Raw genomic sequence first — 72,089 nt, forward strand, 5'->3', positions numbered from 1 at the left:
AAAATGTACGCATCAGAATCAAATAGTTTTCGGGTTTCCAAACGCACGCACACACACAAAAACACAAACACGCGCACGCAAACTCTCTCTCACACACACAGACACACACAGACACACACACACACACACACACACACACACACACACACACACACACACACACACACACACACACACACACACACACACACACACACACACACACACACACACACACACACACACACACACACAACAAGCGCGCGCACACACATGCATGAATGCGCGCACGCCAGCACGCACGCACGCAGACACACACACACGCACGTACGCGCGCCCGCGAGCATGAAAGCGCGCACGCCAGCACGCACCCACGAAAGCGCGCTCGCGAGCACGCACCCCCGAAGTCGCGCAAGCACGCACTCCCCACCCCCACTAGACCACCCGCCCCTCTCCACGCATGATCGATTACGGCTACCTTATCGGTAGAACGGTTGGTTCAGCTTTCTTGTAGCGACATGATAGAGTGAACGGCCTCTTTCCCCACGCTGTGTGTGTGTGTGTGTGTGTGTGACGAGACCCAAAAACTCGAGACAGGCACATTTCGGCACATTAAAAACAAAAATTTATAGCCACTATACATTGTGCTACATGATGCTTAGAAGGTCGTTGAAGCATCAAACATGTTCAAATTAAAAAATATTAGATTAGTGTTAGACGTTCTCCTACGCTTGTTTTAAATAGGCTTCTTTACCCTCAACTGGCAGGGGCATCGAATGGTCTCATCAGCAGCGGCACGAAATAAAATAAACCATCAATACACCGATAACACTTTGAATCCCAATCCAGCTTCTCCCACAGCGTCTCAAGGTCACACACAAATTAATAAATGCTAACACCCACCAATAACAATACACAACCGCAATGCACATATGAGTATCAACGCATACACCGCAACAGCCAATCAGCTGGCGGCGGAAGGCACGGGCAGAAGCGCAAGTAAGGCAGGGGCAGGGTGAGGGAGGGAGAAGAAGCGGACGAGAAAATGGGCGCCAATATTTTTAAATTTTTTGACCGTTTTTTTTTTGCTCCGCCGCCATAAATAGTTCGTCCATTTCGCCTGCAGATGTCGCTAAACTTGCTCGACCCAGCGCAGGAATCGCTGAAGTCCAGCGCGGGGATCGGGCCAAAATCTGCGCTGGCCAGCGCAGATTTTGGTGCATTTTCTGCGCTGGAAACTGCTCGAATTTGCGCAGCGGGAAATTTGCCGTAGGAGAGCAAAGAAGGCATGATAAAATTCTCAGAACGCCATGATTTCTTCCGTCGCTTTGCGCAGCGGGATGTTTGCAATTTGAGTTTGAGCAGTTTTCGATCGCTTTGCGCAGCGGGACATCAATCCAAAAATTCCAGCGTTTAAAATTTTGAAATATTTCATTTATAAATTTGCAACAATTTTGAATGCGAAATTTTTCAAAGCCATGGGCTGCGAAATATGTTTGCAGTTTGAGTTTGAGAACTTTTCGATCGCTTTGCGCAGCGGGAATTTTTGAGCTCGCTTTCCAGCTCGCTTTCCGCCGAAACCGATCGAGAAAGCGAGCAGAAATGTCCGAAGAACCGATCGAAGCTCTTGATCTATTGAAGCGTTTACGGTTGTTCGAGAGAGCGCGCTGTATGTGTTGGACTCTTTCTGACAAAAAAGCTCCGGTACGCGATCATGTTGCTTCAAAATTGATTATGGCCGAAAAATATTTCACACCGACGTTCTCTTTCTCCCCTCCTTCCCTTCTTCCCCATCCATTCACCACGCTTTATCATTGTTAGTTCTTGCTCTCTAGCTACATTGAGCGAGAGGCTGAGAAGTTTTCGATCGGTTTGCGCAGCGGGTTTAAACTGCAGCTTGATGAGGTTCTACTAAAAGCAAATAGAACTTTTGGGTTTATTTTACGTTTTACCTCCATTTTTAGAGATTTAAGCTGCCTTAGAAATTTGGAATCCTCTCACTATTGATGGCTGTTCAAGAATTGAAAATATTCAGCGCCTCTTTACCAGGATTGCTTTTTGTCGTTTGTTCGGTGCTGCCTCACTACCTCCCTATGAAAAGTGATTGCAGTAATTCAATCTTCACTCGTTAACCTTTCGCAGCAGAGTGTTTCAGGCATTTTTTATTGATGGCTTATTACTTTCTGCTACTGATGCTTCTGATTTGCTCTCGTCCATCTCGCTGTATTCGTTCACGTTCGTTCTATTCGTGATCCTCTGTCAATTGAAACACGTCATACGCTTTATACTTTCTATGATCCTCTTCTATCCTGTTTCAGGTTGTTTAACCACTTTTACTATCTCTTTGATTTCGACTTCTCTCTTAACTCTTTCCATAACCGTATTTTTTCTTCTAATTCTCTTTAATTCTTCTTCTTAGTTTTCATGAATGATTTTGTTTATTTGTTGCTTATTAATTAGTTTTAAATCTGCGTTATTTAGCCTTGATGGCGGAAATTGGACTCAATAAACGAAATGAGACTATTTGTTTTCTCAACAGCCCTGGCAGAAGAATCAGCAAATTAGGAACAACGTTCGTGAAGGAATGATAGTTGTTGAGCATGACCGAAATCTACCATGGCTCGAATGGCAACTGGACCGGATTGCAGTTGTATACCCGGGGAAAGAAGGCTTAGTTAGAGCTATTGAAGTTAAGACTTTAAGATCGACGCTGTATCAATCGTGTATTGAGGATAATGAAGTTTCGAGCTCCATTTGATAGTCATCTTTGGGGGGAAGATGTTCCGTCTAATCAACAGGAAGACGTTAGGATTTAGCGCCTGGGTCAAACGTCTTACGGTTGACAGCGCGATAGGAGCAATGAACGACGAAGAGAAAAAATGAATTGGCGGTTACCGACTTGGAGAACGTGGACGCTGACAGTTGAAAATATAAAGCTTTTACGATTAACATCTCGTTTTTAACTATTTTACCTGAACGATTTCAAAAGTCTGACACATAGTATTTAAAATCTTTTTTATTATTTTTTCCTTTATTTCATCTACAAATTCTCAATTTGTAAACGTTTTTTATGACTTTGAAAGCAATAAATAATTTAGTAAATAAAACATATAACCTACGTTGAATCAAACAGGAAAGTTTACGTCTAAATAATAATTCTCTACCGAAGATACTACCAAGAAAGCACAGGAAGGCTATTTTTTTAAAGTGGAATGCCATGCTCATCTATCTCAACCGATGGCACTAATGGTGGCTTAAATCCTCCGTATTCGATGCGATGACCCTTTCCGTAGCTAGGATTACGTCGGAATTTTACGTCGCTTTTAGCCCAATGATCCGCCAATAATGGAGTTGGTCCTATGTAATAATCCTTAATGACTGGTTCATGTTGAATGGAAGCAAAATTCCCTGCTTGAAATAATTAAATTGATTAGGTGCACATATAGAAAAGAAATACTTTAAATATTACATACATATTGGAAACATACCTGCATAAGCATCGTCGTTAAGAATCTCCAATGGTTGTTTTTCGTGTAAGTTGTTTGCTTGAGTATTAAAATGGTGATTATCCACAATTACCGGAATTGATGACGACGCTGCATTGTGTAAATCATTTACAGGATATCGATTATTTGGATAGAAACTATGCATTTCGCCTGGTTTCACGCAATCAATTTTTGGGTAGTGGTGAGATTTTGGGAAGAAATGATCAACTAAATATTTCTTTTTCTGAGCCAAAAACATTCCTAAATCTAAATGCTCGTAATGAATAGTTTTAATTATTGAGTGTGTAGGTTTTGGTTCATGCAATGGTAGAGTTATGTATTTCTCAACTGGATATGGTACTGGTATAGCCACAGGAACCTGTACAGGATAGTGTACTGGTATTTCTACGGGTACTTGCACTGGGTAGGGTCGATCAACAATTTTTTCAACAATTTTTTCCACTGGATACGGGCGATCGATAATTTGCTCGACCGTGTAAGGCACAGGACGATCTATTATCTTTTCAACAACTTTCTCCAATGTTACTGGTACCGGGACCTGTACATGCTTTTCAATTACATGTTGTATTGGTATTGGTCGATTAATAATCTTTTCAATATTTGTTTCTACTGTGGTCTCCACTGCAACTGGACGCTCTGGACTGGACTCCACAGGACGATCAATGTAATGTGGAACTTCTACAGGCTTTTCCACAATTTTCTCCACAGTTACAGGTCGATCAAGGATGTGTGCTACGTGATAAGGAATTTTCAATTCTTTCGTGATTATTTTCTCTACCACTACTGGAGTTTTGACAATTTTATCTACAGGTACATTATTTTCTACCTTTATCGGTCGATCAACAATATGATGAATAGGTTTTTCTACAATTCGATCAATGACTAATGGCACCGAATTTTCTACAACTGGTTGTTTGCGCTCTTCTTGATTTTCCTCGATAGTAGGCTGTTTTATAAACCTTAAAACTGGGTTTTCAATAAATACTGGTTGCTTTACAATTCGATCGATAGGTTTTTCTGCAAACACTGGTTGTTTAATATTTTTTGTGTCGACATCAAAATACCGTGTAGACGGGGTTGTATTATTAATGAATAATTCCTTAATATTGAAGTTCTTTTGTACGTCTACAACACTACGCTCTTCAATAAGAGTATTGTCATCAGAACAATCTTGATTCGAGTATTTTTTACCGGAATCAGATAGACGTAAGCCTGCCTGAAATGGTGCTAAATATTTTGAAAATACAGATTTTTTACCAACAGTGGTTGTGGTTGTGGTTAATAAGATTTGTGTAGGTTTATCAGTCGTATAAGTACCCTTGTGTCTCGTGCTCAACCGTGCAGTTGTTGATGCTCGGAGTTTTGATACTTTTCCAGGTTTAATTGATGTGACTTCTTGTTTAGTGATTAGAATTTCTTTTTCGTTGTTGTTTTTGTCGCATGGCTCTGCTGGTTTGCTGGATAAAATTGTAGTTTCCTTTAAATACTGCCCATTGTTGTGATCCATGGACTCGCCCAAAATTTCGACATTTATTTGTTTTACATATGATCTACTACTATTGAGTCGACGGCTGTCAATATCACTAGATTCCGCAGCATCATTATCGGTGACAACAATCGGCGCGTTAAAGCTTGCCAGTACTGCCTTGTTTACAGTGTGTTCGCTTCCATTTAGAACACTGTCTTCTGATTTGGAATATTGTCTGATAGTCCCTTGGGAACGGTGTGTGGCATTTTCTTGGGCGTAATTGATATCAACTGAATCTTCGGATCTCACTAAATTCTGAGTATCCGAAAGCAGTCTTTGTGTCTTGGTTACATCTATAACTTCATTTCCAAACTCATTGAGTGAGTAATCGTTACTCACAGTTGGTTGAACTAGTGACAGTAACTGAACAGAAATTGGTTGCGAGCTGTGCGTAATCATTCTCGATAACCGCTCACTATGGGGCATACTGCATCGAAAAAATATTATTTTAAACTGATAATTTCATTTAAAAAAGGTATTACACAGATTTCGAGCCCAAATAAACAATTTTAGGCTGCTTTTGAACTTTGTTTAACTGTAAGTAAACATTTGACAATTAACTGATGCCCATCTGAATTTCGTTCAATCGTTACTAAACAAGTAAAACGCCTGAGTTGATCTGTTTACTGTTTGTTAGAGTTTAGCCTTTTTTGTGCCTTCTTTTACGAAAATATATTATCCTGATATTTTCTAAATTAATAACTGACTATTGAATTAGTACAATGATGTATATAGCCAAAACAGCCCGTAAAAAAATTCCACTGGTTTGGTTATATCGACCCATTAACTTATCTACTCGAATTTGTATCGCGTACGCATTTCGCTAACCAGTCTACAAAATTACTTCGACCAATATAAAAATCGATCGAGTAGTTTTGTCACCTGTCACATTGACTTCCCGTTAAATAAATTAAGGTATCAAATTAAGTAAAATTAAGGTATTATCGAAAAGACTACTATTTCTATTTTTGAGGATTTTTTTTTTTTTTGCAAACCTGCCAAGCAATTGACAGCGAGGACTCGCACGCCATATAAGTTCATATCTCTCACATTACGGCCAAGCTACACGTACCGGACGACATCGGACGATGCCATAAAACGTAGGACCGCAGATAAGAGATTCGCGTCGGGCCGGGCCGTGTCGGATCACAGCGGGCCGATTTTGTATGGGATTTGACAGTTGGCGTTAACAGATTTATGGCATCGTCCGATGTCGTCCGGTACATCCCAACTGACATTTTATAGCACGAATAATCGGGAATTCGAGCAAATTCCCTTAAACTGGAACCTTAAACAACCCTTAAACTGCACCAGTTTAAGGGAATTCAGAAAAAGTCCTTTAAAATCAACTGTGATGCGGCTTTTTCGTTACTTTCTTCTATATTCGCTCGGAAATGATGTTTCATATCGTTTTAGTTGGCCATGTTCCCATTTTATACTTAAATAATATCTTTTTTATATAAAAAAAAAGTCACACAAAATTAGCTTTTGTTTTTCATCAAAAAACCATAGTTTTGAATGAAAAATGACCTCGACGGCATCGTCCATCGATAGAGGAACGTCTAATTTACGAACGCACCAAATTTTGGAACTTTCAACACACTTGATCACATACTAATCTAAAATTTCAAGCGTATCGAGTACTAATCGAGCAGATATGGGAAAACAATTTCGAGCAAATGTCACTTGGGAAATGACAAGGTGAAGTTGTTCAGAGCAAAATGACATTTCTCGACTTGACATTCCTCTTCCGTGGGCTCCGGTATAAAAATCGGGGAGGGCTGGTGCGGGGTCATGAAATTTGTATGCAGAGAGTGACAGATGTCCCCCACAATGTCGCCCAGCAAAAGCGATAAAAATCAACCTTCTAAATACATTATCCCTGGTTCCTACCGATTTTTGATATGCCTACCGACTCACAGATGTGCCTTTTAAAACTACCGATTTTTTCATTTATCCTACCGAAAATCACAGACTTTTTCATAATACTGATCAAAAAGTCATAAAACCATTTCTCAAATCATTCAAAGTATTAAACTCTATATGGAAATTACTAACAACCTGAACCAGAAGTTCAACAGAGACAACTAAGGCCCGTGTCTGTACTTCATGAGATGGTATTAAATCGGACGCGTTGGTAAAATTTTACATGGGATTTGACAGATAATGTAACCCCGCGCTCTAACAGCATTCGAACACGACATCGATTTGTTGGTTATCAAATGGAACATGTCAAATCCCATACATTTTCTATGTTCAATGTCATGTTCGATTGCTGCTAGAGCGCTGCCTATGACGTGCGATTTTGTCATACGATGGAATCAATTCAGAAGTCATGTATACAGAATTTGTAGAATCAATCTCTAATTTATGTTTTGTTATCATTAAAATTACCAATTCAGAAAATTAATCGAAATAGCTGTTGACGGTACATTCGATTTGCACTGTCCTAAGCGGCCGCGTGGAGTCCCGAAAAGGGAGTTCTCAACGCTCTGAAGCAAATGTGCATCTCAATCATTCGTTAGGTTAGCTTCCCTAGTAGTAGTAATTTTCAAATCGACACTTCAGGAAGGCCTCATGTGACCGCTATGAACCAAATCTAAACTATCTCCTTTAAATAAATAGAGGATGTATTTTCTCGTGCAGATGAACATTCGTTGGGCAGATTAGCTTTCATCTCCATCTCAGCTTTCATCTTCAAAGCCTACCTAAAACTAACGAAAAAATCTTTAACTCGTACCGAAAACAATCTATAAAATTTTGATGCACCTACCGAAAACCACCAAAATAATCTGGAAACTGATTTATACACAAAAATACATCAAGTGATGTCTTTAAAAAATGGTGAATAAAATAAATGTCATGAATGTTTATCCCAAATTACCAATAATGGGGCCCTTTACAATTCTAATCAGTTTTTTGTATGGAGTTAGACAGTTGGAGGCTGATTCATGTTTGAAACACTCCATACATAACCGAACACATAAAACTAGACTGCAATTTTCAGTCTAGATTATTTTAGCCTCAAAGCTAGAATTAGGTTCGAGTACTTGTTTGAAAAATGGCTGTTTTGCTATGGTGATAGTTTTGCCAGGTGGTGTTAACATTTATCCCAAGGTGCATTCAAGAGATTTGGTGATGGAATCCAGAATCTAAGTGTATGTAGTCCAGGTGGTCTCATTAGCATGTTTTTTTATAACCAAATTTGAATATCACTTTTAGACAAATGAAAACTTTTGATCAAACAGGCTTTCTGGAGGCTTGACGAATACTCAAAACACTCTTAAAATCTTTATTCAGAAACAGAAGCGATAAAAATCAGCCATCTGAATGCATACACCTTGGGATAAGTCCATCTGTATATAACACCCACTTAGGCGGCGCTCTGGGACCAATCGAACGAGACAAACAAACACGACTCTGTTCGATAGGTGCTCTGTCAGCTGTTCGATGTCTTATAGACCTGTCATGATGCACTGCAATACGCCTATCTTATCAACTCGAAAATGAAGCATTTTCATAGTTTAAATGAACATCCATCTGCAGGGGGAAGATTCAACAAGTAATATACTAGTTATTCATATCAAAAATAACATAAAAATCATTCAAATTTATTATTGAAAAATGTAAACAAACGTCCATGCCAAAACACATACAGTGCATATACATGCATTGTGTACACGTAATAGTTTTATACGTTCCAAACCTGTATATTTGATGTTATAATTGATTGTGAAGCATTGCAAATATTATTGATAGCTATTCTAAATATTTTGTACGCAATTTTAAGAAGAAAAAGAGACAAACTACGTAAAAAAACTTGAAAATGTCCCGCATTGAATTCTATCTACTGTAGCTGTGAAGCGTTTGACAGCCAAGGTACTCACAGCACAGGTGGGTATCGAACATCACAGACAGAATCAACTGACATGTTCGACTCGACGTTTGTCTTGTTTGTTTGTTTGTGTCTGACAGTGCACCTCCATATGATTATATGGGTTTGTTCGTGTCTTATGTCGTGTTCGATTGCTGCTAGAGCGCCGCCTTACCCGGCGCTCTAGAACCAATCGAACACGACATCGAACATGAAAAATGTATGGGATTTGACATGTTTGTCTTCCCGCTGCGCAAAGCGATCGAAAACTTTTCAAACTCACACTGCAAACATATTTCACAGCACATGGCTGTGAAATATTTCGCATTCAAAATTGTTGCAAATTTATAAATGAAATATTTCGACATTTTCAGCGCTGAAATTTTTGGATTGATATATTTCTTCGATCGGAATCCAAGCGTTTTCCCTAACATTTCTGCTCGCTTTTTCGATCGCTTTTGGCGGAAAGCGATCGAAAATCCGAGCTACAAAACTGCTCGATTTTGTCGTGCGGTTTGTTTGTTTGTTTGTGTCTGACAGTGCACCTCCATATCCCAACCCGCTGCGCAAATTCGAGCAGTTTCCAGCGCAGAAAATGCACCAAAATCTGCGCTGGCCAGCGCAGATTTGGCCTGGTCTCCCGCGCTGTTCTTCAGCGATTTCTGCGCTGGGTCGAGCAAGTTTAGCGCCATCTTCTGGCGAAATGGACGAACTATTTATGGCGGCGGAGCAAAAAAAACGGTCAAAAAAATTTAAAAAAATTGGCGCCCATTTTTTCGTCCGCTTCTTCTCCCTCCCTCGCCCTGCCTTGCCTTACTTGCACTTGCGGCGCTTCTGCCCGTGCCTTCCGCCGCCAGCTGATTGGTTGTTGTGGTGTATGCGTTGATACTCATATGTGCATTGCGGTTGTGTGTTGTTATTGGTAGGTGTTAGCATTTATTAATTTGTGTGTGACCTTGAGACGCTGTGGGAGAAGCTGGATTGGGATTCAAAGTGTTATCGGTGTATTGATGGTTTATTTTATTTCGTGCCGCTGCTGATGAGACCATTCGATGCCCCTGCCAGTTGAGCGTGAAGAAGCCTATTTAAAACAAGCGTAGGAGAACGTCTAACACTAATCTAATATTTTTTAATTTGAACATGTTTGATGCTTCAACGACCTTCTAAGCATCATGCAGCACAATGTATAGTGGCTATAATTTTTTTTTAATGTGCCGAAATATGTTTCGAGTTTTCGGGTCACGACACACACACACACAGCGCGGGGAAAGTGACCGTTCATTCTATCATGTCGCGATCCCCCCTCCCCCGTCCGGCGTTAGGGATGAGGATGCTACAAGAAAGCTGAACCAATCGTTCTACCGATAAGGTAGCCGTAATCGATCATGCGTGGAGGGGGGGGGGGGGTGGTCTAGTGGGGGGAGGGGGAGTGCGTGCTTGCGCGACTTCGGGAGTGCGTGCTTGCGCGACTTCGGGGGTGCGTGCTCGCGAGCGCGCTTTCGTGGGTGCGTGCTGGCGTGCGCGCTTTCATGCTCGCGGGCGCGCGTACGTGCGTGTGTGTGTGCGTGCGTGCTGGCGTGCGCGCGTTCATGCATGTGTGTGCACGCGCGCGCGCGTGTGTTTGTGTGTGTGTGTGTGTGTGTGTGTGTGTGTGTGTGTGCGAGCTTGCGCGCGCGTGTTTGTGTGTGAGTGTGCGCGCGCGTGTTTGTGTGTTTGTGTGTGTGCGTGCGTTTGGAAACCCCAAAACTATTTGATTCTGATGCGTACATTTTCATCCGCTGCGGCTACAAAGTCTATGCATTTTCGATCTCGCTACCTGAGAGACAACACAACTATTGGCATTGGCATCTTTGCGATCGGCTCTGCTGTTCGGGGTATTAAAAAGACACACGATCTAAGCAAACGTGCGTGTGATTTGTTGCACATTTATTTCTAATTCAGCTAGCGGACGCAAGTGGAAACAACATTTTGAATTGAATCCATACAAAAGAGGATTCTGGATTTGTTTATTATCGTGCGCGTATGGTGCTACACCTGTCCGTCCAGAATCTGGTGGCTTGTTGGTTTGGAGTAGTTATCATGACGCCGATTGACCGGCAATGCCTTGGAATGGGTTCGGACGGTAGGTTCATGTTTTGGTCGAGTGCATTCCGTGTATTTGTCGCGTCACAGCGGTAGCCCGGCAGCAACAAAGTCAAGACAAACTCTTACCCGGGTGTGGACTGCTACGCTAAGTTCTTTTTATTATTATTATTATTATTATTATTGGCGTAATAGCCAACGCGATCATGCCGGCCTGTTCAGGACTTGAGTACCACGTAGCCGGATAGTCAGTTCTTGCTACGGCGAACGGTTCATACGCGATTAGAACCCACGACAGGCATGCAGATGTGCGGAATGATGGCGGTACCGCGGGCCCGCTCCTATCCATCGGGCAACTTGCATACTGCCACACTGTCTCTTGCCCGATGCATACGCTGCAGGTAGCGGCGGACCTAACAGTAGGTGGACTAGGAGGTCACCGAAGATCTCTAGTCTGCAGTATGCCGTATGCCTACAAGTGGACAGATTATTAGCGACAAGGGCCCCCGGAAAGATGGTCTTTAAGGCTCCGTGGCTGGAGAACCATTTGCACCTCCCCTCCCCCCATGGCGACAACAATGTTAGGGCCTGTGACCGATGATCGTAGGGGTCCTATGGCCACCCCCCCCCCCCTCCGCTGGCAAATTAAGTATACTGTTCAATCTTCCAACAGCTGTGTGTCAGTACCCCCTCCTCAGGGGCCTCAATTCGTCTTTCCGCCTTTCATGAACAAAAGAAAGGAAGGCTTGACCGATGGATCATAACATTCCGGAAGAAATTACATTTGGCGACAGTTTTGCATACACACGCACACTCACAATCATGCGCAGGATGCTTTGCATATCTATGTAATCCACAACAGACGAAAGCAAAAGCTTAGTGTTAGAAACGTGTTGGAGCGAATTAGGGTTCTGCGCGTTGCACAGCAAACCCTCCATAGTGCACTAGCGATTCCGTAATCATTTTTACATTGCGCTTTTTTGGTTTGATTTGTGAAAATGCAACTTCATCGCCGCAATGTTTGTTAACGGCATTTTTAGGCGCCACAGCAACTCATGAGCATTGTCCACACGCGAGAAAGAGATAGCGCTATGGAGGGAAAAAGCACGGACGGAGGCTGACAGCGATTGGCCGTCTGACGCACCAACACATCCAAACCTTCGACAGCGCGTTCAGGCGAGGGGTATGAGGCGGAGCCAGGGACGGGTAGCTCGACGAGCTGCTCGACAAATTTGCCGTTGGAGAGAAAAGGAAGGCATGATAAAATTCTCAGAACTCCATGATTTCTTCCGTCGCTTTGCGCAGCGGGAAGTGACATTTGCTCGAAATTGTTTTCCCATATCTGCTCGATTAGTACTCGATACGCTTGAAATTGTGGATTTGTGTCTGATCAAGTGTGTTGAAAGCGCTAAAATTTGGTGAATTCGTAAATTAGACTTGCTTCTATCGATTGACGATGCCGTCGAGCTCATTTTACACACATAGCTTAGATTTTTGATGAAAAACAAAAGCTAATTTTGTGTGACGTTATTTTATATAAAAAAGATATTATTTAAGTATAAAATGGCTACCTGATCAATTATAACGATAGGAAACATCATTTTCGAGCGAATCTAGAAGAAAACAACGAAAAAGCCGCATCACAGTTGATTTTAAAGGCCTTTTTCTAAATTCCCTTAAACTGGTGCAGTTTAAGGGAAGTTTAAGGCTCCAGTTTAAGGGAATTTGCTCGAATTCCCGATTATTCGTGCTCGAAAATGTCAATTGGGATCCCGCTGCGCAAATTCGAGCAGTTTCCAGCGCAGAAAATGCACCAAAATCTGCGCTGGCCAGCGCAGATTTTGGCCCGATCCCCGCGCTGGACTTCAGCGATTCCTGCGCTGGGTCGAGCAAGTTTAGCGACATCTGCAGGCGAAATGGACGAACTATTTATGGCGGCGGAGCAAAAAAAAAACGGTCAAAAAATTTAAAAATATTGGCGCCCATTTTCTCGTCCGCTTCTTCTCCCTCCCTCACCCTGCCCCTGCCTTACTTGCGCTTCTGCCCGTGCCTTCCGCCGCCAGCTGATTGGCTGTTGCGGTGTATGCGTTGATACTCATATGTGCATTGCGGTTGTGTATTGTTATTGGTGGGTGTTAGCATTTATTAATTTGTGTGTGACCTTGAGACGCTGTGGGAGAAGCTGGATTGGGATTCAAAGTGTTATCGGTGTATTGATGGTTTATTTTATTTCGTGCCGCTGCTGATGAGACCATTCGATGCCCCTGCCAGTTGAGGGTAAAGAAGCCTATTTAAAACAAGCGTAGGAGAACGTCTAACACTAATCTAATATTTTTTAATTTGAACATGTTTGATGCTTCAACGACCTTCTAAGCATCATGTAGCACAATGTATAGTGGCTATAAATTTTTGTTTTTAATGTGCCGAAATGTGCCTGTCTCGAGTTTTTGGGTCTCGTCACACACACACACACACACACACAGCGTGGGGAAAGAGGCCGTTCACTCTATCATGTCGCTACAAGAAAGCTGAACCAACCGTTCTACCGATAAGGTAGCCGTAATCGATCATGCGTGGAGAGGGGCGGGTGGTCTAGTGGGGGTGGGGAGTGCGTGCTTGCGCGACTTCGGGGGTGCGTGCTCGCGAGCGCGCTTTCGTGGGTGCGTGCTGGCGTGCGCGCTTTCATGCTCGCGGGCGCGCGTACGTGCGTGTGTGTGTGTCTGCGTGCGTGCGTGCTGGCGTGCGCGCATTCATGCATGTGTGTGCGCGCGCTTGTTTGTGTGTGTGTGTGTGTGTGTGTGTGTGTGTGTGTGTGTGTGTGTGTGTGTGTGTGTGTGTGTGTGTGTGTGTGTGTGTGTGTGTGTGTGTGTGTGTGTGTGTGTGTGTGTGTGTGTGTGTGTGTGTGTGTCTGTGTGTGTCTGTGTGTGTGAGAGAGAGTTTGCGTGCGCGTGTTTGTGTTTTTGTGTGTGTGCGTGCGTTTGGAAACCCGAAAACTATTTGATTCTGATGCGTACATTTTCATCCGCTGAGGGTATTAAAAAAACACATGATTTAAGCAAACGTGCGTGTGATTTGTTGCACATTTGTTTCTAATTCAGCTAGCGGGTGCAAGTGGAAACAACATTTTGATTTGGATCCATACAAAAGAGGATTCTGGATTTGTTTATTACGGTGCGCGTATGGTGCTGCACCTGTCCGTCCAGAATCTGGTGGCTTGTTGGATTGGAGTAGTTATCATGACGCCGATTGACCGGCAATGCCTTGGAATGGGTTTGGATCGGTAGGTTCATGTTTTGATCGAGTGCATTCCGTGCATTTGTCGCGTCACAGCGGTAGCCCGGCAGCAACAAAGTCAAGACAAACTCTTACCCGGGTGTGGACTGCTTTGCTAAGTTCTTTTTATTATTATTTTTATTATTATTATTGGCGTAATAGCCAACGCGATCATGCCGGTCTTTTCAGGACTTGAGTACCACGTAGCCGGAGCCGGCGACTAACCCCTTGCTACGGCAGACGGTTCATACGCGATTAGAACCCAGGACGGGCATACAGATGTGCGGAATGATGGCGGTGTCGCGGGCCTGTTCCTATCCAGCGTGCAATTTGCATACTGCCACACTGTCTCCTGCTTGATGCATACGCTGCAGGCAGGGGGAATTATGCACCTCCACGATAAAAAACACCGTCATGAACCAGCGGTGGATCTAACGGTAGGCGGACTAGGCGGTCACCGAAGATCTCTAGTCTGTAGTATGCCGTATGCCTACAATTGGACAGAGTATTAGCGATAAGGGCCCCCCGGAAAGATGGTCGTTGGGGCCCGTTCGCTGGAGAACCATTTGCACCTCCCCTCCCCCCATGGCGACAACAATTTTAGGGCCTGTGACCGATGATCGTAGGGGTCCCATGGCCACCCCCCCCCCCCCCCATCCGCCGGCAATTTAAGTATACCGTTCAATCTTCCAACAGCTGTGTGTCAGTACCCCCTCCTCAGGGGCCTCAATTCGTCTTTCCGCCTTTCATGAACACTTTCCTTTCTTTGACCGATGGATCATAACATTCCGGAAGAAATTACATTTCGCGACAGTTTTGCATACACACGCACACTCACAATCATGCGCAGGATGCTTAGCATATCTATGTAATCCACAACAGACGAAAGCAAAAGCTTAGTGTTAGAAACGTGTTAGAGCGAATTAGGGTTCTGCGCGTTGCACAGCAAACCCTCCATCGTGTGCTAGCGATTCCGTAATCATTTTTACATTGCATCGATTAAACTCATTGCGCTTTTTTGGTTTGATTTGTGAAAATGCAACTTCATCGCCGCAATGTTTGTTAACGGCATTTTTATTCGCCACAACAGCTCGCGAGCATTGACCACACGCGAGAATGAGATAGCGCTAGGGAGGGAAAGAGCACGGACGATGGCTGACAGCGATTGGCCGTCTGACGCACCAACACATTCAAACCTTCGGCAGCGCGCTCAGGCGAGGGGAATGAGGCGGAGCCAGGGACGGGCAGCTCGACGAGCTGCTCGACAAATTTGCCGTTGGAGAGAAAAAGAGGGCATGATAAAATTCTCAGAACGCCTTGATTTCTTCCGTCGCTTTGCGCAGCGGGATGATTATATGGGTTTGTTCGAGTCGGTTGTCGTGTTCGATTGGTGCCAGAGCGCAGCCTTAGGCGGTGCAAACAAACATGACTCTGTTCGATAGGTGCTCAATCAGCTGTTCGATGTCTTATACAAAGAGGGTTTATTATGCAGGTGGGCTTATCCCGAACAAAATGACAGCCGTACTGTAGAAAAATGGAAACGAAAGGACAGGAGGGGATTCGCTCATTTATTGATGAATGCGTGTGAATTCCAATGGCTATTTTGGTTGATGTGTCGTAGTGTGGGTGAAACACTACGTATCACAATCGAATCCCCTCCTGTCATTCGTTCGTTCAATATGGCTTTCCCGCCAAACCTATAAGCCCACCTAGTCCCTATACCCACTTTGGTCTTATGTATCAACTGCACAGTGCACCACCAGATGATTATATGGGTTTGTTCGTGTCGAATGTCGTGTTCGATTGGTGCCAGGGCGCCGCTTTAGATAGCTGCTGCTATACAATGCAAATAGCAGACAGGCTGAAATTTCAGCCTACGAACTTAAAACGGAAAGGACCCAAAACCAAAAATTTGTAAAACTAGTCCAGCAAAATAAAGTATCTTGCAATGCTTAGCGGGCATGTAAAAAAGTGTGAGATATCTCCAGATTTAGCAGAATATGCCTTGTGAAAACGCGACTATTGAACAAAGTTCAGAAAGGCATCAGAATTTCAGTTTGTCGTCAAATGTTTACTTATAGATGAACAATGTTCAAAAGCACCATAACACTGTTTATTTAAGATCGATTACGGTGTATGTCAGCATAGCCAAATGTAAACAAAAAGCATAAAATATTTAAAACTTACCTTCGATATTGTTGTGAACTTTGTCCGTAAGCATTGCTATCAGTGTAGTATACAACATAGTTGCTGTTAGGAGAGTTGTTGATCATATGTTGATACCGTACAACGCCGTGAGTCTTAATGTGAAAAATGTAAAATTATGCTTGGCTTAATTACATCAGTTTGAAACAATATTGTTATAAACAATGTATATCACCTGGTGCAAAGGTTCAATTGTTGACGGAACTGAAGGTTCTGGTGAGTAATGAAGATGTATATCCGTTTGATTGTGTTCGTTTACGGCCAAGTTCTCCGCTATGACATCGAACCGCAATATTGATAAACACAGTAGTGTAAGTAACACCAGCATCCTGTTTTAAGTGGTTTTAGGCTGAGGAGATAGACGTTACGAACATCATTGTAATTGCTAAATTGAATAGCTTTATTTTACATTAATAATCAATAACATTCTAAAATGAAAAATAAATAAATTTAGACCAATTTGCAAAATTATTATCTCTGTAATAAATTTCTAGTCGCGAAAATAAAATTCTAGTAAAGACTGATTAGCTTTAATTCTTAGCGGAAGCTGGGATGCTTTTTATTTACAGTAGAACGTCAATTATCCAGGAGCGGATTAACCGGCGGGCAACTTAACCGTGCGCATCAATGTGACAACTGTTCAAACGTACGGCGAAAATTTGCAGCGATAGTCAAGTGGACAACCATTTTTTATTGTGAAGCTTTGTAGCGTCCAGTGATATTTTCGAAATTCAGTTTTGATCATGAACAGTTTATAAACCTATAGGGGAAGTCGGGGTTGGTTCGACACTGCGGGTAAGTTCGACACCTTGCCGTTTTTGTATTTATAGAACTTTTTGAAGACAAAAAACTTATACATATTATTTATGTCAACTTTTTCGAATATTTGAGTCACATTTCACTGATCAGAAACCTGTCAATTGTCAAAAAACAACAAAATAAACACATGGTGGTACTGATTGACAGCCGATGTAAGTTTTTACTTCTGGGACTTCAGGAATTGTGGCGTTATTTCAACAAAATTATAGTTTCCATGTTAATAGTATTATTTTATAAATACTATTGATTAGTTCTGTATCACAAGGCGTAATTTTTACATTAATCTATATAATATAAAATGTCACTAAAACTTGTGCGGCCAATGGGTGTAAATTTGACACCCCACTTGGTAGTAGTGTAATGCTTATTTGTAGCATGTAAACTTTGTTTATATCGTAATTTGAAAGTGCCTGTATTTTATAAAGATGTCCCTTAACGATGTACGACAAACGTAATAATCAAGCTGAACAAACACGCAATTAAAAATACCGTAGGAGCTTTAAAATTCAAGATGTCAACAAACCTAGGAAGTTATAATTATGGAATTTAGCTATTATTCTCTCACAGAACGTTTGCCAAACTCGGACTCAAAACATGTACTTTGTATATGGTTTAGGCTTATGAAAAATAATATTGTTATGGCTTTGACCGTATTTTAGGCTTACTTTAGGCCGGGTAGGCTTAACTGAAGAAAAAAATAGTCGCTGGTTTGGAATCACATTGACCGATGTTCACCTTTTGGCTTTCGAGTTGGCAGAGAAAAATAAAATTGAACACCCTTCGATTTTATAAAAAAAAGAAGAAGATTACTGGAAGATGGCCAGGTTATTTTTTTAATGGAATCTTAACCAATTATTCCGTAAACCAGATGCTATCGCCGCAGCTTCTACTATATGGAGTCTGGTCCGATGCTATTTGAAATGAAATTTTTGTTCTTGCTTGTATCTTCATTTCTTTCGCATATTTTAATAATGTTTTGTGTTAATTTTTCGTAAAATTGGTACGAAATACTTTGTTGAACTTCAATCAAAACTACAGGACATCAGAATTTGCTATTTTGAACGCTAAAACCAATGTGTCGAAATCACCCCCAAGGTGTCGATTTTACCCCATCATGGTGTCGAACTTACCCGCACTGCAGTCGTGACGCAACAAAAAACACACTTTTTTATTTTTATCAAAATGTTATCAAAATCAATCCAGGAACCGTAGTTTCTCGTTAGATGGTACATAATACACCAAAAATGCTTTTTCGATGTCTACTAGTAAGTTTACATTGGCAAAAGTATTGCAATCAGAGGAAAACCTTAAGGTTTCGAAACTACCCCCAGTTCCCCTAATTTTTGATTAACCATTTCACTGGCAACCAAAAATACATCATATTCCAGGCAACCGGGCTACCCGGGTAGCCAGCAACTTTGGAGGCTTATAACTTTTGAATGCGTAATCCAATATTGGTACAATATTCTGATGAAAATTAAACAAACTAATGCAGTTTCTATAACTGTTCATAGATTGGTTCAACTCGCTACCGTTTTTTAGTTATAGTTTTTCAAAGTTGACAGGATTTTTTTAAAAATAATTACAAAATGTGAAAAATATTTTTTTCAGTACTTTACAAAATTTTCACAGCAAAATGGCTCCAAAAGCTTTGAGAACTGTATGTTACACGTATTGTATAAATTTTTCAGAATTTTTCTATGAGTGATAAAAAAGATAAAAGAGTTTTTGAAAAAGGAAGGAGATTTGAATAAAAACCGTTACAATACAGTGGGCATAATAATTTTATAAAATGCACATCTGCGACAAATGCAAAAACTTGATAAAATGGTCTCTATTGGTAAGTTATGTTGATTATATATTGTGAAGACACTGAAATAAAACTATTAGTGTGAAGTTTATTTGATGTTGGTGTCTTTCTATCTTTTTTATCGCTCATAGAAAAATTCTGATAAATTTATACAATACGTGTAACATACAGTTCTCAAAGCTTTTGGAGCCATTTTGCAGTGAAAATTTTGTAAAGTACTAAAAAAAATATTTTTCACATTTTGTAATTATTTTCAAAAAAATCCTGCCAACTTTGAAAAACTATAACTAAAAAACGGTAGCGAGTTGAACCAATCTGTGCACAGTTATAGAAACTGCATTAGTTTGTTTGATTTTCATCAGAATATTGCATCAATATTGGATTACGCATTCAAAAGTTATAAGCTTCCAAAGTTGCTGGCTACCCGGGTAGCCCGGTTGCCTGGAATAGGGGTATTGAAAAATTTAATTCTAAAAAACAGGTTAATTATACTCAAAAAATTCTACGAAAAATTCCAGTGAAAGATGGCTGTGGATTACAAACATATTTCAAATTTCAAGTCAATCGGATTCCTAGAATCAGAGAAATGAGCAATCAAAATCGATTTGGCTACCCGGGTAGCCGGTTGCCTGGAATAGGGTTAAAATAATAATATACTAACGATTAATCGATTGATTCAAAGTGAATTAATCATAAAACTAGTGAATTATATATTTTTTACATGAATTTAACTTTTCTTGAACCATTATCCGTGCAAATCGATTAACCGGCAACCGTTCGGTCCCGAGCTGCCCGGATAATCGACGTTCTACAGTAGTTAACATCCATGCAATGGCAACCGATTTGGTTATGCAAAACGCAACCCCGGCTTAGTTTTTGGTGTTTTGAAAGGTATGGAGAAACCCAAATAGCCAGCTCGTACTTTATAGCTGATTTAGGGCTGTTTAACGAAAAATCGTTCGTGTAATTTATGAATATTAAGGATTTAAAAATATACACATGTACACAAACAAAACAAATCCTGTTGTTTATTTCATCGATGACGCTTGCTTGAAAATAAAACACAAAGAAAAATAATCCCCGGCACCGTAGCTTAAGGAAGCTGCTTAGGCGCTGTTTGAAAGACCCACATAGAACTTTGATGCTGTTTATCTACTGCAAAAGGCGAATTCAAGCAGCGATCTTTAGCGTGCCAAAATGAGCTGATTAAGCAATTCTGGCTATTTGGGGATGTTTGTCAAATGTGAGCTTTCGTTTGGTTTTCCGTGTTCGGGTTTTTACAGGGGTTTCTTAAATTATACCTAGCGTGTCTGTGTTTTATCAACTATCCGTGCATTGTATATGCGGCAAACTTCCTTGTTTCACACAGGCTTTCGTGACTCATAAAGTACCACGTAGTCGGATAGCCAATCCTTGCTTAGGGCAACGGTCCATACAAGGAATGAATAAGCCCTAAAGGTAGTAGTAGATATCCCTGTAGGTAGTAGTAGTATTTATCACGAATGTTAGAATATAACTCTGTGACGGTTTTTGCTTTGTTTCCTAATGGGTAAATCACTTTACACTGATGATTTGACGGCAATCGATGCTTTAAAATATTATTCATAAAAATATAGTTGTAGCCGTCTTAACAACAAATACAAATGTATAAAATGATATGTTAAAATCATAATCAAATGTTAAAATCATCAATCGGTTTAAATGAAATGTTGAAATCATCATCGACATCGAAGTATTTCAACTCAGCTAATAATCTTGAATTTACTATGTTTATATTGTAACCCATCTTTATTAGGCCATATGGCCCGCAAAGGGCTGACTATTCAGCTAAATGGAAGAAAAATAGATAAAAAATACGACAGATAATTTATTTATATGCACATCATTTAAAAGGCAAATATTTAAGCTTACTTGCCCAAATAAATCTAAGACTTTCGTCAATTATCCGGAACTTTGGCCATGGCGGACGAATCATCACATACGTAGGCATGATTTAAGTTCTACCTAAAATTTTTATCAATCGTTCATAATTTTTCGCAACTAAATAGTTGGATTACAACTATGCATCATGTTGGTCCAGAAAAATTCGAACATACCAGATGTTTCTAAACCTATTGAGTTGGTAGATACTGAAGAGCCTACTCAAATATTTAATTTCCAGACAAAATGAAAACAAAATAATACAATTATAAAACAGTTTCCACGTGATACGAGAAAAATCATTATCCATAATAAACGAATAATTAGTAACTGGCGTGTTTCCCAAGGTATTTTTATTTTTATCCAGGAGTAACGTTTCCCAAGGTATGGAAGGTATCTAAAATTATACCAATTCCAAAAGTGGCCGGGGTAGTTATTGTTGATGAATTTCGTCCAATTAACATTATTCACGTTTTCGAAAAGATATTATAGTTAGTATTTAAAAATCAATTGATCAACTTTCGTACACATGATGTATTAATTCCAGAACAATCTGGATACAGACAGGGACATTCCTGTGAAACGGCACTAAATCTACTCTTGTCAAAATGGAAAAGTTTTGTAGAGCAAAAGCACGAAGTTTTGGCAGTATTTTTGGATTTTAAAAGTACATTTGAAACTATATCAAGACTCTTAATACGGGAAACTTTAAACAAATTTGGTATTCAAGGAGTTAAAGCACACTGCTTCGCAAATTATCTTGAGGGAAGAACACACACGACATCCTTTATGAATAGTGTATCAGATCCGCTGATAAACACACTTAGAGTTCCGCAAGGAAGTGTCTTGGGGCCAATTTTATTCACTTTGTACATTAACGACAGGAAAAAAATGTTGCGTGCTTGTGAAATCAATTTATTTCAATACCGACCTTACGGTCAAGCTACATCTCTGGGTCGGAATCGATTCCGATAGACTCGCATACGACTTCGGGTTGCTTCGTGAAATGAATCATTTGACTCAGTACTAGTACACAGTACTTATAAACAGCATGCCCAAAAACCAGTTTTATTACTGTGGTAGTTAAAGTCCTCTTTGATATTTACTAACTTACTTAGCCGGCGCTACTTCCGCCATACGGTCTTGCCTCAGGAGTGTCCGAAACCGTTCACGGTCTCGCATTTTCATTAGCAAATCCGTTATCCCAGCTTTAATGGCGAACGCCTCAACGCCATCTTACACAATTTGGGTCTACCACGCCCGGTTTGTCCTTGTGGGTGGTCTAAAAAGACTTTACGGGCTAAGTCGTTCGTTTCAAAATGTCAGCAATACCTTTTCGACTTTCACCAATGGTGCAATCGAAACCGCCTGAGCTTCTGCATTGACAAATGTCGAGTCATTTAATTCACACGAGCACGAGAAATTAGGAACACCAACTACACAGTTAACGGTTTGCCAATAGAACGCACTAATACTACGAAGGATCTCGGTGTCATACTTGATTCAAAGCTGTCATTTGACCAGCAAACGGAGGAGGTGATTACTCGAGGTAGTCAATTGCTTGGCATGTTGTTTCGGATAACAAGAGATTTCAAAGACCCAGTCTGCATCAAAGCGTTATACTGCGGTATTATCCGCCCAGTACTCGAATACGCCTGTGTTGTCTGGAAGCCCTCAACCCAAAGACTTTCTAAGAGATTGGAATCGATACAGCGTCGCTCATCCCGCAACTCGCTTGTTACCTTGGCCACCTGGCAGTCAGTTACCACCTTATGAATCGCGACTTCAGCTTCTCGGACTGCATCCGTTCCACATCAGACGCCGTACCTCGCAACAACTGTTTGTGTGTGGTTTACTGCAAAGTAACATCGACTGTCCATCCCTGCTCCAGCAGTTAAACAGTTTTTTTTAAACTGCCTTAGAAACGAACCATTAAGTAGATCTTTCTACTTATCTTAAACTAATATTAGACTTTAAAAAAATTAAACAACATGGCCAGCCCACCGGAGCCTGGCGACCTTGATACGCTGCACGACAGTGAGGTCGCCGTACATCTTGTATAGCTCGTCGTTATAACGGCTCCTCCATTATCCTTCTACATATACGGGGCCAAGGATCCTTCTGAGCATCATCGTCTCGAGCGCGGCCATAAGGGTTTCATCATATTTGGGCAGTGCCCATAACCCAGAGACGTATGTGAGCGTATAGCCAGAACCTGTCGCAAGGTTCTTGTGATTTCCGAAATACTTTTTTGATTAATAACAACTTTTTATTTCGTCCAATCGAATAGTTGCGTCCATCCTTGCTAAGATCAATCACAAGACTGTCGATTTTCCTCCTCTCCCCGAAAAGCCTCGTATTTTGACACTTGCGACACCGTGCGTGCGGATGTATCGCCTATCGCCTCGCTATCTCACTCTCTCTGCGACTAGCCTGATTTTTATTTTGAATGCGCCGATACTTTTCGTTAATCGCTATTCTATCTTAACTATGTTCATGTTTTTACTTAATAAACTTATATTTGTATGTTCTTATCTGATTATCTGATAATCTGATCATCATTAAATGATTGTTACTTGCATTATTCTAATCTATGATATATATTTATTTTCCTTGCTGCTCTCGATCCCTACAGTTCTTTGAAGTGAAATGCTATTTCAGACTGTAGAACGAACGGTTGACAGCCAGCGTCCTTGCTCACAACTCATCCATTCTATTGTCGGAACTGACCCTTGCACCGACATAGGTGAATTGTGAGACGACTTCAAAAGTTCTGCCTGCTCGATCCCTTGGTAGGCTTCTGCTACATAGAAGAGCCGATAATGATGAGAGCCGAGACCAATGATGCCTATATCATCAGGGTATGCCAGGATCTGGGTTGACTTATAGAAGATTGTTTCCGTAGTTTTCACCCTCGAGTCGCGAATGGCCCTCTCTAGAGCCAAGTTGAATAGGAGGCAGGCAAGCCCGTCCACCTGGCGTAGACCTTTGGTGGTAGCAAAAGGCCTTGAGAGTTTTCCATCCACCTTCATCTGGTAAGTGACGTTGGTCATAGTCATTTTAACTAGCCTCATCAGAATGGCCGGGATTCCAAAAGAGTTCATAGCGTCGTATAGTTTTACCCTGGCTATGCTATCATATGCAACTTTGAAGTCAATTAATAGATGGTATGTTATGCGTCTTTATTTTTCCCAATATCTGCCACATGGTGAATCTTGCCTCGATGATATGGATGGTATGGTTTATCATCAGAACATAGTGCGAAACCATAATTAATGCGGGCGACTCTCAACCGCAAAGAGATCGTGACGATAAATTGTTCATGAGCCGAGGGAAGGTCAGTTTAAAGTTGGTGGAAACTAAATTTTTTATAGATTATAGGTTTTTAGAATATTAACCAAAAGGATATTGACAACAAATAGTGTTTTTTCTATTTTTTTAATTTAAGGTACAATTTTTTTCATGCGATTAGAAAAAAACCTAAATAAAAAATGTTTTTAAGTTAATGACAGCTTAATTGCTGTCGATATGGTTAACGACTGTCGCTAGGCTATAAACGATCGTCAATTGAATTTTGTTCGTATTTGACATTTCTCTGACGACAGTCGTAAAGAAGTATGTTGCTAGGAGACCCATACAAAAATTAATGATAACGATATTCGTTACGGTTTGCGATTCCACCCACTGTTTGTCCGGTTGCACCGACCTCCCGGGCAAGCTAATGTAGCAATTTAGCCACTTGTTCTTCTGTCATCATTTTCTCTGGATCCTTTTGGAACCTCAAAAATTAACCTGAGTTTTCTTTCGCTGCTTTGATTGTTGCTTAATAGTGCCAATATGTCTTCTTCTTCTTCTATTTGGCGTAACGTCCTACGCGGACATGCTGGCCTATACAGGCTTTCGAGACTTAATTCATCACCACGCAGTCGGATTGATTCTTTCGAGTTGCGCTGCGCTGGACTTACACCCCCTCCCACTCGTTTCTTTCGTAGCGCGCTGTGCGCTTCCCTTCACACGGACTTGGTGCACCCGAACACATAAACTTGGTTTATATTTTATCACTTTTACGGCAAAAAAAACACATTTTAATACAAAGCTTCACACGATCATGCTGCAAACCACACACATTCTTTATATTTAAAAAAATCGTCGTATTTCAAATAGCCGCTTAACTGCATGGATCCCGTTGCTGATGTTCAATACAGCAAAAAAAAACATTCAAATAAAGCAGCAAATCACACATTTAAGATAAATGATGAAATATAAGCGCAGCTTCCCGCTGCGCAAAGCGATCGAAAACTTCTCAACCTCTCGCTCAATGTAGCTAGAGAGCGAGAACCAATAATGATAAAGCGCTGTGAAAGGATGGTGTAGAGGGGAAGGAGGGGAGAAAGAGAACGTGGGTCCCACTGCGCAAAGCGATCGAAATATATTTCACAGCGCATGGCTGTGAAATATTTCGCATTCAAAATTGTTGCAAATTTATAAATGAAATATTTCGAATTTTTCAGCGCTGAAATTTTTGGATTGATATATTTCTTCGATCGGAATCCAAGCGTTTTCCCTGACATTTCTGCTCGCTTTTTCGATCGCTTTTGGCGGAAAGCGATCGAAAATCCGAGCTACAAAACAGCTCGATTTTGTCGGGCGGGTTGATCGGTCCCGCTGCGCAAATTCGAGCAGTTTCCAGCGCAGAAAATGCACCAAAATCTGCGCTGGCCAGCGCAGATTTGGCCTGGTCTCCCGCGCTGTTCTTCAGCGATTTCTGCGCTGGGTCGAGCAAGTTTAGCGCCATCTTCTGGCGAAATGGACGAACTATTTATGGCGGCGGAGCAAAAAAAACGGTCAAAAAAATTTAAAAAAATTGGCGCCCATTTTTTCGTCCGCTTCTTCTCCCTCCCTCGCCCTGCCTTGCCTTACTTGCACTTGCGGCGCTTCTGCCCGTGCCTTCCGCCGCCAGCTGATTGGTTGTTGTGGTGTATGCGTTGATACTCATATGTGCATTGCGGTTGTGTGTTGTTATTGGTAGGTGTTAGCATTTATTAATTTGTGTGTGACCTTGAGACGCTGTGGGAGAAGCTGGATTGGGATTCAAAGTGTTATCGGTGTATTGATGGTTTATTTTATTTCGTGTCGCTGCTGATGAGACCATTCGATGCCCCTGCCAGTTGAGCGTGAAGAAGCCTATTTAAAACAAGCGTAGGAGAACGTCTAACACTAATCTAATATTTTTTAATTTGAACATGTTTGATGCTTCAACGACCTTCTAAGCATCATGCAGCACAATGTATAGTGGCTATAATTTTTTTTTAATGTGCCGAAATATGTTTCGAGTTTTCGGGTCACGACACACACACACACAGCGCGGGGAAAGTGACCGTTCATTCTATCATGTCGCGATCCCCCCTCCCCCGTCCGGCGTTAGGGATGAGGATGCTACAAGAAAGCTGAACCAATCGTTCTACCGATAAGGTAGCCGTAATCGATCATGCGTGGAGGGGGGGGGGGGGGTGGTCTAGTGGGGGGAGGGGGAGTGCGTGCTTGCGCGACTTCGGGAGTGCGTGCTTGCGCGACTTCGGGGGTGCGTGCTCGCGAGCGCGCTTTCGTGGGTGCGTGCTGGCGTGCGCGCTTTCATGCTCGCGGGCGCGCGTACGTGCGTGTGTGTGTGCGTGCGTGCTGGCGTGCGCGCGTTCATGCATGTGTGTGCACGCGCGCGCGCGTGTGTTTGTGTGTGTGTGTGTGTGTGTGTGTGTGTGTGTGTGCGAGCTTGCGCGCGCGTGTTTGTGTGTGAGTGTGCGCGCGCGTGTTTGTGTGTTTGTGTGTGTGCGTGCGTTTGGAAACCCCAAAACTATTTGATTCTGATGCGTACATTTTCATCCGCTGCGGCTACAAAGTCTATGCATTTTCGATCTCGCTACCTGAGAGACAACACAACTATTGGCATTGGCATCTTTGCGATCGGCTCTGCTGTTCGGGGTATTAAAAAGACACACGATCTAAGCAAACGTGCGTGTGATTTGTTGCACATTTATTTCTAATTCAGCTAGCGGACGCAAGTGGAAACAACATTTTGAATTGAATCCATACAAAAGAGGATTCTGGATTTGTTTATTATCGTGCGCGTATGGTGCTACACCTGTCCGTCCAGAATCTGGTGGCTTGTTGGTTTGGAGTAGTTATCATGACGCCGATTGACCGGCAATGCCTTGGAATGGGTTCGGACGGTAGGTTCATGTTTTGGTCGAGTGCATTCCGTGTATTTGTCGCGTCACAGCGGTAGCCCGGCAGCAACAAAGTCAAGACAAACTCTTACCCGGGTGTGGACTGCTACGCTAAGTTCTTTTTATTATTATTATTATTATTATTATTGGCGTAATAGCCAACGCGATCATGCCGGCCTGTTCAGGACTTGAGTACCACGTAGCCGGATAGTCAGTTCTTGCTACGGCGAACGGTTCATACGCGATTAGAACCCACGACAGGCATGCAGATGTGCGGAATGATGGCGGTACCGCGGGCCCGCTCCTATCCATCGGGCAACTTGCATACTGCCACACTGTCTCTTGCCCGATGCATACGCTGCAGGTAGCGGCGGACCTAACAGTAGGTGGACTAGGAGGTCACCGAAGATCTCTAGTCTGCAGTATGCCGTATGCCTACAAGTGGACAGATTATTAGCGACAAGGGCCCCCGGAAAGATGGTCTTTAAGGCTCCGTGGCTGGAGAACCATTTGCACCTCCCCTCCCCCCATGGCGACAACAATGTTAGGGCCTGTGACCGATGATCGTAGGGGTCCTATGGCCACCCCCCCCCCCCTCCGCTGGCAAATTAAGTATACTGTTCAATCTTCCAACAGCTGTGTGTCAGTACCCCCTCCTCAGGGGCCTCAATTCGTCTTTCCGCCTTTCATGAACAAAAGAAAGGAAGGCTTGACCGATGGATCATAACATTCCGGAAGAAATTACATTTGGCGACAGTTTTGCATACACACGCACACTCACAATCATGCGCAGGATGCTTTGCATATCTATGTAATCCACAACAGACGAAAGCAAAAGCTTAGTGTTAGAAACGTGTTGGAGCGAATTAGGGTTCTGCGCGTTGCACAGCAAACCCTCCATAGTGCACTAGCGATTCCGTAATCATTTTTACATTGCGCTTTTTTGGTTTGATTTGTGAAAATGCAACTTCATCGCCGCAATGTTTGTTAACGGCATTTTTAGGCGCCACAGCAACTCATGAGCATTGTCCACACGCGAGAAAGAGATAGCGCTATGGAGGGAAAAAGCACGGACGGAGGCTGACAGCGATTGGCCGTCTGACGCACCAACACATCCAAACCTTCGACAGCGCGTTCAGGCGAGGGGTATGAGGCGGAGCCAGGGACGGGTAGCTCGACGAGCTGCTCGACAAATTTGCCGTTGGAGAGAAAAGGAAGGCATGATAAAATTCTCAGAACTCCATGATTTCTTCCGTCGCTTTGCGCAGCGGGTTCTAGCTCGCTTTCCGCGGAAACCGCCCGCTGCGCAAATTCGAGCAGTTTCCAGCGCAGAAAATGTACCAAAATCTGCGCTGGCCAGCGCAGATTTTGGCCCGTTCCCCGCGCTGGACTTCAGCGATTCCTGCGCTGGGTCGAGCAAGTTTAGCGCCATCTGCTGGCGAAATGGACGAACTATTTATGACGGCGGAGCAAAAAAAAACTCTCTCTACTCTACTTAGAATGCGTGCTAGCGCGACTTCGGGGGTGCGTGCTCGCGAGCGCGCTTTCGTGGGTGCGTGCTGGCGTGCGCGCTTTCATGCTCGCGGGCGCGCGTACGTGCGTGCTGGCGTGCGCGCGTTCATGCATGTGTGCGCGCGCGTTTGTGTGTGTGTGTGTGTGTGAGTGTGTGTGTGTGTGTGTGTGTGTGTGTGTGTGTGTGTGTGAGAGAGTTTGCGCGTGCGTGTTTGTGTGTGAGTTTGCGCGTGCGTGTTTGTATGTTTGTGTGTGTGCGTGCGTTTGGAAACCCCAAAACTATTTGATTCTGATGGGTACATTTTCATCCGCTGCGGCTACAAAGTCCATGCATTTTCGAACTCGCTACCTGAGAGACAACACAACCATTGGCATTGGCATTTTTGCGATCGGCTCTGCTGTTGGGGGTATTAAAAAGACACATGATTTAAGCAAACGTGCGTGTGATTTGTTGCACATTTATTTCTAATTCAGCTAGCGGACGCAAGTGGAAACAAAATTTTGAATTGAATCCATACAAAAGAGGATTCTGGATTTGTTTATTACGGTGCGCGTATGGTGCTGCACCTGTCCGTCCAGAATCTGGTGGCTTGTTGGTTTGGAGTAGTTATCATGACGCCGATTGACCGGCAATGCCTTGGAATGGGTTCGGATCGGTAGGTTCATGTTTTGGTCGAGTGCATTCCGTGCATTTGTCGCGCCACAGCAGTAGACTCGGCAGCAACAAAGTCAAAACAAAAACTTTCCCCGAGTGTGGACTGCTATGCTAAGTTCTTCTTCTTATTATTATTTTTATTATTGGCGTAATGGCCTACGCGATCATGCCGGTCTTTTCAGGACTTGAGTACCACGTAGCCGGATAGTCACCTCTTGCTACGGTGGACGGTTCATACGCGGTTAGAACCCACGACGGGCATGCAGATGTGCGGAATGATGGCGTTGCCGCGCGACCGCTCCTATCCAGCGGGTAACTTGCATTCTGCCACACTGTCTCCTGCTCGATGCATACGCAGCAGGCAGGGGGAAGGATGCACCTCCACGATAAAAAATAACACCGTCATGAACCAGCGGCGGACCTAACGGTAGGCGGACTAGGCGGTCGCCGATGATCTCTAGTCTGTAGTATGCCGCATGTCTACAATTGGACAGAGTATTAGCGATAAGGGCCCCCGGAAAGATGGTCGTTGGGGCTCCGTGGCTGGAGAACCATTTGCACCTCCCCTTCCCCCATAGCTACTACAATTTTAGGGCCTGTGACCGATGATCGTAGGGGTCCCATGGCCACCCCCCTCTCCCCCATCCGCCGGCAATTTAAGTATACCGTTCAATCTTCCAACAGCTGTGTGCCAGTACCCCCTGCTCCCGGTCATCAGTTACCATTGACAGGGGCCTCAATTCGTCTTCCCGCCTTTCATGAACACCTTCCTTTCTTTGACCGATGGATCATAACATGCCGGAAGAAAACACATTTGGCGAAAGTTTTGCACACACACGCACGCTCACACCCACGCGCAGATGGCTCAGCATATCTGTGTAAGCTACAGCATACGAAAGCAAAAGGTTAAGGTAACAAAGTTATGCTTAATGCTTAACACGTTCAGCACGATGATATGCCCCAGGGACTGCAAGTGAGCTTTCCAATATGCCAATGTTTCACAATCAGCTTGCGTTCTAAATGCCGGCGGAACAGAATGTTGATGAAAATCAGCGCCGGACTGAACGTATTAGAGTGAATTAGGGTTCAGTGCGTTGCACAGCAAACCCTCCAGCGTAAACTAGCGATTCCTTAGTCATTTTTACATTGCAGCAATTGAACTCATTGCGCTTTTTTGGTTTGATTTGTGAAAATACAACTTCATCGCCGCAATGTTTGTTAACGGCATTTTTAGCCACAACAGCTCGCGAGCATTGTCCATAGCGCTAGGGAGGGAGAGAGCACGGACGATGGCTGACAGCGATTGGCCGTCTGACACACCAACACATCGATAGCTGTCACAGCGCGCTCAGGCGAGGGGTATGAGGCGGAGCCAGGGACGGGCAGCTCGACGAGCTGCTCGACAAATTTGCCGTTGGAGAGAAAAAGAGGGCATGATCAAATTCTCAGAACGCCATAACGCTTTCCGTCGCTTTGCGCAGCGGGCGATCAAGAAAGCGAGTAGAAATGTCCGAAGAACCGATCGAAGCTCTTGATCTTTTGAAGCGTTTACAGTCGTTCGAGAGAGCGCGCTGTATGTGTTTGTCTCTTTCTGACAAAAAAGCTCCAAAACGCGACCGTTTTGATGCAAAATTATAATGGCCGAAAAATAGTTCACTCCCACTTTCTCCTATCCTTCCCCTCTTTCTCATCCTTTCACCACGCTTTATCATTATTGGTTCTTGCTCTCTAGCTACATTGAGCGAGAGGCTCAGAAGTTTTCGATCGCTTTGCGCAGCGGGCCAATAATGATAAAGCGAGGTGAAAGGATTGGGAAAAGGAGAAGGAGGGGAGAGAGAGAACATGGGTGTGAACTATTTTTCAGCCATTATCAATTTTGAAGCAACATGATCGAGTACCGGAGCTTTTTTGTCAGAAAGAGATGAACACATACAGCGCGCTCTCTCGAACGACCGTAAACGCTTCAATCGACCAAGAGCTTTGATCGGTTCTTCGGACGTTTCTGCTCGCTTTCTCGATCGGTTTCGGCGGAAAGCGAGCAAGAAAGCGAGCTCAAAAACTGCTCGATTTTGTTGTGCGGGAAGCTATTGTGCTCGGTCCCGTACGATAGCGTGTATCGGATAATGACTGTACCAAAGCATTCAAAACACATAATCAATCAGCTGATGACGGAAGGCACGAAATGGAGCGCAAGTAAGGCAAAGTAGGGTTGAAGAGTGCGAGGAAGAGGAAGTTGGTGCTTTTTTTAATTTTTTGACCATTGTTTTTTGCTCGTTTGCCTGAAATTGATGCGCGGAATTGGCACCAATGCTAGAATTCACGCAGCGGATTAATACAGCGCAAATTATAACTTACTCAAGACCATAGAACGATGTTTCTTTTAGGGATTTTTGAATCCCTAAAAAATTAAGTATTTTTTACAAAAAGTAATGGTGTAATAAGACAATCTTCTTCTTCTTTTGGCTCAACAACCGCTGTCGGTCAAGGCCTGCCAGTACCCACTTGTGGGGTTGGCTTTCAGTGACTTTTAGATTACCCTCATAGCAGGACAGTCAGTCCTACGTATGGCGCCACGGTCTAGTTGGGGTTTTACCCTTTGACGATCATGTTATTAATTCGTACGAGTTGACGACTGTATCATGAGACCGGTAATAAGTAAATATCATGGATGTAATGTGAAGATTTAAACAACCCGTTTTAAAAATAATTGTAAAATTCACCCAATATATATTAATGTCTGTTTTCACATCTTTAATTTGAATTTTCACTAAAATAAAATCAAATATTTCGCAACTAAAATCAATACACATTAAAAATGATTGTTTTCAAATCTAAGATTGGTCTCGGCTATAGAGATTTAACCGCAGATCGATTTTGTGAAAATCGCGGCAATAATTAACCGAGGATTGACTTTTTCAAAGCGTTTGTTAAGCATACTTGTTAAAAATCAACATTAAATGCTTATTTCTGATTTTTCTTGAAAGTATTTAAAAACCTTTTTTTACTAATGATATTCTAATGGGAGGTACAAAGAATTGTGCAAAAAACCTCCAAATAATTTATGAATTGCTTATAAGTACTTTAATGTTATTTCCAAGTTATTTAGTCTACATTACTAAAAATGTATAATGAAAATATTTGTTATCAATAAATTAGTTGGAGGTTGCAAATTTTTTGAAGATAATAGCTGGTACCTCAAACCAAACATTTCTTTTAATCGATTTAAGGTAAATCTTCCCTACAAAGAAAATTGTATGGAATTGATTACATCGACAGCAGCTAGAAAATAAATAGAAAAATAAAACACCAATAAGTAACATTTATTGTGTCGAAAAAAATTCTTTCCATTTCATTTTGGTTTGGGTGTGTGAGGTTTATTTATCAGCTTAACACATCTTCCTATATTTTAAACAAAAAACCCGTGAGCACTAAATATCAGCGAATGCATCATTCAGAGTAATTGGTAGCTATACATTACATATATATATATATATATATATGAAGTTTAATATATATATATATATATATATATATATATATATATATATATATATATATATATATATATATATATATATATATATATATATATATATATACCCACATATATACATACATATATATGTTTTACATACGTATTATTTTATACACACGTATAAATCTCGAGAATAGACACATCTTATGAGAACAGATTGAAGACTTACTACAACCCCGCAAATGTCAAACATTCATGAAATTTCTCCAGGATTGGACCAAGAATAACGTAAAGTATTTTATACAAAGTTTCTTTTTATCGTACTCCATGGCCCAACCAGTTAGATGTTTAGTAATTTAGCATGCAATTTAAGGACGTGCGACCGACTTGATACTCGGTGAAAAATGCCTAGCGGTTTACGATGCTTCCTCATATATCTTCAGTTACAAAGCAGAGAGGGTATTATTTAATAATTTGGGAATAACTTGTTTTACCGGGCCGGAAAGAATCATATAAATTTCTCAGAACTCGTTTACATAAAGCTTTACTCCACATGGCTGTAATAGTTAACAGTATTTAGGTTTAAGTTTTGTTTCGATGCTTAACTTTCTTTTGATATGTCACACCTTTTACTTTTCGTTTGTTTGACATAAAAAGAAGCATATAAAATTCTCCAAACTTGATTGCATTAAACTTCATTCCACATGGCGGTAACAGTTTACAGTACTTAAGTTTAAATTTACTTTCGATGCTTGACTTTCTTTTGGTAGCTCACACCTTTTACTTTTCATTTATACGACGACACGTAAAGGTAAAGAGTATAAAAAGAAAGACACCACATGCATCTCTTTTTATCTGCTGTTTGCCACCGGAATCAAACTTGCGTAATCATCTCTTGAATTACGAGAAAGTTTTAACGAATACCAATGGTAACAAGCAAATTTGTGAGGAAAACGAGTTTTGTTAAGTAAATGGTTTAATTTTGCAATATTAAATCTTCCAAACTTATTCCAAATAGAACATGATTAGCATAGATGTTGAAAACAACGAATTGAGAGCCGTATTCGGTCCATCAAAATAACACAAACTAAGAGTTGACTAAAAACTGTCTAACTTTGCCCTCAACAATGGTTTTCATTGTGTCATGTATTTTCTTGCTTTGTACCTATTTCCAACAATAAATGTAACATTGTAAGATTTATACTTTAATCTTGCTTATCTTACACATATTCTTGCTTTAGTGAATTGAAACTTTTATCTTACTTATCAAAATAATTCTATAAATAAATAAACGCTACAATCTTTTTTGTATATTATCAGTTCTTTCACGAAAAAAAGCTACAAATTATGTTCAATAATAAAAAAAGAAATTCATTGTTTTTAGAACAAATGTTAAGTAGGTAATCTTTTATGAAGTAAAATTTAAATTCAAAGCAAAAGGATTTTGTATTATAAATAATCTCAATGTTTTTAATTAAATATAACAGAAATATAAAATGATCAAATTGTATGCGTCACAAACAAACTAATCAAATACTTTACTATGGCTTACATTGCATACAGCTGTTATTTCAGAATTTATCATAACACTTACAACAGTTTTTAGTCACAACAGTTTAAGCGTCTTAAAAAAATATTGAAACACTGTAACATATAATGATTAGCAGCACATTTTAAGTCACTTTGAACAATTTGCACCATAATGCAATTAGATGTTAATTTTTTTAATCTACAATCTCACATTTCCATTAAACCAAACTTTTTTTTTCAGGCGGAACGGTCCAAAAAGGCCGTATGCTAAACCAGACATTTGTGTTCGTAGTATTTTGTCCATTTTAAAAAACTTTTTTTATAAATTCATTTTACGTTACAACTGAAGCTTGTTGTGTCTTTGAGCGAACTGTTATTTAAACCCCGTTTCACCAGTAGTCACTTTTAGATTAATATCACGACACTAGTTTAACACCTTTTACTAACCATAAGACGTGAAAGTCTGTTGCACAGCGTACCGTGTTAATACCATGAAGGTTTCTCACGAAATGGTCGTGGACTAATGGGCCACAGTATTTTAAACATTTCTTTCAGACCGGCAACCGATTAATAGTGATGCTGTGCATCTTAGAGAGAGACAGCGAGAAAGAGAAAGAGAGAGAGAGAGAGAGAGAGAGAGGGAGGGAGAGAGACTTTATAGACCTATTAAGGTGTTTATAGACTGCAGAGGGTGAATGTTTTCAATGGCTCCTCTGATATGCGTGTCGCGAGAGTTTTCCATAATGTCACAGTGCCATAGGATGAGATAGACGTAGCAGACAGGTTGAATCTGGCGCAGATTGGACGTGATTTTATGGGAGTAAACCGGCTTTTTACTCTAATGCTCTTTACCCCCATACCTAATATGCTTACATTACCCGCATTTTAAACGGTTTCTTTGAACAAGTGCCAAAAGATACGTAAAATATTGTTATCAAAACTATCAACATAATTAATTAATTACAATAAACTAACAGTGTTTGATTAACGTTTGCATTTGCGTTTGCGTTTGATTAACATTGACAAAAATTTGTTGATTTTTTATGGGTGCACCTTAACTTGTTTTTAATCTTAACATATTAATTTGACAATATTAAACACCTCTATCAGTTGAAATCAGGTGGCCAAAAAAGGGAAGCAATTTTGTTTAGAAGCCTGCGCGATCAAAAAACTGCATCCCATAGCGTCTAGAACGGATTCCGTGAGTCAGTTTGTTGACGTCGTTAAGTTTCTGCATCTTCAACATCTTGACACTATAAGACAATAATCAGAGCACAGAAAGAAGACCCAGTACCGAATGGCTGATGATTCTGAGCAACATATGGTTCCAAAAAACTTGTCAGGAAGCAGAAATCGGGCCCACAGGCTTCGCTACGGCAATCAATCTCTACTTTATCAATTTTTTTCGCGAAAACTGAAGAGGAACTGTTAAAAATCAAGGTAGGTCTTCAAAACAAGTCTGCATGCATATCTTTATCCACCACGGTGAAAATTCCGGAAAACTGACAAAAGACAACTCGCATAGTAGGTGATAATTTTCTTTCAATAAAGCTCAAATAATTACCTCCTTAAAGAAGTTCATGGAAAGAAATTATCTGTTTCAGTTTTTTTTCTACAGCCAGCTGAAAAAAGTGTTTTTTTTTTATAATACAAACGTTTCTAGTGATTTGTACTACAACAATTTTATTTTGAAAAATAACTAATTTTCCTAATAGGGTAACTGTACCAGTATTCGGCAGTGTACCTGTTTTCGGCAGGGTAACTAAAAACGTGTAATTACGCAAAAAATGTGAAGAAAATAGTCTCCACGCATATTTATTAAATAGAGATATGCCTATTTATTATTAATATACGAAGTATCAGGGGCGGTCCCGCGGTACAGTCGTCAACTCGAACGACTCAATAACATGCCCGTCATGGGTTTAAGCCCAGAATGGACCGTCCTCCCGTAGCAAGGGTTGACTATCCGACTGTGTGGTAATTAATTAAGTCTCGAAAGTCTGTATAGGCCGGGATGTCCGCGTAGGACGTTACGCCAAATAGAAGAAGAAGATACGAAATATCACATCATTTCCTAGCATATTTTTCAAAATATCAAACAAAATGTGCAGAGTTCACAATTTTTCGGCAGATTTGCTGTCAGCCAATAGTTCTTCAGGTTTCGTTATTAAGAGAACCAGCCCAAATGACTATCGGACAGCATCTCACTATAGCGAGCCCGATGACAGCTTGACGTTTCCATACTGAGACGCTGTCTTCGGCTGCCTCCTCCATACTGAGCGAGCATTGTCTTTCTAATCGGCATGGTGAGTTACAGAAGTTTGTATGGTGAGCATTCTGGCTAACGCCAAATTTTCTCAAGAGACGATCTGGCGCGCCCCGTCGATTCGATGAGATGCCTTACCACATGATAGTGAGGTCGGATTTTGGATCGGCTGCCGATCTTGCTCATATGAGTTGCAGCTTACTTTTTGACAACGATTTTTTTCCAAGTTTCATAAGACGTTCAAGTGCTATCGCTATGAGCTGAAATTTTAATATAATAGACATAAGAGGAACGGGTCAAAACAGTAGCTAGATAGGATAACATAAAATACGAAAATCATGCCCAGCATCGTGCTATCTATCAACCAAACACATCATTAATAGACATGCTCATTATAGACTCGCAGGACGACTACATTTGTCCCGTCGATTACAAGCAGATAGGATAATATAGAAAATAGGATAGGATATTTAGTCAAATGAGATCAAAGCTATATGTTTAATTCAGAGAAGGTATTTTAACATAATGGTACACGGAAGATTGAAAAAGGGTAAGGCGGCAAATACACGACGCGCGTTTCCGCGCCCGCAGAAACGCGTATAAAATCCAGCCATAGGAATTAAATGTCATTCGAATGTGCTACAACGGAAACGCAGAGATGCTCATTCTGAATATCTCTGCGAAACTGTTATGCGCGTTTGAACGCGCCCGCGGAAACGCATATCGTGTATTTGCGGCCTAATATATATTAAACTAATACAGTATAGTATAGCTGGAGTGCAAGTTCAAGTATAGCACTCAACAGGAAGACTGAAGCCGATAGCTACAATCATACACGTTACCCGGCCCTCCGGTACTAATCTAACACGACATCCAACATAAAAAAAAATCCATTCATTCAACAGGTTCGAGTCTTGTTTGTTCGAGATGTCTAGCTGAGCACCTCCATATAACTCTATACGTTTCTTCGAGTTGGATGTCTGGTTCGATTGGTGCCAAAGGGTCGGGTTTAACAAAACATAATTTTACGGTGAGTATTATACACGCAAAGAACACAGATTAAGCGTATTCCCAATATATTTGACTAATAGTTATATTTACTTTACTAAACTTAAGTTCAACGTATACACATATTGCGCTCCATAATACAACTTAAATAAAACAAATCATCCCCACAAATCAGGGTTTCTTTTCAAATTTATCTCAACCGTATTAGTTTTTATCGCATTTTATTTTTAAAACTTTATCGATTTGGTGTAACGACCTGCTCGATCATGCCAGCCTATTACAACGTTTGAGACTCATTCAATACGACGCAGCTGGATAAATCAGTCATTGCAGCCGGACGGGGCACGATCCACTCCATACTTGATCCTACGACTCCGCGACGGACATGTCCTACTCCACACTAACCGTATTTGACGATCCAAAATTTACCATCATTAATCTGAAATACCAAGTAAAAATAATTTTAACGAAATAACATAATAAACAAAAAAACACCATAAATACCTACATAATCCAGATTTAGGTTGATCTTTGCTACTAACTATAAAATCAGAGCAGAAATCTAAAACAAACGCTTCAAAAAGCACCTACAAATAATTCAAAAAAAAAAACCTTACACACGTATAAAGCACTACAAATTATACAACAGTACCTTACCGCGTAACAGGCTATGCATGATTTTACCGCACTACCGTCGTTCATTGAGCGCCGCATTTTGCTGCTTTGTAACTGCATCGTCCTAGCGCGCGAGGAACAGCCTATGTACAGCACACCCGGGATGATGAACACCAGCACATGAATCGACACCAGCCACACCGCGGTTAAATTCAACACAATAAAAGTTTACACACTGTCCCTTCCACCCACTTTCCACCAGTAACTTCCACACGCAGCACAAAATTCACACCGACACACAATACCACACAACACACACCACAGGTACAACAGATATGACGTATATGCAGCCATGGCCACACAAAACAAAAACGCACATTGAAAGGCGTGAGATTTGGCTTTTTTTCGATAATTCACTATGGCTACTCACCATGGCTTTCTCACTACTGATTCGCTCACCTCTGAGAAGATCGGATTTTCTATTCAATCCGAACCAAAATCCGATCCTGTCAAAAATTTGACATTTTTTGGCCCATTTTTGGGGGTCCCATTGTCATTTGGGAGAACAGTAAACCAATGAAAGTGTGGTTGTTACATTTGTAACCGTGCCGACGAACCTCGTGATTATACGAATTAGGTAAACAAACGGCTGTCATATCAGTTAGGTAAACAAACGGATGTCAGGGTTGTGTTGGGGTTAGGATCTTGAGCACCAAAGTGACAGTCGACATTCTCGAAGATCGGGGAAAAAGGGCAATGATCGCGATGTAGGGATGGCCCGACCGCCATCGCGGGAAAAAATTTATAAGAGGAACGTGCGTAAGTCACGTTAGCTCTCTACGTTTTATACCGTGCAAGGAATACCGCGTTTTTTAAAACCCCGCTTAAAGCTTGTGAAGTTTTGTGAATAAACGAATTGTAAAATAGCACAAGTACAATCGCGTCGTTATTGAAACGGTATTTACGGTTGTCGAGGAGCCGACAAGTTGCGTTCACAACAGTGGTTTTAATGAAATATTCTATGGTTGCAGAATTTATTCTAGCCCGTTAAGAATTTTAAAATTACGAAAAACAAATAATTATTCACTTTAAATACTGCCGAAAATAGGACCACGGTAAATGTTGATTTTTGACAGATCAATGCTGTGGGCTCCTGTCGAAACTTGAAACAATAACACACCTTTGATTTTGCTGAATAATGATTTAAAACCTGACCAGAAGACTACAATGCGTATGTCGACACATACAACGACATTTCTTGTATCAAATATCAGCAATTTTACTATAAATAATCCAATAACTTGAGAGAGAAGTAATAATTTGTGAGCCAATACTCTATACCCGTCAGACTCTGATCTTCAATGCCTACTTTGTTTGTAGCTCACATCAAAGAGACTGTAAAAACCGCCAGCAAAATGACCAAAATGGGCAGCGAGGCCGGGGAACATTGTCCGTACTCGCTAGTGTAATTTCGATTTTCACTTGCGCGTCTGGCAGCGACTGGTGCAAACTTTTTTTGGTCATCGAGAGAATGGTCGTGCTGAATCTCAAAATAAAGTATTGTTTTCATCGTTTTCCATTGCAAAACTGGATGCAATGCGTGCAAAATATGTGTATCTACCTTTAACAAAGCTTTTCCAGTCCAGTTTAAGTAAAAACCATGGAGAAATAACCTTTTTTCTAAAGTGGCACCAAATTGTTTGGCGAAATGCTTCGGTAAGCCGCCTCCAGATGCTCTAGTGAAAATCGAAATTACACTAGCGAGTACGGACAATGTCCTCCAGCCTTAATAATTTAAGTGATTTTTAATACCAATTTTAGGAAACTGAGAATGTAAAACTGTTTCTAACATTTTTGTCTGCCTATTTGCATTAATTAAAACATTTTCCGACCCATATTCGCGTAGTCGAAAATAGGAGCACAGCCTGCCGAAAATAGTACCAAACATCCGAAAATGGGAACAAAAACAGTGTTTGCATTTTCACGAATATCTCTAAAAAAATACATTTAAACGGACAAATAAAAAATTTCACAACACAAAACGATAGTTTATCTTTCAAAATAATGTTACTTTCATGAAAAATAATAAAAAATGTAAGTGTACCAGCAGTTTTAGTGAAACTGATGCACTAACCTGCCCAATACTGGTACATTTACCCTAAAATAATAATAAATAAATAATCAATCCCAACAAAATATTCCCTTAGTCGAATAAAAATAGCACCACAATGTAAAGTTTGTAATAAAGACCTGTTGTACACTGTAGCTAGAATATTTCTGTAAAGGGATGTAAAGGGAAAATAAAATGAAGATTGCTCTGTTATTGATTTTAATTTTTTTTTGTAAGGCTTTAATTTCGTAATTCATTTTTCGTACTATCCATCAGAAGAGAAGAGTTAGGGGAACTGGGGGTAGTTTCGACACCTTAAGGTTTTCCTCTGATTGCAATACTTTTGCTAATTTATACTTACTAGTTGACATCGAAAAAGCTTTTTTGATGTATTATGTACCATCTTACGAGAAACTACGGTTCCTGGATTGATTTTGATAACATTTTGATAAAAATAAAAAAGTGTGTTTTTTGTTGCGTCACGACTGCAGTGCGGGTAAGTTCGACACCATGATGGGGTAAAATCGACACCTTGGGGGTGATTTCGACACATTGGTTTTAGCTTTTGAAATAACAAACTCTGATGTTAGCCTCTGATGATGTTCAATGCCTGTAGTTTTTATTGAAGTTCAACAAAGTATTTCGTACCAAGTTTACGAAAAATTAACACAAAACATTATTAAAATATGCGAAAGAAATGAAGATACAAGCAAGAACAAAAATTTCATTTCAAATAGCATTTGACCAGACTCCATATAGTAGAAGCTGCGGCGATAGCATCTGGTTTGCGGAATAATTGGTTAAGATTCCATTAAAAAAATAACCTGGCCATCTTCCAGTAATCTTCTTCTTTTTTTTATAAAATCGAAGGGTGTTCAATTTTATTTTTCTCTGCCAACTCGAAAGCCAAAAGGTGAACATCGGTCAATGTGATTCCAAACCAGCGACTATTTTTTTCTTCAGTTAAGCCTACCCGGCCTAAAGTAAGCCTAAAATACGGTCAAAGCGATAACAATATTATTTTTCATAAGCCTAAACCATATACAAAGTACATGTTTTGAGTCCGAGTTTGGCAAACGTTCTGTGAGAGAATAATAGCTAAATTCCATAATTATAACTTCCTAGGTTTGTTGACATCTTGAATTTTAAAGCTCCTACGGTATTTTTAATTGCGTGTTTGTTCAGCTTGATTATTACGTTTGTCGTACATCGTTAAGGGACATCGTTATAAAATACAGGCACTTTCAAATTACGATATAACCAAAGTTTACATGCCACAAATAAGCATTACAGTCTTTCCCCGAGTTACGCGAATAATGCGTTCCGGAGACATTCGCGTAAGTCGAGTTCTGCTTGACACATGGTTTATACCTAGTATTAAGAGTTCGAATATTTAATATCACCGTTAAAAAAAACATGAAAAATGACACACAAATTTGAGTCCTCCAATTTATTTAGTCCATTTTATTCGATCACATTCGAATTTTATTCGATAACAAATTCATTATTCATATTTTTTTATTTACAAAGTAATAAGAAAGTTGTCCATCGTTAATTGTTTTGTAGATTTTGTTTTGTCTTCCCAAATTTGTAGATAAATTTTCATATTTTCGCGTACACTGTTGCTCACTCTTGCAAATCTTTCCTCATCACTGTCCATCGCTTCGATGGTTGATAATGCCAATTCCAAATTGCTGAATGCTTCAGCTAAACCTTTTGTTGAGAAACATTTGTTTTCCTCTTCCATGCCCTCACTATCGTCCTCTAAGTACTCTTCGAGTATTTCTTGGGATTGCATTTTAATAAGCTCTTCATTAGATAAAGGCTCTCCCGCACAATTAACGAGCTCCTCCATTTCCTCATAGTTAACTTCTATTTCAAGAAAGTGTGCCAAGGAAAAACATTCACTTAACACAGTTGATATAGGTTCCTGACTACTGTCTGGTGGTTCATTGCTAGCAAAAAAATGAGGGTAAATCTTTTTCCATGCCGCTTGCATTGTCGCTTGTTTCACTTCTTTCGAAGATGCTGCAACATTATTTATCGCATTCAAAATGTTAAAAGCTTTCCAAAACTGACTAAGCGTCTTAGACCCAGTTTCTACGGTTTTTAATGCTTGTTCGAACGTATGTCGAAGGTAATGGAATTTTAAAGCAGCTACAACACCTTGATCAATTGGCTGCAACAATGACGTTGTTCTCGGAGGCAAAAATAAGATTTCTACATTTGGATGCATGTTGTTTAGTTCAATCGGATGGCCAGGAGCATTGTCAAGCAACAATAGCACTTTAAATGATATTTCCTTTTTTTCGCAGTACTGTTTCACTTCTGGCACAAAACATTCATTGAACCATTCAACGAAAATACAGCGAGTAACCCATCCTTTTGTATTAGATTTCCAATAGACCGGCAGATTGTTAATATTTAATTTAATTTAATTTAATTTAATTTAATTTAATTTAATTTAATTTAATTTAATTTAATTTAGTTTATTTTAATTTAATTTAATTTGTTTATTACTCGTTCAATGGATAACAATGGATCCGTGTTAATGTTCTTAAGTCTAATATTAGATTAAAATGAGTAGTAAGATCATCTTAATAATTCGCTTCTAAGGCAGTTTTTAAAGGATTGCACTGAGGTTCCAAAATCAAACAAATGACGAACTTCGTTAAACACCCTAATCATGGAGTTGAGGGGGTCTCTAGATCCATATCCAGTTCGACTACGGTTCAGGGCAAGTAACGGACGAGAGCGAAGCTGAACAGCAGGCGCGTAAAAGTTTAACTGCTGGAGTAGGGAAGGACAGTCGATGTTACTTTGCAGTAAACCAGCCACAAATAGTTGTTGTGCGGTACGGCGTCGGATGTGGAGCGGTTGCAGTCCGAGGAGCAGAAGTCGCGATTCATAAGGTGGTAACTGACTGCCAGGTGGCCAAGGTAACAAGCGTGTTGCGAATCGGGATAAGCGACGCTGTATTGATTCAATTCTCTCAGAAAGTCTTTGGGTTGAGGGCTTCCAGACGACACAGGCGTATTCGAGTACCGGGCGGATAATACCACAGTATAACGCTTTGATGCATACTGGGTCTTTGAAATCTCTTGTTATCCGAAACAACATGCCAAGCAATTGATTACCTCGGGTAATCACCTCCTCTGTTTGCTGGTCAAATGACAGCTTTGAATCAAGTATGACTCCGAGATCCTTCATAGTATTAGTGCGTTCTATTGGTAAACCGTTAACTGTGTAGCTGGTATTCTTAATTTCTCGTGCGCGTGTGAATGAAATGACTCGGCATTTTTCAATGCAGAGGCTCAGGCGGTTTCGATTGCACCATTGGTGAAAATCGAGAAGGTATTGTTGTAGCTCGGAGTGGTCTGTGTCATTTTTTATCGTCATGTAGATTTTAATGTCATCTGCATACATTAAATGATTCACTGCTGGTACTACATACGATAAGTCGTTGATGAACAGTACGAACAGTAGCGGACCCAGGTTGCTACCTTGTGGCACACCAGATGATGCAATGAAAGACCTTGAATGGCACCGTGAGAAAGATACAGCATACGATCGATTGACAAGGTACGATTCTAACCAGCATATTAAATTTCTCCCAAGTCCCAACTTGTTCATCTTGGCTAAAAGGATGTTGTGATCGATGCTATCAAAAGCAGCCTTTAAATCCATATAAACTGCATCTGTTTGAATCCTGCTATCCATGTTACGGAGACATTGTGATGTAAAGTCAACATGGTTAGTAATCGTCGACCGCTTTGGAACGAAACCGTGTTGTTGAGGGCTAATATAGTGATATGAAGCCGTGAGTAAACTTGTTTGGATCACTTTCTCAAAAACTTTGGCTCCAGCACTGAGTGATGTTATGCCTCTATAGTTGGCTGCATCTTCCTTGTCACCTTTTTTAAATATGGGGACTATCCATGAACTTTTCCAAATAGAGGGGAATTCTCCTTGTTGCAGCGAAAAATTAAAAATTTTGGTGAAGATCGGCGCAATGGACTCACAGCATCGGCTGAGAATGATGGCAGGAATACCATCTGGGCCGGGACTAGCTTTGGGCTTGACTGCTTTGAGCACATTTAGAACAGATTCTTGCGATATATTAGTTAAATTAAGGTCGATGACATCATTAGGAGTATTAATTAAAGCGTTGGTGATAATATTGTCGTCAGTAGTTGAGGTTGTGTATGCCTCCTCGAATCTACACGCAAATATATCACAAATATCTGAAGCAGTTGAACCAGCTCGGTCATTGTTGTAAATCGATTTAGGTGTCACATTTGTACTATTGTGTTTCTTACGAAAACTCCAGAGAGCTTTGGGCCTTTTGATAAAATTCTTCTCCAACCGAGACAAGTAGCCACCGTAGCGTATTTTATTGTAACTACGGTACAAGCGAGTTGTTTCATTTAATATGCTTTTGTTAACAGGTGATCGGTACTTCGTATATTTTTTTAATGCAGCTTCCTTAGCTCTTTTAAGTTTTTTTAGGTGGCGGTCAGACCAAGCAGGGCCGCTCTTTGGTGTGATAATTGGTACACACGAATCAAACGAGGATAAAAGAAAGCGTATAAATATCGATAAAGCTTCATCAACAGAATTAAACTGGTTAAATTAAATATTTATGCTTTTAAAAGCTCGTGGCCTTTCCCAAGTGCCACAAATCCACTAAACGACCACTAAACGGCTTCTAAATGACTCAAGTTCTCTACCTAAACGGAATATAGAAAGACTTCGTTTAGCAGACGGCAAACGACTCATGCATTCTAAAAATAGCGAAAAAGCTGGTGGCGCTCTCTGTTGGTGGGATACCCCCAACCAGTTGAGCTTCATCGCTTGAGCTTTCTCATTTACTCTGTACTGTTGTATGGTTTCGCATTGAAGTTATGCATCGCTAGAACTAGAACGGCGATACGATTGTTTAAATACTAAACTCCAACGGAAACCTTCAGCACTGAAGCAAGTGAGATTTGAGTAATGGTCGTTGGTGTTGATACCCACGTATCTGACCACACGACCATTCATATAGATTTTTGCTCAGAAAGTTAGAAGCTATATACGTCATGATAAGATGAAACTTGTCGAAACACATTTCAAGAAAAGGATAGCAATATAATGATGAGTTGTAATACGCCGTCTATTGATCAAACCAATGAAGCTGTGGAGCTTTCATTTTTTTCTATGGATATTCAATTTTCCAGTCGTTTAAGCTTAATCTGTGGCGCTTGGGTTGCGACCGATAAACGGCTAGTGGCTTTAACTTTAAATCACCTGCTAAATTACCACCAATCATCTTTAGCTACCTTATTACCTGGCATTGTATCCATTTCTTTAGAAATATAGCTTCGGGTGGGCATTTTTTCCAGAAAAGCGCTGTCTCGTCCACGTCAAAAATTTGTTCTGGAATATAAGAATTTTCTTCAACAATTTTGGCAAAAACATCAGGAAAATAGCTAGCGGCGTCATCATCAGCACTAGACGCTTCTCCATGAATTTTTACGTTTCGTAAATTGGTTCGTTTTTTAAAGCGTGAAAACCACCCATTGCTTGCTTTGAATGATTGTTCTTCAATATTCTCCTTATTGGATTTACGTTTAATATCGTGATATAACGATACAGCCTTCTCTTTTATACTTTTTAAACATAAGGGAATTTTTTTAGCTGTTAGATCCTCTATCCAAATTAACAATAAACTCTCCATTTTCAATATCGTTTCATCACGATACGGCGTTACGATTGTACCCTGCATCAGCGCATTGCTTTTCACGGATTCCAGGAAACGCTCCTTTGTTTTCACAATGGTCCTTATTGTCGACTCGGGACGATTTGTAGCAGGGCGATGGCAGTGAAACCTTTCCCACTCTCGAATAACTTCACTATCTCGAGCTTCTCAGCAAAAGTTATCACATTTTTCTTTCTTTTTACGGTATTTTTTCGAATAGACGACATCTTTACTCGCTGAAAATGATTCTGATTTGTTTTGAATGGAGTGAAATGACGATATGAAATTATGCAAATGACAAGTGAAGTTTGATTTGACAATTAAAGTGTGCATCATAAACTCAGCGAACTGTCAAAATTTCAAAACTCGCGTAACTCGAATTCGCGTAACTCGAGTGACGCGTAACTCGGGGAAAGACTGTACACTACTACCAAGTGGGGTGTCGAATTTACACCCATTGGCCGCACAAGTTTTAGTGACATTTTATATTATATAGATTAATGTAAAAATTACGCCTTGTGATACAGAACTAATCAATAGTATTTATAAAACAATACTATTAACATGGAAACTATAATTTTGTTGAAATAACGCCACAATCCCTTAAGTCCCAGAAGTAAAAACTTACATCGGCTGTCAAACAAAACCACCGTGTGTTTATTTTGTTGTTTTTTGACAATTGACGGGTTTCTGATCAGTGAAATTTGACTCAAATATTCGAAACAGTTGACATAAATAATATGTATAAGTTTTTTGTCTTCAAAAAGTTCTATAAATACAAAAACGGCAAGGTGTCGAACTTACCCGCAGTGTCGAACCAACCCCGACTTCCCCTATTGTTAAAGATGCGAAATCAGTTTTGTTTTACACTACTCAGCATTCCCACTGCGCAAAGCGATCGAAAACTTCTCAATTCGATCTTCTTCGCAAAAGCTCAATGTAGCTAGAGAGCGAGAACCAATAATGATAAAGCGCTGTGAAAGGATGAGGTAGAGGGGAAGGAGGGGAGAAAGAGAACGTGGGTCCCACTGCGCAAAGCGATCGAAAACTTCTCAACCTCACGCTCAATGTAGCTAGAGAGCAAGAATTAATAATGATAAAGCGAGGTGAAAGGATGGTGAAGAGAAGTGCAGGGGAGAAAAAGAACGTCGGTGTGAAGTATTTTACGGCCATTGGGGCCCTTTCCGTTTGATATTCGTAGGCTGAAATTTCAGCCTCCCGCTGCGCAAAGCGATCGAAAACTTCTCAAACTCAAACTGCAAACATATTTCACAGCGCATGGCTGTGAAATATTTCGCATTCTAAATTGTTGCAAATTTATAAATGAAATATTTCGAATTTTTCAACGCTGAAATTTTTAGATTGATATATTTCTTCGATCGGAATAGCGTTTTCCCTGACATTTCTGCTCGCTTTTTCGATCGCTTTTGGCGGAAAGCGATCGAAAATCCGAGCTACAAAACTGCTCGATTTTGTCGTGCGGGCTGTCAGCTGTTTGCATTGTATAGCAGTTTTCGAGCAGCTATCTAAGTGGGTATAATATCCCGCTGCGCAAATTCGAGCAGTTTCCAGCGCAGAAAATGCACCAAAATCTGAGCTGGCCAGCGCAGATTTGGCCTGGTCTCCCGCGCTGTTCTTCAGCGATTTCTGCGCTGGGTCGAGCAAGTTTAGCGCCATCTTCTGGCGAAATGGACGAACTATTTATGGCGGCGGAGCAAAAAAAACGGTCAAAAAAATTTAAAAAAATTGGCGCCCATTTTTTCGTCCGCTTCTTCTCCCTCCCTCGCCCTGCCTTGCCTTACTTGCACTTGCGGCGCTTCTGCCCGTGCCTTCCGCCGCCAGCTGATTGGTTGTTGTGGTGTATGCGTTGATACTCATATGTGCATTGCGGTTGTGTGTTGTTATTGGTAGGTGTTAGCATTTATTAATTTGTGTGTGACCTTGAGACGCTGTGGGAGAAGCTGGATTGGGATTCAAAGTGTTATCGGTGTATTGATGGTTTATTTTATTTCGTGCCGCTGCTGATGAGACCATTCGATGCCCCTGCCAGTTGAGCGTGAAGAAGCCTATTTAAAACAAGCGTAGGAGAACGTCTAACACTAATCTAATATTTTTTAATTTGAACATGTTTGATGCTTCAACGACCTTCTAAGCATCATGCAGCACAATGTATAGTGGCTATAATTTTTTTTTAATGTGCCGAAATATGTTTCGAGTTTTCGGGTCACGACACACACACACACAGCGCGGGGAAAGTGACCGTTCATTCTATCATGTCGCGATCCCCCCTCCCCCGTCCGGCGTTAGGGATGAGGATGCTACAAGAAAGCTGAACCAATCGTTCTACCGATAAGGTAGCCGTAATCGATCATGCGTGGAGGGGGGGGGGGGGGGTGGTCTAGTGGGGGGAGGGGGAGTGCGTGCTTGCGCGACTTCGGGAGTGCGTGCTTGCGCGACTTCGGGGGTGCGTGCTCGCGAGCGCGCTTTCGTGGGTGCGTGCTGGCGTGCGCGCTTTCATGCTCGCGGGCGCGCGTACGTGCGTGTGTGTGTGCGTGCGTGCTGGCGTGCGCGCGTTCATGCATGTGTGTGCACGCGCGCGCGCGTGTGTTTGTGTGTGTGTGTGTGTGTGTGTGTGTGTGTGTGTGTGTGTGCGAGCTTGCGCGCGCGTGTTTGTGTGTGAGTGTGCGCGCGCGTGTTTGTGTGTTTGTGTGTGTGCGTGCGTTTGGAAACCCCAAAACTATTTGATTCTGATGCGTACATTTTCATCCGCTGCGGCTACAAAGTCTATGCATTTTCGATCTCGCTACCTGAGAGACAACACAACTATTGGCATTGGCATCTTTGCGATCGGCTCTGCTGTTCGGGGTATTAAAAAGACACACGATCTAAGCAAACGTGCGTGTGATTTGTTGCACATTTATTTCTAATTCAGCTAGCGGACGCAAGTGGAAACAACATTTTGAATTGAATCCATACAAAAGAGGATTCTGGATTTGTTTATTATCGTGCGCGTATGGTGCTACACCTGTCCGTCCAGAATCTGGTGGCTTGTTGGTTTGGAGTAGTTATCATGACGCCGATTGACCGGCAATGCCTTGGAATGGGTTCGGACGGTAGGTTCATGTTTTGGTCGAGTGCATTCCGTGTATTTGTCGCGTCACAGCGGTAGCCCGGCAGCAACAAAGTCAAGACAAACTCTTACCCGGGTGTGGACTGCTACGCTAAGTTCTTTTTATTATTATTATTATTATTATTATTGGCGTAATAGCCAACGCGATCATGCCGGCCTGTTCAGGACTTGAGTACCACGTAGCCGGATAGTCAGTTCTTGCTACGGCGAACGGTTCATACGCGATTAGAACCCACGACAGGCATGCAGATGTGCGGAATGATGGCGGTACCGCGGGCCCGCTCCTATCCATCGGGCAACTTGCATACTGCCACACTGTCTCTTGCCCGATGCATACGCTGCAGGTAGCGGCGGACCTAACAGTAGGTGGACTAGGAGGTCACCGAAGATCTCTAGTCTGCAGTATGCCGTATGCCTACAAGTGGACAGATTATTAGCGACAAGGGCCCCCGGAAAGATGGTCTTTAGGGCTCCGTGGCTGGAGAACCATTTGCACCTCCCCTCCCCCCATGGCGACAACAATGTTAGGGCCTGTGACCGATGATCGTAGGGGTCCTATGGCCACCCCCCCCCCCCCCTCCGCTGGCAAATTAAGTATACTGTTCAATCTTCCAACAGCTGTGTGTCAGTACCCCCCTCCTCAGGGGCCTCAATTCGTCTTTCCGCCTTTCATGAACAAAAGAAAGGAAGGCTTGACCGATGGATCATAACATTCCGGAAGAAATTACATTTGGCGACAGTTTTGCATACACACGCACACTCACAATCATGCGCAGGATGCTTTGCATATCTATGTAATCCACAACAGACGAAAGCAAAAGCTTAGTGTTAGAAACGTGTTGGAGCGAATTAGGGTTCTGCGCGTTGCACAGCAAACCCTCCATAGTGCACTAGCGATTCCGTAATCATTTTTACATTGCGCTTTTTTGGTTTGATTTGTGAAAATGCAACTTCATCGCCGCAATGTTTGTTAACGGCATTTTTAGGCGCCACAGCAACTCATGAGCATTGTCCACACGCGAGAAAGAGATAGCGCTATGGAGGGAAAAAGCACGGACGGAGGCTGACAGCGATTGGCCGTCTGACGCACCAACACATCCAAACCTTCGACAGCGCGTTCAGGCGAGGGGTATGAGGCGGAGCCAGGGACGGGTAGCTCGACGAGCTGCTCGACAAATTTGCCGTTGGAGAGAAAAGGAAGGCATGATAAAATTCTCAGAACTCCATGATTTCTTCCGTCGCTTTGCGCAGCGGGATACTGGTGGGCTTATCCCAAGGTGTATGAATTTAGAAGGCTGATTTTTATCGCTTCTGCTTCTGAATGAAGATTGTAAGAGTGTTTTGAGTAGTCGTCAAGTCTCCAGAAAGATTGTTTGAGAAAAAGTTTTCACCCGTTCTGCAAAAAGTGATGTTCAAAATTGGTTATGAAAAAATGTTATGAGACCACCTGGACTACATACACTTTGATTCCAGATTCCACCACCTGATCTCTTGAATACACCTTGGGATAAATGTAAACAACACCGTGTTTTCGAGCAGGTACTCGATTCTAATTCTAGCTTTGAGGCAAAAATTTTCTAGAATGAAAATCGCAGGCTAGTTTTTTGTGTGGTTTTGTATGGATTGTTTACATGATTTCAGCCTCCAACTGTCAAACTCCATACAAAAAACTAACTAGAATCGTGAAGGCCCCCATTATGATTTTTGCGCCAACACGATTGCTTCTCGAAACTTTTTTGTCAGAAAGAGATGAACACAGACAATGCGCTCTCTCGAACGACGCTCGAAACGCTTCAATCGATTAAGAGCTTTGATCGGTTCTTCGGATGTTTCTGCTCGCTTTCTCGATCGGTTTCGGCGGAAAGCGAGCTAGAAAGCGAGCTCATAGATTGCTCTATTTTGTTGTGCGGGAGGTGTGTGTGTTTATCTCTTTCTGACAAAAAAAACTCTGGGGCGCAAGCATGTTGCCGCATAAATCATAATGGCCGAAAAATACTTCACACCGACGTTTTCTTTCTCCCCTCCTCCTCTCTTCACCATCCTTTCATCTCGCTTCATCATTATTGGTTCTTGCTCTCTAGCTACATTGAGCGAGAGATTGAGAAGTTTTCGATCGCTTTGCGCAGCGGGCTCATTGCCCGCACAACAAAATCGAGCAGTTTTTGAGCTCGGTTCCCGCTGTGCGGACCGGAAGAAATCATGGCGTTTGGAGGATTTTATCTTACTTACTTATCCGGCACTACAACCACTTTGCGGTCTTGGCCTGCCTCAGGAGTGTCCGAAACCGCTCACGGTCTCGCGCCTTCGTCTGCCAGTCCGTTATCCCGGCCTTAATGGCGGACGCCTCCACGCCATCTTGCCACCTCAATTTGGGCCTACCACGCCTCCTCTGTCCTTGTGGACGGCCTAAAAAGACTTTACGGGCTGGGTCGTCCGTTTCCATGCGTATAACATGGCCAGCCCACCGGAGCCTGGCGAGCTTTATACGCTGTACGACAGTGAGGTCGTCGTACATCTTGTATAGCTCGTCATTATAGCGGCTCCTCCATTGTCCTTCCGCACATACGGGGCCAAGTATCCTTCTGAGCATCTTCCTCTCGAACGCGGCTAAGAGGGTTTCGTCAAATTTGGACAGTGTCCATGTCTCAGAGGCGTATGTGAGTACTGGTACTATATAGGTACTATATAGTCCCAGCTTCGTCCGTCGCGACAGGTTCTTTGAGGTGAACTGATTTTTCAGGCTGTAGAATGACCGGTTGGCAGCCAGCATCCTTGCGCGCAACTCAGCTTCCATGCTGTTGTCGTTGCTGACCTTTGACCCAAGATAGGTTAATTGTGGGACGACTTCAAAAGTGCGTTCACCTATCTGCACGTCACGCCTACGAAGATTCTGATTATTTGTTGGTGGGCCCGCTGATGTTGCCACCATCAGTTTTGTCTTTGCCTCATTTATCTGCACTTCGAGGCTCTCTGCCGCCTGCTCGATCCCTTGGTAGGATTCTGCTACATAGGAGAGCCGCAGACCAATGATGTCTATATCATCAGCGTATGCCAGGATCTGGGTTGACTTATAGAAGATGGTTCCCGTAGTCTCCACCCTCGAGTCACGGATTTTATCATGTCATCTTTTTCCCTCCAACGGCAAATTTGTCAAGCAGCTCGTCGAGCTTCCCGTCCCTGGCTCCGCCTCATACCCCTCGCCTAAGCGCGCTGCCGAAGGATTGGATGTGTTGGTGCGTCAGACGGCCAATCGCTGTCAGCCGTCCGTGCTTTTTCCCTCCATAGCGCTATCTCTTCCTCGCTTGTGGTCAATACAGGCGGTCCCCGAGATACACGGTACCTCTTATACGCGGATTCGGAGATACGCGGTTTTCTAAATTTGACAATTCTTTGAGCAAATTGTACTGATTTGACACATCAATTACAAATTGCTAAATAATTTCCGTTTTGATCGAATGTTTAAAACTATATCAAAAGGTTTAAAACAGTTATATTCAGTCAGAATAATATCAAATAATTCATAAAGTGACTAAAACCACCGCTTACTTGCAAAATTACACGAAAATTAGTGATATTTTAGCTGGAAATCACGAGATTCGACTTACGCGGAAATTCGAGATACGCGGTATTTTCCGGTTTTCGGTCCCCATTAACCGTGTATCTCGGGGACCGCCTGTACTCATGAGTTGCTGCGGTGCTTAAAAAAGCCGTTAACAAACATTTCGGCGATGAAGTTGCATTTTTAAAAATCAAACCAAAAAAGCGCAATAAGTTCAAACGCTGCAATGTAAAAATGACCAAGGAATCGCTAGCTCACGCTGAAGGGTTTGCTGTGCAACGTGCAGAACCCTAATTCGCATTAACACGTTCAGCCCGGCGCTGATTTTCATCAACTTTCCTTTCCACCGGCATCTAGAACGCAAGTTAATTGTAAAACCGGCATACTGGAAAGTCCACTGATGACCGGGAGGAGGGGGTACTGAGAAACAGCTGTTGGGAGATTGAACAGTATACTTAAATTGCCGGCGGGAGGGGGGGGGGGGGGCATGGGACCCCTACGATCATCGGAAACAGGCCCTAAAATTGTTGTCGCCATGGTGAGGGGGGGGGGGGGGGGTTGGAAAATGGTTCTCCAGCCACGGGGCCCCAACGACCATCTTTCCGGGGGCCCTTGTCGCTAATATTCTTTCCACTTGTAAGCGTACGCAGCGTACGCATCGGGCAGGAGACATTGTGGCTGTATGCAAGTTGCCCGTTGGATAGGAGCGGTCCCGCGGCACCGCCATCATTCCGCACATCTGCATGCCCGTCGTGGGTTCTAACCGCGTTTGAACCGTCCGCCGTAGCTAGAACTGACTATCCGGCTACGTGGTACTCAAGTCCTGAAAAGGCTGGCATGATCGCGTAGGCCGTAATGACAATAATTAAAAAAATAAGAAGAAGAACTTATCATAACAGTCCACACCCAGGGAAGAGTTTGTCTTGACTTTGTTGCTGCAGGATCTACCGCTACGGCGCGACAAATCAACGGAATGAAATCGACCAAAACATGAACCTACCGATCCGAACCCATTCCATGGCATTGCCGGTCAATCCGCGTCATTATAACGACTCCAAGCCAACAAGCCACCAGATTCTGGACGGACAGGTGCAGCACCATACGCGCACCGTAATAAACAAATCCAGTATCTTCTTTTGTATGTGTTGTATATTTGTAAATAGATGTTTGTTTAGTGCGAGGTTGCCGTCAGAGTGACCAGAAATACCGATTTATCTGTATTCCTACCGATTTTTGATATGCCTACCGATTCACAGATGAGCCCCCTAAAACTACCGAATTTTCATTTTGTTAATGGACAAACATAGAAGTACACCGAAGAACCCTGCACAACAAATGACACCATACACCAATATGTCAATCTGACAGAATATATTTCTCTTTGCTTTTGTTAACTGAACCGAACGCACGTGTATTTACTTTGCTCCGCATATCACATTTTCCTTTCGCTCTGCTTTTAGGTTATGGGCCCAGGATAACCCAAATCACGTATAAGCGATTAATTTTTCTTTCTTGTTGTAGCTGTTCTAAGCTTTTTCGGAGAAAGTAGAATGGACGAGGAAAAGAAGGTATATCTTTTTGATGGTGCGAACTTCAACAATTGGAGCTTCCGAATGGAAGTGCTCCTGGAGGAGCTGGATCTTTTAGATTGTGTTCGTGAGGAAGCGGAAAAGGTAGAAGATTATCAGGTTTTGGTGACTGATTCGGATGCAGTACGGCTGGCTAAGGAGATTAAACTGCAAGATAGAAAGAAGAGAGACGTGAAATGTAAATCGGTACTGGTGCGAAACATCGCGGATTCCCAGCTTGAGTACATTAAGGGTAAGCAAACCCCGCGTCAGATTTGGACAACGCTTGAAAACACGTTTGCCCGAAAGGGCATCTCGGGACAGTTCTATCTTCTGAAAAAGCTTTCAGCGATGAAGTTTTTGGAGTCCGGTTCTCTCCAGGTGCACTTACTCGAGTTCGAGCGGATGGTGCGGGATCTGGAAGCTGCTGGCATAAAGCTGCAAGAAAGCTTGATCGTATTTTATTTGCTACAAACAATGCCGAACTCGTATGGTCAGCTTGTAACAGTTCTGGAAACGCTGGCACCGGAGCAATGCACGCTCGACTTTGTCAAGGCACGTCTTCTAAGTGAAAGTATGAAACGTGAGAATATTGAAGAAATGAGAGACAGCATGAATTCCATGGCGTTTGCTGGAACAGGTGCCAAACCGAAGATGAAGTGTTTTTATTGTAAAAAGTTTGGGCACAGACGAGTTGATTGTCCTCTATTGCAAGAAAGAACTGCTGCGATGCAAAACAATAGAAGGTCGTTTGACAACGAGAGCGAAAGAGCGAATGTAAGTGAAACAGCTGTCACTTTCTTATGTAGTGATTCCAAAAATCTATCAAAGAAATGCGATAGAAATGGTTTCAAATGGATCCTAGATTCTGGCGCTTCCGATCATATGATCAATTCTTGTGAATTTCTTCGAGACGTCAAAACACTTCATGAGCCGACTATGATTAAGGTCGCATCGGGTGAAATCATACAGAGCAACTGTAAAGGAAAAGTGGACATACTAGCAAAAATCGGCGATCGTCAGATGCATTATGTTGTTGACGATGTTCTATATGTCCCCAATTTGAAATATAATCTCTTTTCGATTCCTCGCGTTGGACAGCTTGGAATGGAAGTAATTTTTTCGAAAAATGTTGCGGTTATTAAGCGCGATGGGCATGAATTATGCACGGGAAGCCGATTAAACCGTCTATATGAATTAGATGTTGAGGTTATGAAACCAAATAATTCAAAAGCGCTAGTATCGCAGAATGCAATGGATGATGCTCAGCTATGGCATAGAAGATACGGACACATAGGCAAGTATGGTTTAATGAAGGTCATTTCTGACGAAATGGTCAGAGGATTGGCACTGAAGAAAGAAGCTATTAACACAACAGATGGACTGGGTAGTATATGCGGTCCTTGCATGGAAGGTAAACAGACGCGCCAACCTTTCCAGGAGCATAAACTGCCGCGTAGTTCCCGACCGCTTGAATTGATACATAGCGATGTGTGTGGTTATATGAACCCAACCTCATGGAACGGAAAACGTTATTTTGTAACATTTATGGATGATTTCACACATTTCTGTGTAGTTTATTTCATCTGCGCGAAAAGCGATGTATTAGAGTGTTTTCAAACATATATTGCCATGGCAGAAGCTCATTTCGACAGCACTATTAGCCGTTTACGTTGTGACAACGGAGGAGAGTATGTGGGTAACAGATTTATGGAATTTTGCCGTATGAAGGGCATACAAATGGAATTTACTGTGCCTTATACTCCCCAGCAAAATGGGGTCAGCGAAAGATTCAACCGTACTATTCTTGACAAAGCCAGAGCTATGATAGCTGACTCAAATCTGAAGGAAAACATGTGGAACGAGGCGGTTCTGACGGCCGTTTATCTCCTGAATCGAAGCCCCACAGCAGCACTGAATTCCGATAAAACGCCGTATGAACTCTGGTATGGGCATAAGCCGGATGTATCACGATTTCGTATTTTTGGAAGCAAAGCTTATTGCCACATCCCGAAAGAAAAACGTAGCAAACTGGAACCTCGCAGCAAAACCAGTCACTTTGTTGGCTATGGCGGTGGTGGTTATCGCTTATGGGATGGTAAGCAAATATTTATCGCCAGAGATGTTGTTATCGAAGAAATATCAATTAAACAGCGGCATATGAGCAATGAAGCCAATAATACCCAAGATCAGAATGTCAATCTCCAGCATGGTCAGTTACTTGGACCTTACACCCCCTTGGCTGCCTCCAATCATGCTGAAAATGTAATGGAATCCATTCAACGACCCTCGGTTATGCCAATCGCAAATGACATTGATTCCGCTGAAAGTGACGTAGAATTTCAGCAAACATTGCCGTTCTTACCAGTAGAAATCGATACGGGAGAAGATACATTTGATGATGCAGAAAATAATTCATTCAACGTAAACCAAGATCCTCTTGAAGAGGAAGAAAGCGATCTTCCTCGACGCAGTGGTCGAGTTTGTAAGCCTCCTGCAAAATTGGACGATTATTTGTGTTTTGCCTATGCATTGAATGCTGAAAATTTTGTTGAAAATATTCCAGACAGTATTGATGAGTTGAAAAAGCTATCAGATTTGCCTGAATGGAAACTAGCTATCGATAAAGAGCTGGAATCGCTTGCTGAAAGTAACACGTGGGAATTGGTGGACCTACCAATCGGACGCAAACCAGTGGATTGTAAATGGGTTTTTCGTCTCAAATTTGGACCGGATGGAACCGTGGAAAAACGAAAGGCACGTTTAGTCGCCAAAGGTTTCACACAGCGATATGGTTTCGACTTTTCGGAAACTTATGCACCTGTAGTAAAAATGTCGACTGTACGCTCAATGCTTGCTATAGCAAACCAATTTGATTATGCTGTTCATCAAATGGATGTAACATCTGCCTTTCTCAACGGAACATTGAAAGAAGAAATTTACATGCGCCAACCTAAAGGATTTGAGGAGGGGGATACAGTATGTCGACTCAACAAATCCATTTACGGTCTAAAGCAAGCATCTAAGGCGTGGAATGAATGTTTCAATGAACACATTTCACGTTGTGGTTTTCGTCAATGCTTGGAAGATAGCTGTCTATATATACGAGAAAGCAAACTTGGTCATGTCTACGTGTTGTTGTATGTTGACGACGTGCTTATCATTGCAAAGAACCTTCAGGAAATCAAAACCGTGAAACAAATGTTAATCAATCAATTCAAAATGCAAGATCTAGATGAGGCTAAAATGTTCTTAGGCCTGTGCATTGAAAGAGAGCCAATGAATGGAATCATGAAACTGAGTCAGCAGAAATACATCAATGCTGTATTGAAGCGTTTCGGAATGGAAGAGTGTAACCCAATATCTACTCCAATGGAACCGAACCTACAGCTGAAAAAGTCAGAAATCGATCAAAACCTAAACAAGCCGTACCGGGAGATGATCGGCTGTCTCACTTATTTGACAATAACTTCTCGTCCTGACATAAGTGCTGCGGTTTCTTACTTCAGTCAGTTCCAGAGTAATCCCGGGGAAGAACATTGGAAACATGCCAAAAGGATTCTTCGCTACTTGAAGGGCACAATTGACTATGGGCTAATTTACAAGAAAAGCGATCCTACATGTCGTCAAATAATTGGATTTGCAGATGCGAATTGGGCAACAGATGTGATGGATAGGCGTTCCACCTCAGGTTGCTTAATTAAAGTCTATGGGGCAACTACTGCTTGGAGCACTAAAAAGCAGCGGACGGTAGCATTGTCATCAACTGAAGCAGAATGTTCAGCTCTATCCGACTGCATCTGTGAGGTACTGTGGACATGCAAACTATTCGAGGAGCTGAGCCTTCGAGATAATCTACCTGTAGAAGTCTTCGAAGACAATCAGTCTGCTATAGCTATAGCAAATTTGAATGGTTCGTCGAAAAGGCTCAAGCACACTGAAATCAAATTGCACTTTATCAAGCAGTGTGTCCATGAAGAAAGAGTGAAGCTGTGCTACATCCCAACCACTGATCAACCAGCAGACATTTTAACAAAGGGACTTCCTCAGGTATCGTTTGTCAAACATCGAGCCGTCTTGGGAGTTGAACCGTTATATGTTTGAGGAGGGGTGTTAATGGACAAACATAGAACGACGTAGTTGTACACCGAAGAACCCTGCACAACAAATGACACCATACACCAATATGTCAATCTGACAGAATATATTTCTCTTTGCTTTTGTTAACTGAACCGAACGCACGTGTATTTACTTTGCTCCGCATATCACATTTTCCTTTCGCTCTGCTTTTACATTTATCCTACCGAAAATCAGAGATTTTTTCGTAATACTGACCAAAAAGTCATATTACCATTTCCCAAATCACTTTATGTATTAAACTCTATATGGAAATCACTAGCAACCAGAACCAGAACTTCAACAGAGACAACTAAGGCCCGTGTCTGCACTTCATGAAGTCGAACGCGCTGATAAAATTTTACATATATCCAATTTGACACATAATGTAACCCGGCGCTCTACCAGCAATAGAACACGACATCGAACATGAAAAAAGAATAGGACTTCACATGTTCGATTTGTGGGTTATCACATCGAACATGTAAAATCCCATATATTTTTCATGTTCTATATCGCGTTCGATTGCTGCTAGAGCGTCCCAATCATTAGTTGGGTTAAATTCCCTAGTACAATTTTCAGATCGACACTTCAGAAAGGCCTCATGTGACCGCTATGAACCAAATCTAAACTATCTCCTTTAAATAAATGAAAGATGTTATTTTCTCGTGCTGCTCTTCATGGGACAGATTAGCTTGCATCTCTGCCTACCGAAAACTACCGAAATAATCTTAAACTCCTACCGAAAACTACCGATAAAATTTTGATGCGCCTACCGAAAACCGCAAAAATAATCTGGCCACTCTGGTTGCAGTGTCAGAGCGCGGTATAACTGCGCCATGACAGAGCGCTGCATAACTGAAAGCGGAGCGATGGCGCCATTTCAAATAGAGACACCGGCAAAAGAAGACGATAAGCTTTTGTGCATTCTGTAAACTATTCTAGAAAGTGAAATAAATGTCTGAGGTAACAGAAAACAGTATGAATTCAATTCAAGTTTTGTTTCCACTTGCGTCCGCTAACTGAATTGGAAAGAAATGTGCTACATATCACACGCACGTTTGCTTCGATCGTATGTCTTTTTAATACCCGCAACAGCAGAGCCGGTCGCAAAAATGGTAGTGCCAATTCAATGGTTGCTTTGTCTCTCAGGTAGCGAGATCGAAAATGCGTGGTATTTTGTAACCGCAGTAGATGAAAATGTACGCATCAGAATCAAACAGTTTTGGGGTTTCCGCACTCACACACACACACACACACACACACATACACACATACTCACACACACACATACTCACATACACACACTCACACACACACACACACACACACCCACACACACACCCACACACACATGCACGTACGCACGCACGCAAGCACGCACCCACGAAAGCGCGCACGCGATAACGCACGTATGAACGCGCACACGCGATAACGCACCTACCAACTAGAGATGGGTTCGCCGGATCGCACACACGGTTCCGCTCCGATTCCGGCAAGTATGATTCCGATTCCGACTCCAGAGAAACGGAATCGCTAGTTCCACCGGAATCGTCTGGAATCGTTGGAATCGTCCGGAATCGCCCGGAATCGTCCGGAATCGACCGGAATCGCCCGGAATCGACCGGAATCGCCTGGAATCGACCGGAGTCGCCCGGAATCGCCCGGAATCGCCCGGAATCGTTGGAATCGTCCGGAATCGCCAAGAATCGTCGGAATCGTCCGGAATCGTCCGGAATCGTCCGGAATCGCCCGGAATTGTCCGGAATCGTCCGGAATCGATCGGAATCGCCCGGAATCGACCGGAATCGTCGGAATAGTCGGAATTCCATTTCATTTCATGTCCAGTGGCGCGTTAAACGGTGGGCGGACTGGGCGGCCGCCAGGGGCCCCGGCGGTCTAGGGGCCCCGTCATTGTGGATGTTCGACTTCGTTCCTGGATGGGACTTTTACCATCTATTTCAAATTGACTTATTTTTAATTAATTAATTTTTCCCATCGCTTCAAGCACTGTATCACGAGGGCCCCGAACTGCAGAAAACCGGGGCCCCATACTACTCAAAGCAGCACATTAAATGTTCGAAGAAATCTGGCAATACTTGCATCAAAGTCGCAAGCGAAGAACGCTGCGACACGCGCACACAACTCAAATCAATACCTCATCATCGTTGGCGCAAAGTATTGGACAGAGCGAGAAATCGTCAATTTTTACTGGTGTGGGTGGCCTGTGCACGAGACACCCAAACCCAAAACCACGCAGAGCAACTTGCTGCTAAAATGGAATGCACAGAACGCTGCGCTTAACTACCACCGAAAACCCGTTATACAACACAAGCATACAACACACCCAAACAAAAATTTAAAGGTCCCGAAACACAATATCAATACACCGGCTCATAGCCGGTAAAATTAGCAGGAAAAATTGACTAACACCAAGCAAGCAACGGTGCTCCAGTGGGTAGAGGTTTCATTCGAGAAACGATTCCATCGATATCGATGTGTGCGCTTTTCAATTTGGCTTGGATGAAACGTGCCTGTGCTTGCTGGGGGCCCCTATACTTGTTTTGCAGATGTGTGCCGAAAACAGACAGCTTTCACGCGAAAAATGGTATTCACATCTCAAGCCTGAGATCGTGGAGCGTGCCTGCTTTTAACCCAAAACCTTAAATTTTCACGCGGGGCCCTACTCAACTTTTGTGGTCAACTGACAAATAGGGGAAATCGGGAAGGGGTGGTATTCATATGTCCAAAAAGGAACTGGGCCATGTCCTGGACCATTCCAAAAGTCCATTAATATTAAAATGATGTTTTATCACTATTAACATATAACTTTTTGCGTGAAGACAAGATAAAAAAAAAACCGATACAGCTATATTGAAGCCAAAACTCAAAGGTGGTTTACGGGGCCCCAACGATTATGTGGACTCTTCGATAAAGGGCCCCCGTCGGTAAGGGCCCCCGTCGGTAAGGGCCCCCATCGGTAAGGAGGCCCCGTCAATAAGGGGCCCCGTGCATTTGGTCTTACTGTGGATGGTCGGTGCACGAGCTCACCAAAAAAACGCGGAGACACTTGCTGCTAAAATCCAATGCACAGAACACAGAACAGTATGCTGCGTTTAACCACAAAGAAAACCCGTTACAACAGCCACAAGCACACATCATACACAGACACAAATTTAAAGGCCCCTACACAGAATTTCAATACAGCGGCTCGTAGCCGGAGAAATTAGCAGGAAAAATTGACACCAAGCTCGCGTCGCTTTAACACTTTGACCGCCAGCCTGACGTCACAGTTTTTGAGTGAGCACGTAGCGCATGGCAAGAGAGCGATGAGAGCGACAGTTTCTCGTGCGATTGTTATCACTCTTTTGTTTCATTGCGATAAGCGGCGTAGCCCATGTCGTTCTCGTTCTCTCTTTTCTACCTCATTCGTTCTCAAGAGAATCGCTGAACGTCAGATGCAAAGCTGAATGGGTTTTTGCGAATACAACAAGACCAAAAACCGTTACAGCTGCATCTACATACAGCCATACACAGCCATAATACGAAGAACAATCTCCATTGCCTCGGCCATTTGGGGGCCCCGTTGATGATCCCGTCGATTGAGGGGCCCCAGTGAACGTATGAATGACTTGAAACGTCTTATATATAATGTAAATATAGTTTTAAGTTAGAAACTTATAGTATGTTATGATGAGTTTACGAAAAGAAAAAAACGAAATTAAACAAAAGGTATTGTTCTTATTTCACTGCAAAGTTAAAATTCCGTCAAATTGACTGGTTCCGTAAACCTAGTGTTAATCAACAACTAATAAGATTCTTACATTTGTACTATTTTGATTTCTAAAGCTACGCACCTCTCTAATTATGAACACAGTTATCATGTCGTACGAGGTTTCATGAACGCTCCAAACATTTTTGGGAAGCCATACTTGCCGGAGGTGCATGCAAAGCAATGACGAAAAAAGTAAAATATGTATTAAATGTGGTTTCTAACATTTACTACTATTGGTTGACTACGATTCCTCACGATTCCGGTTGATTCCGGTCGATTCCGAACGATTCCAACGATTCTAGATGATTCCGGTCGATTCCGGGCGATTTCAGTCGATTCCGGTCGATTGCGACTGTTCACGTTCCGGCCGCCGCGCATCTGTCAATGCTGGCTGTCGTACATTTGAGCCAGGAATGTCGCACACTGAATTCCTCAATATCGTTCGACATGCAATCTAGCTTCTTGTGTTACTGTTTGTATCTATTTGTATTAGGTTATGCACTGAATAAATGACATGAAATGAAATGGAATTCCGACTATTCCGACGATTCCGGACGATTCCGGGCGATTCCGGTCGATTCCGGTAGATTCCGGTCGATTCCGGGCGATTCCGGGCGATTTCTATCGATTCCGGACGATTCCGGACGATTCCGAGCGATTCCGAACGATTCCGGGCGAATCCAGGCGATTCCGGACGATTCCGACAATTCCGGGCGATTCCGGACGATTCCAACGATTCCGGGCGATTCCGGACGATTCCGGGTGATTCAGGGCGATTCCGGACGATTCCGGACGGTTCCAACGACTCCGCACGATTCCGACGATTCCGACGATTCCAGACGATTCCAGACGATTCCGGGCGGTTTCGGCTTGTCGGATTGAACCTACCCTTCGGAACTGGGTCCGAAATTTGTTGGAATCGTCCGGACCCAGTTCCGCTTTTTTGTGCGTTTTGCCCAACTCTACTACGAACGCGCGCACGCGAGAACGCGCCTATGAACCCACGCACACGCACGAGCGAGTACGGCTACCTACGGCTACGGTCAATTTCCCCGTGCTGTGTGTGTGCGTGTGTGTGACGACCCAAAAACTCGAGACAGATTTCGGCACATTAAAAAAAATTATTGGCACTTTACACTGTGCTACATAATGCTTAGAAGGTCGCTGAAGCATCAAACATGTTCAAATTAAAAAAAAATATTAGATTAGTGTTAGACGTTCTCCTACGCTTGTTTGAAATAGGCTTCTTCACACTCAATTGGCAGGGGCATCGAACGGTCTCATCAGCAGCGGCACGAAATAAAATAAACCATCAATACACCGATAACACTTTGAATCCCGCCGTCAATCCAGCTTCTCCCACAGCGTCTCAAGGCCACACACAAATTAATAAATGCTAACACCCACCAATAACAATACACAACCGCAATGCACATATGAGTATCAACGCATACACCGCAACAGCGAATCAGCTGGCGGCGGAAGGCACGGGCTGAAGCGCAAGTAAGGCAGGGCAGGGTGAGGGAGGGAGAAGAAGCGGACGAGAAAATGGGCGTCAACATTCTTGAATTTTTTTTGACCGTTTTTTTGCTCCGCCGCCATAAATAGTTCGTCCATTTCATCCACAGAGGGCGCTAAACCTGCGCAGGCCTGCGCAGGAATCGCTGAAGTCCCGCGCGGGAGACCAGCCAAAATCTGCGCTGGCCAGCGCAGATTTTGGTACATTTCCTGCGCAGGAAACTGCTCGAATTTGCGCAGCGGGGTGATATTTGGGCTATACAGGCGGTCCCCGAGATACACGGTTAATGGGGACCGAAAACGGCCGCAAAATACCGCGTATCTCGAATTTCCGCGTAAGTCGAATCTCGTGATTTCCAGCTAAAATATCACTAATGTTCGTGTAATTTTGCAAGTAGGGGGAGGTTATAGTTACTTTATGAATTAGTTGATATGATTCTTACTGAATATAACTGTTTTGAACCTTTTGATATAGTTTTTAACATTCGATCAAAACGGAAATTATTTGGCAATTTTAAATTGATGTGTCAAATCAGTACAATTTGCTCAAAGAATTGTCAAATTTAGAAAACCGCGTATCTCCGAATCCGCGTATAAGAGGTACCGTGGATCTCGACCGCCTGTACTGAATTGTTTGATTAATGTGCCTTTTTCTTGTTGCAAGTTTGCTCAGCTACACTTTTCTAGAAATCTGAACCTTAATTATGATGCGCATGTTCGTACAGCATTTCCTGGCTATGTGCTGTGGCGGATTTATGGTATCGAGGGCCCTAAGCGGTAAAAGGAGTTGAGGTCCCCTGTTGGTGTCGAGCGGGGAGGGGGGGGGGGGGGAATATTATAATTGGCTTTGAATCAAACTCACCGTAATGGTTTGCTGGCGGGGGGGGGGGGGGGGATTCTCGAGATCGTCATCTGCCTTAGGCCCGTGTCTATGCTCCATCGCATGCGATTTTACCCAAGGTGGATTTAAAAATATCAGGTGGTGGACTCTAGTGCATTTTGACAATTCGTCACTTGACGTAAGATCCCCAGGATTCAAACTTTGTTTACATTTATTAAATTTGTTCATATAATTTATCTACCCCATTTTTTCGATTAAATATTAATAAAAATATTTTGGATAATTATTTTGGACTTCGCGAGTTCTTATTTAACATTAAAACATGGATTAAAGTGTGTTATTTTGTGTTATTCCGTGAATTTATTCTATAATTCATTGTGTTTTCGACATTTTTGATGATAAAAATTAAGAAAGCATTATTTTTTTTCAATTTTCACATTAATTCCTCATTATTTACGACCCGCATGGACAATTTACGTGAGATTAGAACTCTCACTCACATGATTTTACATTTCATGCATAAAAAAAATCATCAAATTGTAAGACATTATATTTTATTTTCTGCACAAAGCTACAGCATACCGCACAAGTCCTATCTTGCCGACTTCTCCACATCGTCTATCTGCCCGTCTGACGTTTTCACCAGTGTCAAAAGTGACACACAAACTAAGGTTATTAAAGTGTGACGTGTGTAGCGAGGTTTATATAACTAGCGAGCTAAATTCAATGTTTACAGCTCGGCCGTTCCTGACAGTAAATTGTCCTCAATTTGTTTCTATAGTGTTGCTGGGGGTTTCAGTTAAAGGGTCACAATTCACCGCAATCCACGACCTCAACTTGTCTGACTCTAAAACGCTATCATATGGTATCTGACTTTGTTTAAAACCATCGACATCACGGATTACGTAGCGATCATGTGGCAATCGTTTATGTATGACATATGGTCCTTTAAATTTAGCTACAAGTTTTTTATTTGTATTGGGAGTATTATCTATGTTACGGATGGCTACTAAGTCTCCTTCTTCAAACTCTAGAGCAGGGCGATGTTTCTTACAAAAGTGGTTCATGTTTACTTGTTGTGACTTGATTATGTTTTCTGAGGCCTCAGAACGTATTTTTTCAAAATTTCTAGGGTATTCAATACTTCCATCAAGATATTCTGTCAACTCATCAATGACGGTGCCGCGCTGTTCAACACCAAACAAAAGAATGGATGGAACATTTTTTGTTGACGAGTGCACAGTGTTATTCAATGAATATTCTACCATTTGTAATTTTGAGCTCCAATCAGCATGATCTAAAGGATCAGAAATTTTGCTTAAAATTGGTCTTATTACTCTATTTACTCTTTCCACTTGACCATTTGCTTGAGGAGAAGAAACAGCAGTAAGAATGTGAGAAATATTATTATTTTCGAGAAATTTTTTAAATTCATTCGACGTAAAACACGTAGCACGATCACTCACTAGTCGTTTTGGCCGACTGTAATAGGCAAAATATTGTTTTAATGCATTACATACTTCTTTACTACTTGTGGACGTGGCTGAGTATAGTTTTGTGAATTTTGTAAATGAATCGATGACTACAAGTAGAAACTTTTTCTTTGATTGCAGGGAAGGTAGTGGTCCTAGATGATCTATATGAAGTGTATCAAAAGGAATTGGAGCTTTGTATATATTGTGTAAATTACGCTGATCTTTCCGTGGTGGTGCGGAGTAAATTATGCATTTGAGGCAATTTTTTATGTAATTCTGCACATAGTTTTTCATTCCAGCAAACCAATAGAACTTACTCAGTTGGGCACAACATTTATCAACACCAAGATGGCCAATTTTTTCGTGAATGTTACGAATTAAGTTGGTTATCATGCCTTTAGGAACAAGCAGTTGCCATTTTCCTTGGGAAGGTTGACGGTACACAGTCCCATTCATTAATAAATATCCTTGTACTGTATTATTTTCAAGCCTAGTTTTTAGTGTTTGTATTTCGGGATCCTGTGACTGGGCAATTTGTAACTGGAAGTTGATGTCAATGTCGTCGACTGCTGCAGCTACATTGCTACGGCTGAGGGCATCAGCATGACTCATTACATTGCCGGGGCGATATTGCATTGAGTAATCGTAGTCCTCCAAAAATAGAGACCATCTGGCAATTTTTGCCGAACAATTGCGATTCTTTAGGGTCTCTACTAGTGAATTGCAATCCGTGACTATTTTGATATGGATACCGTGCACGTAGGAATGGAAACGCTTAAGGGCATAAATTACCGAAAGAGTCTCCAGTTCGTAACTATGCAGGTTTGCTTCACTTGCAGAAGCAGTTTTGGAGAAATAAGCCACCGGGTGGAATTTTCCATCATCTTGCTTCTGTAGGAGAATCGACCCAAATCCTATTGAACTCGCATCACAATGCAATTCAGTCTCTCTGTTGGGATCATATATCGCTAGGACCGGAGCATTTAACAATTTTGTTTTTAATTTATTAAAAGCGTCTAAACAAGTTTCATCGAAAACGAATTTTGTGTTCTCCTTCAACAAGTTACTCAAAGGTTTAGCAATATTAGAAAAGGATGGTACAAAGCGTCTAAAATATGAAAAAAGACCCAAACAGCGTTGCACTTCTTTAGCTGTTGCGGGTAATGGATAGTTCTGGATTGCTTTTAAATGATAGTCACTTGGATGTATTCCCTTAGAATTCACATGGTACCCTAAATATTCCAGATCACTATGACCAAATTTGCATTTATCCAAACGCAGTTCAAGCCCGTTTTTCTTTATCGTTCGCAAAACGCTATTAAGTGTTGCTACGTGTTCGTCTATATTTTTTGACGCAATAATTATGTCGTCCAAATAAACTACAAGTTTTCTTTCATCTATATACTCTCGCAAAACTGAATTAATAAACCGTTGGAATTGTGAAGGAGCATTTTTCAATCCAAACGGCATTCTCACATACTCATATTGTCCATCTGGTGTAACAAAAGACGTATATTTAATGGAGTCCTCATGCATTCTAACTTGATGGAATCCGCTCTTTAAATCCAAGAGAGTAAAAACCTTCTTATTGCTGAGATGTTCAAGACACGTGTCGATTAATGGTAAAGGGTAGTTATCCCGTATCGTGATTTTGTTTAGAGGTCGGTAATCGACACACATACGAGTCTCACCGTTCTTTTTGCGAACTAATACTAACGCAGAGGCATATGGGGAACTGCTAGGGCGGATTATCTGTTTTTGTAAAAGATCTTGAACTATGTCTCGAATTTGATTTCGTTCAGCATAAGATAATCGCCTTGGTTTACAATAGATGGGAGTACTATTTGTGACACTAATTGTCATTGAATGAACGGGCTCCGTAATTGACTCTGTTGACACTCGCAAATAATGATTAAATACCCCAGAAATTATTTCCTGTGACTGTTCGTGGTTTAAATTAGAGCCTACATCTATTTTTGCCTCCTCGGAACTAATGTCGATCGCACATAACTCGCTAAATGTCGTGGTTATATTTTCAGAGACAGAATTATTATTATCATCAACCGAACCAATGGACTGCGAATGAATATCCTCCCCATTCTTACAAAAACCCCGCAAAATTTCTAAATGTTCAAGACGCGCTCTCATGTGTGGTTGAAGTTCGTTTTTATTTATGGTTTTGTAATTCATTAAACTTTGTTTGGAATAACGGTAACGTATGTAATGCAAATGAATATTAATTTTTTTTAACAAATCCCGTCCAATGATAATCTTCTTCTTCTTTGGCTCAACAACCGATGTCGGTCAAGGCCTGCCTGTACCCACTTGTGGGTTTGGCTTTCAGTGACTAATTGATTTCCCCCCATAGCAGGATAGTCAATCCTACGTATGGCGGCACGGTCTATTTGGGGATCGAACCCATGACGGGCATGTTGTTAAGTCGTACGAGCTGACGACTGTACTACGAGACCGGCTGATAATAGACGATCCAATGATAATAGACCATGCCATTTGTTTCTTTGGAATGATGATAAATGAATGGTTAACATAAGTGTCACGAAAACGAATTCTTCCTTCTGCATACCCTAGCGATGTCAAAGGTTGATTTCCTAATCCGCGGAATCCAGAAAAACACGGATTTTGGGCAAGAGTCGGGACAAGCTCTTCGCTGACAAAACTCCTAGGGCTACCCGTATCAAACAAAGAAAGTACACGTGAGGGCAAAATCTTGAACTCATTAGAGACTTTGAAAGCAACACTTACCTCCTGAATAGCTTCTATCTGAACTGCGCTTTCATTATAGTTCGGTTCGTGGATAACATTGTTTTGATTTGCTTCACTATGGTAGATGGCAGCCGACGTCGATTGAGTACGATGAGTGCAATCTCGAGCAACGTGTCCCATATTTCCACATAGGAAGCAAGACCCATTTCGCCGTCGTGGTTGCTGGCAGTCCCGTTGATGATGCCCGTAGTTCGAACAATTGTAGCATTTTATACCTCCAACATTGTCAGGTCTGGTCATTATCCTTGGTTTGAATGAAACTGACACCGGTTGTAAACGTATCGATTCGTATTTTTGCAGGGCTGTCTTAAGTTCGGTCAAAGAGTTTGCAGAAAAACGAATCGCAGCAGCATTCACAGGATCTCCAATTCCATCGATTATTATTGAAACTAGTTCTTGTTCTGATATTGTGGCGTTTTTAGCAATATTTTCCATTTCTAGCACATATCTTATGGTGCTTTCTTGAGGAAGAAGCTGTCTACGGCGAAGCTGATGATATACACTCTCCGGTGAAGGTTTAGTTGAGAAATTTTCCAGAATTTGTTGTTTTAACTCGTCGTAGCTTGTAAACACTATATATTTTGTCAGCATTGCAGCGGTACCATTCAAAAGTCGGCGCGTGATAATAATTTTTTCTAGTTCATTAACATTGAACAATTGAAAAGTTTGTTCAAGTTGCTTAATCCAACATTCGGCATTCTCATTCTTTTCGCCACTAAAACTATCAACTAGCCCTTCGATGCATTTGATTGTGTCCAACGGCAGTGGTTGTTGTATTTGCTTCATGTTGGCCATTTCTTGTTTAAGAAGCGAAACTTCTTTTTCCAGCTTCAATTGTTTTAATTTTGCAGTCAATGTCTCAATTGTACTCGCCGAAGCTTCTGTATTGCCTGACGCTGCTTCGGCACATGTTTCAAATTCCAGAGAAGATGGCGTGGTCTGGATAGTCGCCATTTTGCTTTCGGTGTGTGTTGCATCAAATAGCCGCCTGACTTGGGTGATGGAAGCTGATTCAGGCACGGTTTCGCCAACTTCTTTAAGAACACCCATCATTTTATCCTTCGAAATAGATGGCTCCATTGTTTTCTCGTTCGATATCCCACTTCTGAGTTTGTAAGACATTATATTTTATTTTCTGCACAAAGCCACAGCATACCGCACAAGTCCTATCTTGCCGACTTCTCCACATCGTCTATCTGCCCGTCTGACGTTTTCACCAGTGTCAAAAGTGACACACAAACTAAGGTTATTAAAGTGTGACGTGTGTAGCGAGGTTTATATAACTAGCGAGCTAAATTCAATGTTTACAAAATCTTTTGTTAATATATCTCATTTTTTCGATAAAATCAATAGAAACACAAAATTGCACGTAGTAACAAAGAAATCTGTTCTATTTGCTAAGCTTTGTGTGCGGAAACCAATGGTTAACGGTTTTAAAACGACGTAAAGTCCCTCAACTATGGCGACCCCCCAAAGGCCCTAATCCACCACCTGATATAATTAATCCACCTTGATTTTACCGCACGTGCTGTCAAACGCTTTTTCGTATACTATTGCGAGAATTTGGATGATTTTAATAATATAACGATTATGAAAAATTAAGTTAAAGAGTTTAGTTAAGTCCCCCTACCCAAGGTAAGGCCTCTAAACTCCAACGTTTCCAGTAAGGGAAACCTCCTAAAGGTTTCTATGATCGCCTGGACGATCAAGTGTCGAAAAGTCCGCTTCGAGCAAAGTATTATTCTACTTCGATACATGTCAGCGAAACACTGACCTACCGCGATGGTACGCGTTGATCAGTTGTACCGTATGTACGCTCATCACATTACACAGATTTATACACGTAAGTTGGCAACCGGCATACCCGGGTATTCCACACGTTTTGATGCAAAAAATTAACGATTTTCATAGGTAAACAATGCTCTCTATATTTTAATGCTGTAAGCAAGTAATGCCGACCGTATATTCTCTTCTATTTCATTTATTCATTAAGTTTTTTCATTTTATTATAAAAATAACGGTCAAATTGAAATTTAGAATCGCTTGAATTTGACTATTTTCGAGCACAATACGAAAAGAGGAAGAAGAGAAACGTCATTCTCCATACAAAGTATGGAATACCCGGGTATGCTGGTTGCCAACTTACGTGGTAAAGTTAAAAAAAATCAAAATAAAATACTTACAGGCTGTTTAAAATTACAATTTATGCACCAAAAAATCATAAATTAAAAGTTGCGAGGCTACGGAAAATTTCAGGTCAATAAAAGCAATGAATCAAAAGTTATTTCAGTTTGAAGTTAAAAAAAATACCCGGGTATCCGGTTGCCAACTTAAAGGTTAATCGTCATGTGTACAACCGCCTACCCGGGTAAGTTTCGCATCTTTATTCCAAAATATCTTTGGATTAAAGAATCGTATCGACTTAAAATTTTTAAAATGTCTCAGAAAAGATGTTTTCTACCCATGTGCAAAAAATAAAAAATATCAAAAATGTTTAGATATTTTTTATTATTATTTAAGTTTACACACCCTTTACATGTACAACCGACTACCCGGGTAGGCCATACATTTTGTTTGGAAGAATTATGTTTTTGTGGTTAAAAGCGTATATCTTTTTAACTACTTGTTAGATTTGAATGAACATTGTTTTATAGGATCACAATAATGTTTTATAACATATCGTAGTAAAATTAGAATTTTAAAAATCGTACCAATATTTTTTTCAATCAAAAATATGTTCTAACTCCACCACCAACGGGACCGAGCGCAATAGCGTATCTCGAGTTTTCGCGTATAGCGGATTTGTATGGAAAAATAGTTTACACTACCAGTTCGAGGGTTGAAAAATATCGCCACAGAGTTTTGCATTAAAGTTTTTTGTTGTAAAACAGGTATCTTTTGCACAAATTTAATGCAAAATGCAAAAAGAACATTAAGAAAACTCAAAAAGAGCATATAATATTTCAAAGTATTAAAATTTTTGCAAAAAACACATGAAGCTGTCAAATTTAGAGCAATCGCGTACTGCGAATTCGCGTATATCGAGTATCGCGTACTGCGGATAATTGCTGTATGCTCATCATATTTTATTAAAAACCGGCTACGACCGGCTCCAGATAATTTCGGAACCTCTTCCAATCCAACCCAAAGGAGCCGGCTCCGCACCCACTACTCCGAAGCTGACTCCGCTCCAGC

General features: G+C 41.7%; 2 protein-coding genes across 7 annotated transcripts; both read right to left on the reverse strand.

The window, feature by feature from the left end:
* Positions 1-2,977: 2,977 nt before the first annotated feature.
* LOC5668386 (uncharacterized) lies at positions 2,978-45,734 on the reverse strand. 6 transcript variants are annotated; one of them, XM_061658735.1, is made up of 5 exons: positions 45,718-45,734; positions 16,623-16,796; positions 16,430-16,542; positions 3,453-5,440; positions 2,978-3,387 (listed from the first exon to the last, which is right to left on the reverse strand). In XM_061658735.1, the coding sequence occupies exons 2-5, from the start codon at positions 16,773-16,775 to the stop codon at positions 3,182-3,184; spliced, it is 2,460 nt and encodes an 819-aa protein (XP_061514719.1). In that variant the 5' UTR covers positions 16,776-16,796; positions 45,718-45,734; the 3' UTR covers positions 2,978-3,181. The 6 variants fall into 6 exon arrangements, with proteins under 6 accessions (XP_061514719.1, XP_061514721.1, XP_061514720.1 ...); XM_061658737.1 differs by lacking the exon at positions 45,718-45,734 and adding an exon at positions 34,837-34,944 and having other exon boundaries at positions 3,468-5,440; XM_061658736.1 differs by lacking the exon at positions 45,718-45,734 and adding an exon at positions 34,837-34,944 and having other exon boundaries at positions 2,978-3,390; positions 3,468-5,440.
* A 22,870-nt stretch (positions 45,735-68,604) lies between these two features.
* Positions 68,605-70,022, reverse strand: LOC133393666 (uncharacterized). Its single transcript, XM_061659499.1, has 2 exons — positions 68,874-70,022; positions 68,605-68,796 (listed from the first exon to the last, which is right to left on the reverse strand). The coding sequence occupies exons 1-2, from the start codon at positions 70,014-70,016 to the stop codon at positions 68,791-68,793; spliced, it is 1,149 nt and encodes a 382-aa protein (XP_061515483.1). The 5' UTR covers positions 70,017-70,022; the 3' UTR covers positions 68,605-68,790.
* Positions 70,023-72,089: the final 2,067 nt, after the last annotated feature.

This window comes from Anopheles gambiae, chromosome 3, assembly GCF_943734735.2.
Source record: "Anopheles gambiae chromosome 3, idAnoGambNW_F1_1, whole genome shotgun sequence".
In the NCBI taxonomy this organism is placed as follows: domain Eukaryota; kingdom Metazoa; phylum Arthropoda; class Insecta; order Diptera; family Culicidae; genus Anopheles; species Anopheles gambiae.

Excerpts from the sequence above, each read along its gene's own strand:
- LOC133393666 (XM_061659499.1), bottom strand. The coding sequence starts at position 70,016 with ATGTCTTACAAACTCAGAAGTGGGATATCGAACGAGAAAACAATGGAG.
- LOC5668386 (XM_061658735.1), bottom strand. The coding sequence starts at position 16,775 with ATGCTGGTGTTACTTACACTACTGTGTTTATCAATATTGCGGTTCGAT. Across the intron at positions 5,441-16,429 it reads AGTTCACAACAATATCGAAG|TATGCCCCATAGTGAGCGGT; the intron begins GTAAGTTTTAAA and ends TTTTCGATGCAG. Across the intron at positions 3,388-3,452 it reads TGCAGGTATGTTTCCAATAT|GGAATTTTGCTTCCATTCAA; the intron begins GTATGTAATATT and ends TATTTCAAGCAG.